Source organism: Diceros bicornis, chromosome 15 (genome assembly GCF_020826845.1).
Source record: "Diceros bicornis minor isolate mBicDic1 chromosome 15, mDicBic1.mat.cur, whole genome shotgun sequence".
Classification (NCBI taxonomy): domain Eukaryota; kingdom Metazoa; phylum Chordata; class Mammalia; order Perissodactyla; family Rhinocerotidae; genus Diceros; species Diceros bicornis.
Window position 1 is genome coordinate 6,949,505 of NC_080754.1, and position 72,089 is coordinate 7,021,593.

Consider the following 72,089-nt stretch of genomic DNA (forward strand, 5'->3'; position numbering starts at 1 on the left):
GTGGGAGGGGGCACCTTCTGGCAATGGTTGTGTGACCACACAAATAACTACCAATATGTCCCTTGTGCTCATCTGCACAGCCCACTCAGATCTAGCTCCTCTCCGGGCAGACTTATTTCATGAGGTACTCCAACGTCCACGTTCCCTCTTTTTAGAAATATCACACGGATTCTCCTCTTGCTGTCTTCCTAGAATGCTACCAGGGAGCAGGGCCAGCTGCCTACTGATCTAGGATCCATAGTCCTCTTCCTTGCCATCTCGAAACCCTAATCTCCACATTTGGAGGACTAAGATTTGGAAATCTTAAGTCTGGAAATTCTGTTGGCTACTTCTGCTTGCCACCTGCCAGAACCTCCCCTGCTGACACAGAGACAGAATAGAGGAGGTGGGAGAGGGTCTGTATCTCAAACACACATCCAAACCCACATTGAATCATATCTACTGTGTATCCTCCTTAGTGAATACTGTGCTGGTAAGTCAGCTCTCCCTACAGCACTGCAAGATTTCTCTCAGATACTGGCATTGCTCCCTCCAAATAGTCCTCAGCTGTCTAGTCTATCTAGGAATTTGCCCTAGCTGGAGAGACCGATATTGCCCACAGTCGCACCCCTTCTCAGGGGCAGTCTGCAGCCCAATTAAGGTCTCAAATCCAGCCCCCTTGCTCTGACTCAAGGCAATGTCAAAGGGCTAGTGCCCTTTAGAGCTCCTGTGGGGATGACTGAGCCCTTTCTGTGACTGCACAGGCCCTCCATCTCCCTCTGCCCAGTCCTTTTTCATTCCATTTCACACAGGTATTGATCCTCAAAACATCCTGCAGGCTGATCTCCTGTCAGTCTGTTTTCTAGGAAACTGCTCTGAAACAACATGACCACTTGTGGGGTAAATAGGTCTGCCTGCCATTTAAAAGTATAGGATATCAAAACACTACACTTGAGAGAGTGAATGCAGGGAATCCGAAGATTTATTACCCACTTAGATTTAGGCAAAGTAAGGGAAGATCCTGGCTAAGGGGGTCCACTGGCAAAAGGGTTCTCTGAAACCTGGGCAGTGAGAGGTGCAGAGATAGAAGGAGAGGGAGGAGGAAGGTGGTGGAGGGAGGGAAGGAGAGAAAGAAGGAGAAAGAGAACTAGAGCAGGAGAACACAAGCCTTGTCCTGGGGATAAATACATATAGATATATCCATATAGGTAGAGATGATATAGATGTACAGATAGACATCTATCGATCTATATACAAAATAGAGTCTGCTGGCAGAATTTTTTTAAAATATGCAAGGGGCAAACAAATTTCAAGTGGCTGGTCCTGGTGGGAAGAACCCAAGGGCAGGACAGATTGCCCGCAGGGACCTACGGGTGAAGCAGAAGCGAATAGAGCAGGGCATCCGATTGCTTCTGTCCCGGCAGGGTTGAAAACGGTTCAACTAAATATCTTTAGTGGGAGTGACTTGCAGCCGACTTGATTTCTCCATACAACTTCTCATTCTTTCGCATTGCAGACTTCTCAGAATCTTAATGTTTGGGCCCTTTAGAATATCTTGCTAATAGATGTCTTAGTCAGCTTGGGCTGCCTTAATAAAATACCATAAACAAGGTAGTTTACGAACAACAGAAATTTGTTTCTCACAGTTCTGGAGGCTGGAAGTCCAAGGCCATAGTGCCAGCGTGGTTGGCTTCTGGTGAGGTTCCTCTTCCAGGTTTCAGATGGCTCCTTGTACTGAGCTCTCTGGTCTCTTCATATAACGGCACTAAACCCGTTCCTGAGGCTCCACCCTCATAAGCTAATTACCTCCCAAAGGCCCTGCCTCCAAATAACATGACATTGGGGATTGGATTTCAATATATGAATTTGGGAGGGAAATAAACATTCAGTCCATAACATACAAGTGTCTTATTCCTGAATACTTTTAGAAGTCTCTCTAATTATTTCTGAAAACCAGAACTCTTTTTTCCCTCTACTCCATGTGTGTTACTTATTCTCGAGTCACCATGCCTTACATGCTTATTCAATGGATGTCTTGGGGTTCTCCCCATTGAAATTCCTATCCCCGAGTAGTCTTTTCCTGCTCCTGGGCTCTCCTATGGAGCACTTTACCAGGGGTCTGCATGTCTGGCCAGCCACGTGGAGCAGATGGAGTGGAGGGACTCAGCCTTGTGGGGGTAGGCTTGGCATTTGAATTGGATGATAGAAGTACATCTAGGAACACAAGGTATGCACCAGAATCCCAGGCACCTGGGAATGGGCTTGCCAAGACAAAATAAAACGTGAAACAAAACAGAAACCACATGAGGAAATTTAGATGAAAAAGAAATGGGACAAAGATTCTCAAACCCTCTGGGCGTCACTGAAACTCACTGACCTGGTGCCTGATTAGAAGTCCCAGGGTCACATCAGACTCCATTTGAGAGTAGGGAAGTCCTGGCATAGAAGCATGATCTATGTTTAAAGTTGGGCTGACTATGTAGTCTGAGAGCATCTACCAGATTTGGCCTGGGAATTGGGACATGACTAGTTTTCAGGAGGGAGATTGTAGATCACATTCTCACGGTTACCTGCTGGTGAATAAGGGCTCCAAACCTTTTCTGTGAAGAAGAATGTGGTTCATATAAAGTCTGCCACCAAATTCTTGAACTTCTTCCCATCCTCTTTTTGTGTCAAGGAATATATTAGAGTTGACTACTTTATGATGGCTTCCATATTGGTAGGCCAGTTCCCTAGAACAAAACATAACGTTACAAAATCAGAGACTTGCTGTAAATTCTTCTCAAATTCAAATCCTCCAGCCCCCTTTCTCCCCTTCAGTCAAGAAGTTTTCCACTAGCACATTCCAATTCCTCCTTCCCTTTAGATCTTCTGATGTGTGTCAATGTCTTAAACAGGCACTGTAATGTCCTTTTCCAGTTATTTTAACTTGGATGACATTAGTTCTGCCTCTTTCTGGGCTAAGTTTCCTTCTAGATCTTTAATATCACTTCTATTTTTTTCTGAGCACTGACATCCTCCTCCAGTGAATTCACAGGATTACACTTCTAAATCAATTGCACCTGTTTAAGACAGTTAGCAGTTTTATACCACAGGTAAAATTTCGGCAAGACATGAATTTTTCCATTCTGGGAAAAGAATTTGAATATGATATTCAGAGTGGGATTTCTTTTAATATAAACGGAAGGTCCAGGGACTTTGTAACAGTCTTTGCAGGCTATTAACTTATAGGAGACAAAAAATAGTAGAAAGACAAAGTGAGAATCATGAAAAGGTAAACTAGGCGATTTAGCAAAGAGAAGGAGATTTAGAGCGCCGTAGGGAAGGAGTACTTAAGGGAGTTCTTCTGCTTAAAATATTCCTAAGGAATAATGACAGGGTCCAAGAAATGGATCTTGATTAGTGAAATTTCAAGGTCTTTTGGAGAGAAAACATGTAGGCGTGGGGCTTTCTAACATCAACTAAATCAAATGCTACTCCATGTGACAAGCTGTTAGAACTACTGTAGCTTAAAAATGTGTCTTCCTATCCAATCCAGTGCCTACTGTACTTCTTTAATGTTGGTAAGGTGCTTAACTCAATACCTGACTTGGCACACAGTGTGAACACAATAAAGGATAGCTTTCACGTCACCTTTTCATTTTCCTAGATGAATTTTAAAATAATTTAATCAAATTTGAAAAAAGTTCATTGCTGATACATTCAAATTAATTGTTGATTCAGCACGTAAAGCAAGGTAAGTCTTGCCATCAAGCATGATAAAGAAGAGAAAGGAGAGAAGCAACTATGAAATAAATGGATTGAAAACAATGTAGAAAATAGAGACAAATAATATACTAAATGTAGAAAACACTGTTTTTGAGCAAATCAATGTTATATCACGTAGCTCTTGCCACACTAGAAAGTCTCAGAGGGGTACCTACGGATTCTGCATGACTGGGTTTTGAATGCTGTCCATCTTACCTGTTCCTGCAACCGTTAGTTCCACAGGCTTATGGCAGGTGGGGTTGTGGGGACGTAGGGGAGAGATTTTGAGAAGCACAATATACTGTTAACTTTTCTTTTCAGAATGTCTTTGGTGAGTTAACATTCACAGATCAGTTGATTCATCGAGACAAAGCACATTGGCTTTCTAACTCAAAGAGTAGAGGAGAATGACTCAGGCTTGGAGGGGCCTGGGACAGGCATTTTATAACCGCCCATAGGCACCAGCTCCTCTTTTTTTCCTTTAGTTCTGACCCAACATAATCCATTACATGGTCACAATTCACACTTACATGTTATTTATTTAGTGAGCTCTATTGAGCCCTTGAAGACTTGTGGGCAAAGCTCCTTGACTTAAAAGACTGTGTTGCTAAGGGCAGAGGTGTTAATATAGATTTTGGCCCCTCAATCAAGAAAGCACTTAAAAAGATGCAGCCACTAGATGATTCAATTAGTGTAACCCCCCACCTGCCCTTTTTAAGAAAAGAGACTCCTCTGCCACAGCAGTAGCCCAAGACCATCCCCTTCGTCTGCACTCTGCACAAAGTGGAGTTGTTTTTCCAAGGCGAAAGGTTTTGTAGGACAGATCTAAACATATAAGAAAGAAAAAAGTGTTGCTAATCATCTGAGGCCAATGCTTCATGAAATGACTTGAACAATTATACCATCTGATGCTACACAACAAGATTGTAAACTGTTAAAAACAACAACAGCAGCAAAACTAGCATGGTGTGTCAGTGATTTGACAGCTTTCCTAACATGAATTGGGTTACTAACAAATTGTGGATTCCTGGCCCTTTACACTGCACAGTAATTTCCAGGCAGTTTAAAACCACTTCTGGCCTCCCTCTCCTTGAATCTGCTGCTGAGTCTAAAAGCCTTCTTGATTCTCCTGTGTTTATTACAGATTCTTATTCCGTTTGAAGAATCAATACTAAATGCAGGCATAGACAGAAGGCATTTTATACTTGGTATTTGGAACAATGGGAGGTCGTCATTTGTCAGTACTTTTTCAGGCACCAGAAAATTGTAAGGCAAAATAAATTTGTAGATCAAACAATTTTTCAGTTACAGAGATTATGGCACATCAGCTTCTGACTAGAGGTACACACTTAGGTAGACACAGAGAGCCTTGACAAAAGTGGGAAAACGCTTTGAAATGAGGGAGCATTGTTAGCACTGTAAACCTGAGGAAAATATTTTGTCTGCTTACTTGAAGGAAACCTAGAAGCAAGAGATGCTTGAAAAATAACACTATGAGATGACATCTCCAAAATTTCTTATTGAAAAGAAGAGTGGGCATAGTGATTTACCTTCTTGTAAACGTTTACATTTGGGGCACACTTTGAGAAATCCACTAGTTCATACTAAATGTGAGACGCTGATAAGCTTATAAAATGTTTCCATTTTTATATGCTCAATTCAAACAATATTTACCTATGCTTTCCATAACCTGCCACTCAGCAGGGCTCTGGGGACACAATGGTCTCATTAAAATATTCCTTTCAAAATGTTTTCCCTGAATAGACATTGGAAGAGGTTTCCAGCTAAATTGAATAAGGAATAAAGGGACAGACTAACAAAATATTGAACTTAAATACCTTAGTGTAGTTTTAATGTTAGTTTTAATGTATCCATCAGATGTCAATCAAATCTGCTTTCTGTATGTTTTCCAATCATGTCTACATATTAAGTATATCCTAATTGAGAAATTATATCTTTAAAAATAATCATCTGGAGGCCAGCCCGTTGGCAAAGCCATTAAGTTTGTGTGCTCTGCTTTCATGGCCCAGGTTTCGCAGGTTCAGATCCCAGGCACGGACTGACCCACCACTTATCAAGCCATTCTGTGGCGGCATCCCATATAATGTAGAGGAAGATGGGCATGGATATTAGCCCAGAGCCAATCTTCCTCAGCAAAAAAGAGGAGGATTGGCAATGATGTTAGCTCAGAGTTAATCTTGTTCAAAAAAAATAAATAAAATAAAATCATCTAGCTCCTGTTCTCACACCCATATAGAGATAAAATTTAAGACTGGAAGGGATCTGAAACTGTATGTCTTATGCCATTATACACTTATGTATTGTTTCATAGTCCTCTGACAAAAGGTTCCAAAAATGGTTACAGATTCAAGAAAGGGGAAAGGGAAACTAGCATTTTGTAAAACTCATGTGTGAAGTCTTTTCAATATTTTGCATCTCTTAAATCTTCTTACACCAACTGTGCGAACAAGGCCTTGCATTCCTCATTTGGCACACAAGGACACTAGGGCTCAGAGTCATCAGGTGACCTGCTCCCGGTCCTACGCAGGTAGGACCTACACAGAAGACGGAGCAGGTAAGCAAAGCCAGAACTTTGATATTCAATACTTCTTTGGATCCAAAATGCATTTTTGAGAAACAAATTGTGATATGTCCATTATTGGATGGCCAACCAGGAGAATAAAGCATCACTTGTTCAGAAAGTGCACTCGTATTTATATTACAAGTTATTTCATGATACAACTTAGAAAAAAATAGTGCTCACGTAATGAGTGCCTTGGTATTGCCAGAGGATCACATCAACCAATTCTCTCAACCCGGTCACTCCGTCTGTTTCCTTTACCTTTGACCCTTCAAGTCTCTCTAGATTACTTGGACAACACTTCACAAGGATTTACCATTTTTTGTTTATTTGTTTCACAAATTGCCCTTGTGGGTTAAAAAGAAAGGTATTCTCATTCAACGAGTATCAGATGACATCTTAGCAGAAGACTTGCTTGTGAGTACCAAACACTGCCCATCGTGCCTAGACAGTCAGTTCTGGAATTTGCTGACTTACACTAAATTATACAAACATCTGCTCCTAAAGTCACAGTAAACTGACTTTCTCTCCCACATAGCAGGAATAATTTCTCTCAGCTTAAACCTTAAAACTCTCTTAGTAAACCTACATCTCATAACTAAATAAGATGGAAACCATTTTACTTTAGCCATATACCAGGCATTAAGAAATCTAAATGCTTAATGTTATAAACCAATGTTTCTTCAAAAAAAATAAAATAAAATAAATGTGGAGAGAGGTAATATTATTACTACTACTAATGACGACTAACCCACCATCACTACTACTAACTACTGCTACCAGTCTGAGCACTTAGCACACACAGAAGGTGTTCAAAGGACTCTACCTGCCCTATCTCATGTGTCCTCACAATATTTCTGCAGAGAAAGGGCTGTGAGGACCCTCATTGTATAGGAGATAAATGAATCAAAGCCTCAGAGCATTTGGGAAACTTGCCTCAGGTCAAAGAGGCGCAATTGCCTACCTGTATATACAAAACCTCTCTGAGAACAGGAGCCAGGGGAGCCTTGTTCATGGTGGTTTCAGCTCTGTATGGATCTTCTTGGGCTGGAACACTCCTGCTGCTGTAGACTCTCTGTGGCATATTTAAATGTCAGAGATAATTCCTACTGCCAGGGCTCTCTTCATTGTACTAATTTTACAAAAAGTCTTAGCAAAACCTGTACTTAGATTTCAGTTATTCTTGAGGAGTGACTCTGACAGTAACTTTCTGGCAGTTACACTAAAATATTATTTTTATTTAAAAAAGAGAAACATAATATAACCACATTTTTATCTCAGAAAGTAGAAAAATGAGAATATCTATAATTTATATATTTCCACCCTGTGTTTCTCTCAGTTTTAGTTGTATCATAATGAATCTATAATTTTGCATTTGGCTCTTTCACTTAATATTATATCAAAAAATCCAATTCATTACTATGTCCCCTAAGTTTTCTCTCCTAAATATCTCTGTCTCTTGTCATTTCTCTCCAACTTTCCACCACCATCCTCATCCAAGCTACAAGTTTCTCCTTCGTGGACTTCAATAATATGTTCCAACAGTTCTACATTTTGGTCCACCTCCATTCTGCAGTTAGAAAGTTCTTCTCAAAAATGTGAATCTTACTATATTTACATTCTTAAAACCTTTCAAAACTTTTTTATTGATTTTGATATAAAGGTAAGTCTGCTGCAGAGGGGCTCTCACCTGCTCCTCCAGCTTCATCTTGGGCCAAATTCTACCTTTTTCTCTCAATATCAGTCACGTTGGTTGTATTAGTCTGCTAGGGCCGCCAGAACGCAAAACCACAGACTGCGTGGCTTAAACAACAGAAATGTATTTTCTCACAGCTCTGGAGGCTGGAAAGTGCAAGATCAAGGTTTGGTACAGTTCGTTGGTTTCTGATGAGAGCTCTCACAAGCACATAAGTGAGCTCTCTCTGGTTTCTTTTGTTAGAAGGACACAAATAAATCCTATTGGATTAGATCCCCACCCTTATGACCTCATTAAACTTTAATTACCTTCTAAAGGCCCTATCTCCAAATTCAGTCACATTGGGTATTGGGGTTTCAACATGTGAATGTTGAGGGGGACACAATTCAGTCCATAGCATTGGTTCTCTCTGAGCCCTTCGCATTTACCATACTCTTTCTGGCTGTAGGACTTTTGCACATGCTTTTTCTCCACTGAAACATTCTACCCTCCCATTTTCACCAAGTTAACACATTACCCTTCAGAACTTAAGTCAATCTTTATTTGCTCATGTAAGTCTTCCTTTATTTTTCTTTTTGGTTAAATTCCTTTCATAAGCTTTCACAGCACATGCACTTCTCCTCCAATACATATTCCAGATTTATAGCATTTGCATTTATTCATGAGATTGTTTGGTTAATGGCCTTCTCCACTAGATGTTGATCTCTGTGAGGGCAAGAATGGCATCACTTTTATTCATCATTGTATTCCCAATGCCTAGTACACTTCCTGACACGTATTATGTGGTCCAAAAATTTATTGGAGGAATAATTGATAAATTTATATAACTGTCATTGTTAATGACTACATAATTTTCCACCAGGGGGTTTGATCATAACCTTTTTCCCTATTTTTGTATAAAGTGGTTGATTCCCCCCCACTCCATACATCTGTCCCTTCCATCTTTCCTAGATATTATAAATTACATGTAATAAATATTTTAATATATGCACACTTTTTCATACTGTATACTATTTCCTTACAATAGAGTCTTAAAAATTAACTAAATTGAGTTTTTCTTTGTTTTGCTAATTGTGATATTTTTATTTTTATGAACTCTTGGACTCTCAGGGTTTTATTTGACAATATGTGCTCTTTATATAATATGACAATATATGCTCTTTATATAACAGATACTTTGACTCTTTGTAGATATGCTTTTCAGGTACTTAGTCTGTTTAGGGAGGGAACTTTTTAAAACCTAAATAAGTTTTATCTTTGCATGTTGTCAAATCAATTGATCATTTAATTTGTGGCTACTTTTGCTTCTTCTAAGCTTAGAATATTATCCTCATCTTTAAAGAGTTTTGCTAAATATTCAATACTATCTTTTTAAATTTTTTATTTTGACAGTTTATTAAACTTTACAAGGAGTAGAGAGAATAGAACAATAAAATCCCATTTACCCATCACTCAGATTCAATACTTATCAAGACTTAATTCCATTGCTTAAATTATATTTTTAATTTCTTCCTGTACAAAATATTTTAAAGAAAATCCTAAATATATTGTCAATTTACTCAACAAAACTGCTTTTGCAATTCTAAAACACATAGACATTTTCCTACATAACTACCATGCCATTACCAACATAACTTAGTGGCTGAGAACAACAGAAATGTATTCTCTCGCAGTTCTGGAGGCCAGAAGTCCAGAAGTCCAGAATCGTGGTCTCTGCAGGGCCACATTCCCTCTGGAGGCTCAAGGGGAGAGTCTTCTCTTGCCTCTTCCAGCTCCTGGAGACTCCAGCTCCTGGAGACTATTCCTGGTTTGCTGCAGCATGACTCAGTCTCTGCCTCTGTTCGCACAGGCCTTCTCCTCTGTCTGTCTCTGTCCTCTCCTCTTAAAAGGACATTATCATTGGATTTAGGTCCCATCCCAAATCCAGGATAACTGATTTGATCTGAAGATCCTTAACTAATTACATCTGCAAAGACGCTGTCTCCGAATATTCCACTCTGAGGTTTCAAGTGGACATGAAGTTTTTGGCGATACTGTTCAATTCACTTTGAATATATCACCACCTTATCCTATATCAAATTTCTATATACCACAACAATACATAAGGCTTCTGAAAACATTTTAATATCCAATGGAACTAGCCTCCCCACATTACTCTTTTTTTCCCCCTGGGGATTTCTTACTATTTTACTTGGATTATTTTTCTATATTAACTTTATAATGATTTGTCTATCTCTAGAAAATAATCCTATGGTATTTTTGTGGAAATAATTTTAAATGTTTAAATTTACTTAGGGGCAATTAGACATCCTTATGCTATTACTATGAATTATCCATTTGTCAATGTTTAAATATTTTAACATATTTTATGCAAAATAATCTCTTACTTTTAAATTTTCTTCTGTTTTAATTGTTATTTCTTTGTTGTGCTTTTCTGTTTTGTATATTTATACTTTCTCCCCATCTTTATTTTATTATTTTTGTATATTTGTGCTTCCACCTCAAACTTTATCTTTATTAGGTTGGCTGTTGGTTTGTCTTTTTGAAAGAATCACTTATTTACTTATTAGTTTTTTAATTCACTATTTTATTATTATTTATTCTTTTGTTCTGCTTTTATTTTATGAACTTTGTTGATCCTTTTCTAAATTCAGAAATTCAGTGTTTATTTTTATTTTATTGATATTATTTTATCATTTTATTAATATAAGTATATAATTTTACTGTTATAAGTGGTGAAAGATAATTTTCTTTTAAAGTCACAACTCTCATAGAGGTATAATAAATAAATGTGTTAAACGTTTTATTCTACTCATTAATCAATGAGGGAACCAGATAGATGTTACAGTGTTTCAAAGGAAAAGTAAAACCTGTGCAAATTTATACAGAGTAAAGAAATATTGAGATAAATTACAAATGGAGACAAAACTTTGTTCATAGTGGGGAGGGAATTTAATCAAAACTCTACCTTACAAGATAGACTTTGCATATTTATCAATTACCTGCAATTTACAAAGAGGTGCACAGTATCTCAAAATACCTCAAAGACAATTAACTAGAATCAGACAGAACCAGATGGTGTGCTTTAGACAATCATAGATCTTCATTGAAGTATAAAATATTTCTTTTACCTAAAGATATCAATAAGCTTTAGACTTGGATGTTTAATTGATTTGCTTTCTCTATTCATTTTTATTGCCATAAATACATAATTTTACTGATATAAATAAATCACTAGCTTTAGAAATCAGATTATTAATTTATTTTTCCTTTTTATTGTTAGCATTCTATTGATAATATGTAATGCTATAAAGTTTCCTCTGCACACTGCTTTAGCTATATCCCACAGACTCTAATATGTCATGTTTTCTTACTGTATTTTACTTAAGTCTTCTATATCCTTAGTAATGTTTTGTCCTCTTGATCTGTCTAGATCTGAGAGCTGTGTTAAAATCTCCTATTAGTGAGTAGTGTACATTTGTTTTATGTGTACACACTTCTTTTGTACATGTACAAAATGTACATACTTCTTTTATTTCCTCTAGTTTTTGCTTTATGCAAGTTGTTGCTGTAAATTTGGTACAGAGATGTTAATAGCATTATGAAGTGTCCTTTTTGTTTTATTTAATGATTTTGGTCCTGAATTGTACCTTGTTTGACATTAAGACTGTATTTTATTAGGATAGCTATTTGCATTTGCATGGCGTATTTTTACCAATTCTATTACTATTTGCCTTGTGAATAAATTTGGTTTACCCAAGCCTCTTGTAAACAGCACAGAGTTGGATTTTTCCTTGGGAACCAATATGAACAATCTTTATTTCATCAGTAGGGTAATCCCTTTTCCACTTATTAACATATATATATTTGCTTTCAGTTGTTTCATGTTTTTCTATGTTATATTTAGTGAATTTTTTTTACCACATGAACTGTTTTATTACTGTTTTTGTTTTGTTTTGTTTTTAAAATTTAGGAAGGTTTGTATTTCTTTGTAGTGGTATAATTCTATTAATATCTCCTCTTTCTTTAGAGTCTTTCATTTGGTTTCACCTTGAGCAATAAAGGAATCTGTTTCTTTACCCCATCTTGTCCCCTACCTTCCAATTTTACATTATTAGTGTTATTTCTTATTTTAATTTGTGTGATATTAAATGGACTTAGGCTTATTCTACTTGTTTGTTAGCTTCAAATGATCAACTTTTACTCTCAGATAATACCTATAAATAACCAGCATGCTTTATTGCCTACAGATTTTATTTCTCACTTCTCCTCCCACTTTTTATTACTATATTATTTATGCAAGGTCAGACCATGTATTTCTTAATAATATTTTGTCACATTTATTGACATTTTCTAATATTGGTTTCATACCTAAATACATTTAATGCTAAACTGCAAATCTTAGGTTGACTCCTCTGGAATTATTCTGTAGCTGTCTAAAACTTATTTTCTATTATATTTCTCAAGTAAGGCTCCTGGTATCAACGTTCTTAAGATCTTACATGTTAATAACTGCTTATGGTCTTTATACTTGAAGGACCGTTTGGCTGGATATAAAATTTTTGACTCATATTTTCTTTCCTTAAAAATATTTTTGTTGAGAACTCTAATAGAAATCCAATTTTCTTTTTGTGATTAGTAACTTATTTTTTCTGTATGTTTAAAGAACTTCTTTCTTTATTTTAAAGTCCAACAATTTCAGTAAATTTGTTCTCAATGTTGCTCATTTGGAGTCTATTTTCACACATATACAGTGTGCCCCTTTCTATATGTAGTCTTCTTTTATGTCAAGATGTATTGCTCCAGCAGCTCTTTTCAAACATGAACACACATTTGCATCATCTGACAAGGTAAGATACACAGAAAAAAAACAAATGACATACATTTAAAAAAAATACCAGCTTGTTGTCTATTTGTTCCACAAAGCTAGTTATAGTAATGTTAAGATGAGTCTGTTAGTGTCATGTAGTAGCGAAGTGCACAGATACTAGAGTTAAACCGCCTGAATTTAAGTACTAGCTCTGCTGCTTTATTAGATGTGCAATCTTGGACAAGTTTCTTAGCCCTTCTCTGCTTCAAGTTTTTCATCTATACGATGAAGAAGATAGTGCATATCTCTTAGCATTTTTGTGAAGTTAAATAAGATAATCCATATACAGTTCTTAAACATTGATAAGCCTAATACCAGAGTGTTAAAAGGGTCACAAGTATTCTTTTTCAGTCCAGATTTTAAGTAACTCTATAGATTGTAGTCATCAGATAATTTCAGTCTTTCAATTTTTTTTGTGTAATCACAAAATCCCTTTGTATGAGGAATATGGTGTAAGATAGTGAAAATTTGATGAGCCAAAATGGAGGAGATCTGACTTGTAGTCCTGGAGTTACTACATGCATGAATCCATCTCTTGATTATTTGTCAGATGGGCACAATATTTGCACAGATCTCTCCTATGCTTCACCTTTCCCAGGAGACTATCCTATTCTCTTTTCCCGGCTATGTTGTTCTTATCGTTAAAGAATCAGGCTGATTATTACCTCCTTCACTGGGTGAGACTCTCCAAGTGTGCATTAGGGGGCTCCCAGAACACCCTCACTAACTTCTAGTTTAATTCTCATTATATTCTCTGATGATTTTCTGATTACCTGCCTGTTTCCTTCAAAAGCAACTTAAGGGTAGGGAATGTATTTTTTTTTTTTTTTGTGAGGAAGATCAGCCCGGAGCTAACATCCATGCTAATCCTCCTCTTTTTGCTGAGGAAGACTGGCTCTGAGCTAACATTCATTGCCAATCCTTCTCCTTTTATTTTTCCCCCCAAAGCCCCAGTAGATGGTTGTATGTCATAGTTGCACATCCTTCTAGTTGCTGTATGTGGGACGCAGCCTCAGCATGGCCGGAGAAGCAGTGCGTCTGTGCGCGCCTGGGATCCGAACTCGGGCCGCCAGTAGCGGAGTGCACGCACTTAACCGATAAGCCATGGGGCCGGCCCGGGAATGTGTTTTTAAACTAGTTTCTATAATGCCTGATGTTTTGTAGCTGAACAATATATTTTTGTTAAACTTATATTCTTTGAAGAATGGTTATAAGTGTACAATGAAAAAATATATGCAAAGTTTTCCTGAAAACACATTGAGTGTAAAATATTTAACAATTGTAAATAATGGAACCCAGCTTTAGAGATGTGGATTGAAGGAATTGTGTCATTCAAAATCTAAATAGATTCACCACTGTAAATAGCGGACTCAAGGACATCCACTTCATTTTAATATGCTTTTTCAAACCAAACAACATTACCAGGATATTAAATAGCTTTAAAAGATCTGAGTTACCTTTTCAAGAGGCAGGCACATCGTGAAGTGTTAGTTTCTCATGTTTTCATTTGTTTGAGGAGCAAACAATAGGCTGTTCATTTTACCTTCCTCTGTGATGTGTATAAACACCCCAGAAAGCCTATAGCTTATCTCTGAGCTCCTCAGCACTGTCCAATTACAAATGCAATTGTAAATATTTCTCTCCTGTTAACAAAAATGCGACACCACTCTTTCTCCTATTAATGTAGGGTATAAACTTTCCATTAGTAATGTCATGCTTAAGGTAAAAAGAGAAAAACATGAAAGCATTGTTGTGGATAAAAGTTAAAAGCTATACAGATGGAAAGTATTTGGAAAATATTAGGGTCAATAATGTGAAATTTCTCATTAGCATCTTCCACATCTCATTTGAGTATCTTACCCGTATCTGACACATCTATAATCGTCATTATAGTGATGTTCAAGTAGATTAGATAAATAAGTCTTAGAGAACAATTAGGAGATTGTAATAGCATAAATTCATTAGCTCCCACAGTGGCTCCCTAGCCCTTAATAAATAAAGTCTAGCTTATTTAAGAATTCAAGGATTATTTGAATACTTTGAAAATTTTTCTACTGTATTATCTCTGTAAGATTGTGCTCTCAGACTCCAATATCTATTAAATGTTTATCCATTCTTTAAAACACAGCTCCGTGATTTTTCCCCTTCACTTCCGACTTATAGTTTTCTATTTTATAGTTATTTCTGTGTTGTTGCCTGTGTGACAATTGTTATTCATTCATTCATTTATGAAACCCATATTTATTGGGGATCCTATATGTAATGCACAGTGCTTGGCACTGACGACTCAGCTGGCAAGTAGAGATGCGTGGTCCCTGACAGTTGAAGTGTTCTTGGGAAGCATGGGTGCCCAGTAGAAGTTAGGTTTTCCTCCATTTCTGGTATTATACTAGACATGCAAACAGTTTTACTCTTCTCTCCTCTCTGTCTCCACACTGCCTTCTTAAAGAACCTGCATTTGCCTTCTTTTCAGAAAGTCTGCATCCAGAACAATTACTGAGAAGGCAGTGGAACAGGCGACCTCATGATGCAGCCTTTGGACCAGAGACATAGTCATGGTGCAGGCCTGAACAATACATTTCCCTTTCTAGGAGCTTGGAATTTGAACTCCAAATTGATTTACCCTTTGTTGGCACTTAAATTACAAGATGATAAAGAACAGGAAACCCAGGTAGCTGGTCTCTGCTATCTTAATTGAAGAATCAGAAAAAAAGTCATTGTTGAAAAAGAGGGAAGGCTAACAGGGGCTTGCAGAGAGAGATAGAGAATTGAAGAGAGTAACTTTGGTTCCCAACTGATTCCACTCTTGGGGAGGCTTGATTACATTTCTGGTATTCTTCCGATACATTCTCCAATTTTCTTAAGTTAAGTGAGTTTGTGTGCCTTGCTACCAAATGGTAACTTGACAGAAATTTATCAGACAGTGGGAAAATACGTGGGACATTAAGGACAGTGAAAATTCCTTCATTTGAAGCAGGGGAATGGCCTTACTTCTGGACAGTGAAACACTTAATAAACTGTGTCTTGTATTTTCTTGGCCCACACTAAGACTGAGTCTTACAGGAAAGGCAGCTTGGCAACCTGGAGAAGAAAGCTATAGCATCGCAAATATGAAAATCCTTTGTGAAAGCCTTTATGTGCCTGTAAACTATCTTAAATTCTGGAATTGCTGAAATCCAGAGCAAGAGATCAGTTAAATTCCATGTTGAATTGCAGCTGTTGAATTCTCTGCCCTGTTGCCCATCTGTAGCCAAACTACACAGTTCAGCAAAAAGCTGGATTCTGACTTTTGGAACGATATGAAGGAGAAACTGGAGGTGATGGAGGACTTCAATTTTACTAGGTTATTCCATGTTTTTCTTGTGGGCATCTCCTGCTGAATAAACTTGATATGGTTTCCCAACATAAAGGATCTTCAATAAATTGGGCTAAAATTCAGTATGAGCCCTGGGGAACCCGGCGTTCCTCATATGTCATGAGAGCAAATTGTAGAAAAGCTCATTATTCTCCTGCTTCTATTCACTGTATCATCCATTCCTTTATTCATTGATCTCTTCATTCATCAATGCTGTTTAGAGATTTTTGTGGGTTCTTGGCAATCTTCCGAGCATGGAGGATGCAGTGAATAAAACAAAATTTCTCTTCATAGAGCTTATACTCTAATGGTGGACAGAGTTCATATAGTTGAATTGTGTGGGTTTTTTTAAATCTGAGAATCTTTCTATCATACTGAGGATTAAATTCCATTTACTTACATTGTTATAGTTTTCAAATCAACATCAGAAATTGGTGAAAGATTCAGGGCTCAAGGAGCACTTACAGGTGCCTAGATTTGGGTTGAATGAGGTAGGGCAGTGCTGAGGCAGGGAGGAGGCAGAAGGTATGCACCAGGGGGCTGGGTCCCCTGGGAGTTAGAACTGGGAAGTGACTAAGCCACGTCAGAATTACATAGATCTTAGAGGCTACAAGCCTAGAGGAGAGCAAGGGATTGGATATCCATCTCGTGTTTTCAAGGTGACTGAAAGCTTCTATTGCTATTTTAGTATCTAAAGTTACAGTTTCTAGGATTCTAGTGTACAATTTAGTGGCTTAAAGAACAAAGTCTTATAACCTGGGTTTGATTCTAGGTTCTACCAACACTAGATGTTTGACACTGGGAAAGTTCATCTCTTTAGAGTCTCAGTTTTCTTATTTGTGAAAATGGGCAAAATCAATGTCTTCTTAAAAAGACTGTTTTAAGGATTAAATAAATTAAGTGCATAGGAGGAACTCACCAAATAGCAGTTCCTTTCCTCATTTATTAAAGTTACATTTTCAATTGCTGTCTCCCTGAGAAAATGTATAGAGACACTGCCAGGTCTCACCCAGAAGCCATTTAAAATCATTTATGAAGGTGGCTTGTTTAGGCTGTTTTATGGTGGCGCTAATTCTCCCCCCCTCCTCCACCCCTAATATCCACACTTCTTGTCACACTCAGGGTCCTGGGATTTGCACCAGTTGGAGCAGATGCACCAACTTTCTAGTCTCTCTTCCTTTTCTGCTTACTTCCTCTATAAGCTCAAAGTACTGAACAGGCCTGCTCCTCTGGTTTGGTGGTAGGTTTTTCCAGTTCCTACTGACGGAAACGGAAATGGAAAGTGATTGTGGGGGTGGAGGAGATAACATTATCTAGGGTGGCCAGGGATGTTCTCTCTTACAGTGGGATAACTGAGTTGAGACCCAAATAATATGAAAAGGCCAGCTATGCAAAGATCTGGGCAAAGAGCATTCTAAGGAGAAGAAACAGCAAGTGTGAAGACCATGAGAAAGGAAGATACTTGTGTGTTCTAGGGGCAGAAAGGAGGTTCAGAGTAGCTGGAACCAGCAAAAAATGGTGAACCCTGTGAAAGATTAGATCAGAGATTTTACTAAAGTCAGACAATATACAGCCTTACAGGCCATAGTAAGGCAATTAGATTTTATTTCAGTTGTGATTGCAAAGATATTAAAGAGCTGTAAGCAGGAGAGTAATATGAACTCATTTGAGCTTTAAAAAGGACACTCTATATACTTTAAGCAAGAGAAACTGAAGTGGGGCAAGGGAGGAAATAGGTTTTGCAATATTCTGGAAGACATGAGAGTGGCTGGGGCTACAGTGGAGATGCTGAAAAGTGACCAGAAGAACACATTGGATACGGGGGTGAAGTAGAAGGAAGGGACTAATGACCTTTAGGTCTGTAGCCTGAGCATCTGGGTAGATATGATGCCGTAATTAAGACTGGAAAGGATGAAAGGGGAGGGATGGATATCAAGAACTGGGTTTACTTCTGCAAGGCTTCGGATACCTATTAGCAATCCAAGTGTAAAGGTTGAGGAGGCAACTGGATTTATGGGTTTGGAGTCATGGATACATTTTGGGTACAGGAATATGTTTTGGGGTTGTCAGCATATAGATCATATTTAAAGCCAAGAGCAGGACTGGACGAGGGAGTGAGAGAAGATAGATCAGAGTGTCTAGGATTGTGCTCTTGGTCACTGAAGTGTTTTTAGTCAGGAAGAAAGGAGAAGTCAGCAAAGGACACTGGGGAGTATTACATAGTCAGAGAAGACGAGGGAAACACGTATTTCAAGGAGTGAGTGGTAGACTACGTCATGCATTGCCAGGAAGCTGAATAAGAAGATAAAATTGAACCAACCTAATGATTCAGCAAGATGGATGCCATAAGAGACCTGAATAAAGAGACCTAAGCCTAATTTGAGTGGTCTTAAGGAAAGAATAGAAGAGGAATGGAAGTAGTAATTATAGACAAAAATTTTTTGAGGAATTCTGTGCTGAAGAATTACAGAGAAATGGGGAGAAAAATCAAAGGAGTTTCTTATTTTAAAAATAGAATAAAAAAATAAATTTGTATTCTGATAAGAATGACCTAGGAGTGAGAGGGAAACTGATGTTGCCAGATTTGTGTGTGGGGGTGGGGGGACGTGGCACGTGGGAATAATGGCTGAGGCGTAGACCTTGGGTAGGCAAGAAGGGGTAGGATGTGGACAGCATTATCTAATAGAAATAGAATACGAGCCACATATGTAATTTAAAATTTTCTAATAGCCACAGTAAAGGCATAAAAAGAAATAGGTGAAATTAATTTTAACAATATATTTTATTTAACCCAATATATCAAAATATTATTCTTTCAATATGTATTAATATAAAATTATTGAGACATTTTTCATTCTTTTTACCATACTAAGTCTGACATCTGACGTGCATTTTATACTTACAGCACATGTAGATTTTAGTAAGTCCTCAGTAGCCACATAAAACTAGTGACTACGGAATTGGACAGTGAAGACATAGAGCATAGCTGGAGGGATTGGCATGAGATAAACGTATGGAAATTTCATCCATTGTAAAACGAGGAAAGGTAGAAATATATATATGCAAATAGCTGTGTTTGGTGGTGGGAATTTGAAGTAGTTCTCATCTGACTGTATATGTTTTTAGATGATGTAGGAAGAAGTGTTACACATTTTAAGAGATGGAGGAGTTGTGAAATGGCCATTTTGGAGACTGGAAAGATGAGTCTCTTAGGCTCATTAGCTCCAGAACACTGGAAATGAATAAAGTCTTAGTTCAAGTTCTTGCTTAGCCGCAGAAGCCTAGGAGTAGTGGTGGAATTGGACCGTCTGCTTTATAATGGTGGCATGTCATGGAGCACTAGAACCTGATAAGATTTCTAGCATTTGCTTGTTACCAGTGGAGACCTCTGGGCAAAATTTACTGTCACAGAAAAAAAAAAAAAACCCAACTATGATGAATAGGGGCCATTAGTTGAACTCAAGTCACCATTGACTCTCTATTTATCCCCTGGGTCTAGTATGAGGCATAACAGAACCAACTGGAAGAGGATGGCAATTTTTCACTGGGTGAACAGAAAAGTGGGAGAACCTTCTTTGCAGAAAGAGTGAATGAAGCACGTGTAGAAAGTGGTAGAGACGAGAGACCGACAACCCCAGAGAGATTTGGGAGAATAACTTTGGTTCCAGTTACTGATTCCAACCCCTTTTCAAGTCTATTGCTTTTCTTTGTTGTGGGTTGCAAGACATAGCCCCTATCCTGTTACTAAATAAATCACTCCCCTTTTATTATTCTAGGTTAGTGATTTCTGTGATTTGCAGTCCTGCCTCCCTCATATGTAGGGATAATAAGATCCTGAGTTTAATGTGGATTTAGTGGGTCGGTTGTAAAGAACTGCATCCCAAGGGGCTGACTGGGGAGAAAGGCCTGATGTGTGGTCATGGGACAGACAGAACTCATGATGCCTACCATTTCATCTTATTTTAAAATATACTTATTTATTGACCCCATTTATACATCACCATTTCAGAAAAAAGAGAAAATACCAAAGGCAAATAAGAAAATAAAACCCCATCTATAACTCTAATAAACAGAATTGACTTCTGTTTTTGGTGTACCATTTACTGAATTGAATGCGAACGTATCTCTTGTCATCATATAGCTTCTTTTTCACATACATTAGAGAAGAGAGTCTTTTGAGTATCGTAGACACGCATGCCCGTAAAGAAATCTCATTCTCCTTGCCTCCCTACCTCAGTGTGGCCTCTTTCTTAATTTCATTTCCATAGAGATTTGTTATTTGGCCTTAGTCCCCTGAACTTTCTTCATTGCGGCTCTTCACAATACCGTGGAAACGCAAGCATGTTCCTGGAATTTCAGTGAGAAATTCCACGTGGGCTCTTGCTGGATTCTGCACAGAGGTAGGGCTGCTGCCGTCCAGGAGATTTCTAGATGAACAGCATTCTTAATTTCTTTAGCATTGAGCAATGCTTCCTTGAGAGTTCCTCTAATGTCTCAGCTTACAGATGGCCTCTGGAACTGGAGGCCAGCTCAACAGAGCTGTCACTGTAACAGTAACAACCTAAACAGAGTCTTGGAAAAGAAGAAAGCAAGTTTTGGAGTATTTACACAGGGTTTACACAAAGGCTCTTCCTATGAGTGAAGTCATTAGGCTGGGGCATTACCTGTTGACAAAACAGCATCCCAAGCAGCTGCAGTTAAATGCCTGAGATATCTGGAAACAGAAGGAAGACTATCCTCCATTTCAAGGTCTTTGCTTATGGCAGCTCCTGTAGTCATAGTGGCAGAAGAAATGTTCCCTAGACTTAGCACCATGAGGAGCATGGACTGGGAGCTCCTTTTTTGAATAAGTCAATTTTCTACTACTACAATGAGCTAAATAATGCAACCTATTCACCAGCTCAGAGAGGTATTCAATTTTATTATTATACTGAAAACTCTCTTGATACTCACAGTGTGTCTGCAGGGGAGCAGTAACACGATGTGTATCTGCTTCTTCAATTTAGGAAATCTTGTTGAACGTGAAATGGGGCGGCTGGGATGGTTTTACAGAAGCCACTTACATACGTATAAATCCAGGCATGTTTTTCTCCTCTACCTTCTTCCTCAGCCAGCTTTCTTACTCTGTCAAACTTATCTGTACATATGTCAAAGTAGTACAGTTTACGCCAAATCATCCACATTTGTTTTCCACTTAGCAAAGACCCACACACTGGCAGGTGACAGTTTATGGTGCATAAGGGAGTTTTCTTTCCTATTACCCTGAGTGCATTTCTTATTCCTTTAACAAATAAAATACCAGCTGCAATTTATTGATTGTCTACTAGAAAATTTACTCTTTATTATATTGTCTACTAGAATATTTCACGAGGTCAGGGACCATCTCTGCTTGTTCACTCCTGAACCACCAACACTTGTGACAGGAATAGGCCATACTGTCCCATCAACAATACTAAAGTGTTTATTGAATGAACGAATTATTTGTATAATTATCGTGTGTTAAAACACCCTTGTGTAAGTAGATATTACTGTCTTCATTTTGTAAAAGGAGAAACAAAGGCTCGGATAAGTGAAGTAGCCTCTCAAAAGTCACCCAATGGCTGACTAAGGAAAGAGCTGGGATCCAAACCCAGGCTTGTTCACCTCTGTTGCCTTCCATCCCACCCACCATGCTTCCTCAAATATAGCTATGATGGGCAAGTCAACCATTTTTCTGACAGGTTCAATGTTAATTCCACGATCTATTGCCTTTAAGGGAGCCGACGAGCACAAGTTTTCTCTGCCATTCAAAAATTAGAGAGTGAGATATTTGCTGATTTTTCTCTATCTACTCCGACATGCAAAGGCAGTTTTATGCTAATGTGTTGACTCAGGTGTTTAAGGTCCAATTTGCTTTGGAAACAGAGTCACATGCCCCTTTTCCCATGCTTCTCCCATGGACCTGGCCTGCTGCTCTGCCCACACACCCTGCTCTGAAGACCCACTTCCTAGGTGGCTGTCAGGGTGGGAACCTCCAACATTTCCATAATGGCAGCAGGATTTGGTCTGCAGTCTTTCATGGAAGATAATCTGAAAAACTCCCACCTTTTAATAAGCAAAAGTTGCTGTGATTAAGGTTCTTTTTTCATTTTAATTTCGTAAAATCTTTACCATGAAAAGTCACAATAAAATACACCAAGACATCTAGATATCAGAGCCCTCGCTTACATCTAGTTACTACACTCATTTTTCTCTGTCAAATTCCTACATTGCTTGAATTTTTTATTCTGTTTCCCTTCAGGCCCTTCGAATTTCTCCAGTATCACTTATTTGTATCCTCCTTTCTCAGTCCCACTAAATTCTATATTAGTTTTTTTTTTTTATTTTTTATTATTATTATTTTTTTAATTTTTTGTTTATTGCAGTAACATTGGTTTATAACATTGTAAAAATTTCAGGTGTACATCATTATAATTCTATTTCTGCATAGATTACATCATGTTCACCACCAAAATACTAATTACAACCCATCACCACACACATGTACCGAATGACAAGAGAAACAATAGAAAAAATAAACAAATGGGACTACATCAAACTAAAAAGCTTCTGCACAGCAAAGGAAACCATCAACAAAACGAAAAGACAACCTAACAATTGGGAGAAGATATTTGCAAACCATACATCTGATAAGGGCTTAATCTCCAAAATATATAAAGAACTCATGCATCTCAACAACAAAAAAACTAACAATCCAATTAAAAAATGGGCAAAAGATCTGAACAGACATTTCTCCAAAGAAGATATACAGATGGCCAACAGACACATGAAAAGATGTTCAAATTCTATGTTAGTTTATTGATTTGTTCCTTTTTGCTATCCTCCCTCCCTCCTCTTTCTGGGATTCTTCTGCTCCTATGAAAGGCACGTTCAATTCTCTTTTCTTCTATATATGTTTAATTTGCTGCTTGGAGAGTATCTTTAGCAGAAAGAAAAGGCTGCTGGCTATTTCTCCATTAACACTAAAAAATAACAACAACAACTACTCTAGCAAAACACAAATACATATACACACACACACATACACACACACCGGAGTTTCACATGGAAAAAAGACATGCAGACATATATGTATGGTTGATTTCTTAAGTGTCTTGTTTTTCTTCTCTTTATATTGCAAATTTTTGGCTACTATATCACTTATCATTATATCATCTCTTTTTTTTCAATAATACATTCATTTCTCTCATTCTTTTCTTCCATGACACCTTAGACTGTCCAAAGTGGGTAGATCATGTTACAAGCATTAAGATTCTGCTGCATTTTATTTCCCCAGGAGCCAGGAAGAAACCTGCTTGCTGTTCTGGTATTTTCATTAAGGTGAATGAGCCAAACGGAGAGATAAATATTAATATTGATAGTCTAGTTTCTATGTGCATAATGACATGTTCTGATCTTTATCTCATTTCTCCAGATAGCACCTTTTTTTGGCAAAGGGGATACGAGGATGCTGAGAGTCTGAGGACTGGGAAAATTAAAGAACTAATTTGCTCATTTGATGAGTGACATGAATATCAGTGCTTCTCACATTTGGCGCCAGGAATATTTTTGAATACTGATCCAAACACATTCAGCTGTTGGGGATTAGCTTTGTGTGCTCAGGAATATTGCCAGCTGCAGGTTGGAGTAAAAACCTTGAACTTGGTGTGCGTCGTGTTATTCTCATGGAAAACTCTCTAGGCAGGGATTGCTATAGTCATTAGCAGGGATCCAAAGCTCTAGTGAGAAGAGATTTAAGACATCTGGTGCTTCCCAGGTCCTTTCTTCAGCTCATCCTGTGTCCCAGGACAAAGGAATCGTTCCATCAACTGAGTTCAGGTAGACCTTATTCTTTTTACCTCTTATTAGGCACTTCTCCTATATTGCTTTATATTGTTTACACACATATGCATTATGGGACATAAATGTCCTGTCTTTGAAATAAAACAATACAATTCTTTAATTATCTCTATCCAGGATCTTACAAATAATTCACCCTCAATCATAATTTTTAATGATGATGGCCACTCTTTCTCTTATTTTAAATTTGAGCTTCAGCTGTGTTTTCTCTTCTTACCTCCAGTTTATAAACTTTTTCTTAATTTTTCATCACTTTTTTTCTTTGTTTAAATCTTTGGAAAGTGTGAGTTTTAAATTTGATTTTAAGGAGCTCAAGGGAAGCAGATTACAATCTGAAGATGGTAGCTAATTGTGCAGGGCAGTCTAAGGAATAATTTGTGAAGGAAATGAGGAAGAGCATGAAGCTGAGGGCTGGAGCATTATGGGAAAGAAAAGTTAGACAGCTAAGGGGCAGGCCCAATGTGTAGTGGTTAAGGTCGTGCGCTCCGCTTCAGTGGTCTGGGGTTTGCAGGTTTGGATCCCAGGTGTGGACTTACACACTGCTCATCAAGCTATGCTGTGGCAGTGTCCCACATACAAAATAAAGGAAGATTGTCCCTGAGCTAACATCTGTACCAGGGACAATCTCCCTCAAGCAAAACGAGGAAGATTGGCAACAGATATTAACTGAGGGCCAAGATTGTCCCTGAACTAACATCTGTTGCCAATCTTCCTCACCAAAAAAAAAGAAAAAAAGAAAAAAAGGTTAGATGGCTAAGAGGGGACAATTGACAAAGGCATCACTAACGTCCTAGTTTCATAAGGCAGGAAATAGAAATTGTTCTTGCCCCTTCATATCTTTATTTCTATCACTTTCAATGACCTGTCAACTTTACTTCTAAATATCTCTTGAACTGTCCAAATATCCCTACTCTTGTCAAGGCCCCTTTGTGGAATCCTATAGCAGCATTCTAATTGTTCCTTATTCATTTGTTTGTTATTTCATTCAAAAATTGTTGAGTACCTGCATTAGGAATACAGTAATGCACAAGAAAGATATTCTGATTTAATGAAGTATGTAGTTTGGTGGAAGGAATAGCCTTTAAACAAATAAACTGACCAACGTGTGATGGATGCTGTGACATAGGAAGCACCAGGGCTGGCCTTTGCTGGCTATCAGTTCTCTACATCACATCCAGGGGCATTTTCTTAAAGTGCAAATATACGTGTTATTCCTGTGATTAAAATGGCTCAATATTGCCCTTCAGATGAATGCAGAACTCTTTAGCATCACCTTGGGACCACCCATGTTCTGGCCTCTGCTCACCTCTCTTGCCTCTTCTCATCCCTCCACACTTTTCTTTTAGGTTCCCTGTTTTATTACACCGTTTCTCACCTCAAGGCCTTTTCAAATGCTCTCCTCTCTTCCTGCAAATCTCCCCTCCATCCCCTTCACCCCTTCCCTTATTAGGTCTCAGTTTAGATTTTATCTCCCCTGGAAAACATTCTCTAATCTCCTGTCTAGGTTTGGAGACCCTGTGCTCTGCTGCCATAGCAACCCATGTTACCCCATCAGAGCACTGACATCCCACTGTAAAGGCTTGTTTAATGTTCTGTCTCACCTTTTGGGCCATAAGTTCTGTCTGTTCAAGTTAGTTGTATCCCTAGGGACTAGTAAAGTGCCTACGTAAAGTGCAGAAGAAATAAATGAATCTATTTCATTTAATGTCATTGTTATGCGTCTGTTTTTCCTCCTGAGAGTCTTTCAATTAGTGGCTTCTTTCACCCTCTTCCACCTCTTTAGTTCAGGCTTCCATTGTAAGCAGATTCTCCAAACCATTCATGTAGCCTTTAATTGGTGTGACTTAGTCTATTCAGTATGCTTTAGACAGAGAGATCTCGCCGAGGTGAACAAGGTCATACTATTCTATCACTTTAAGAAAGAATTTGGTGCTTCCTGTTGCCTAGGGCATAAACTCCAAATTGCTGAATGGCGTAATAGGCCCTCTAATTTTCCCTTGGAGTTCTCTCAAGTTACTCTTTCATGCCTCCCTCTTTTGTTCCTGTCATTCTACTCGATTGTCTGTCTGAGAAACTTCTACTCATCTCAAAGAACTTTCTCAACTATATCCTCTCGTTCTGAGACCCTCCCCCAATGTCAAGGAAAGTTAGTCTTTCCCTCCTTTGTTCCACCAGTGTGCAGTGGACAGATCTCTATTAAAGTGCTTTGTACATGCTATCTCAAATATTAATATAGTTTTTTCTTCTCTCCTACTGGACCATTCTTCTATTCTTAGTGTTAAAAACAAGACAAGAGGCCCAAAATGGAGTTGCTTATACTAAACCCCATGTCAACAAACCAAGACTTAATTACAGTTTCGGGTTCTCCCAGGAATGGAATCTTAAACCAGTCACTCAGGAGTCTCCTGATCAGCATTAGTTAGATCATCAGCCTGACAGACCCCCCAACAGCCCTAAGGGAAAGTAACCTTGAAATAACCAATCTGTGTTTTTGCCTAGTATGACTTCCTTGTTCCTGTTCCCTTCTGCCTGTGAAAGTCTTTCATTTTGTACAGCAACTAGGAGCTCCTTTCTATCTGCTAGATTGGATGATGCTCAATTTATGAATCATTGAATAAAGCCAATAAGATCTTTAAAATTTACTCGGTTGAATTTTGCTTTTTAACATTAGCATCTAGTGTTTTTATTGAGTGAAAAAAATTGAAAATATAGAGCAAATTGCTGTAACAGCTCTGATAGAATTAGAGATAAAGAACACTATAGCTGCATTGTCTACCACACTTTTGGCAAAAGATAATTCTTGCAGTTAAAGTTACTGGCACAGGAGAAATCTATAGGCTGTCATCTATGGCTAAATGATGTTCTTGATGCAATTTTCACTGCCTACCTGTGGGGTAGAGATATGCCAGTAGGCTCACAACTGTGGTAAGCTTTGCCAATACACTTCTGGCAATGCAGTGGGTCTGGCGGAAACTTCTATACTTTCTCTCTGTCTAGAGGACATGATAATAACCACCTGTTATTAGTAAGAGTTTACCTAGATACTTTGGTAACCATAATTTTGGTGCAATATAACTCAAAAGTAATGCTAGCTATATATAATTTTTGATACTAAAAACAAACAAAATAAGCAACACAAACAAAAAAGCGTGTGGAAAGCATGTACCTTGTCTGCAATCAGTGTCAGGATGGGCATAAATTTTACTCCTCTGAATTATGTGATCAACATACCATCTGCTGGTATTCACTAACATCCTACCACGAGGAAGGACTAAACACAAGACAATGCATCACCTTTATCCTCAGTAATATTTGCACAGGATTAATCATATCTGAATGAGATTCTTATCCTCTGATTGACAAATTTTCATGGATCCTGTAATTCCCAAGGACTGGAGGAAACTTTATAGCAAAAAGGGCACTAACAAAACCTATAAACAGGCAGCAAATATACAGTCAAAGGCGAGCTGCTGGTATAATCTCTGAGAAACTTTAATGGACAAAGCTCTCTTTTCATTCCTAGGAAAGGGTGGTCTGAGCAATTTACGAAGCACGAGCCAGAAATTAACTATGCAACAGCTTCCGCTATCACAGGCTCTACCTAAAATGAACCACAGCGTGAATTATGTTTTCCAAATTGAAGTCAAGGTCAAAGCATATTTTTAGGATGTATATGGCTCACAAAGAGATGATAAAGGAAGCTTTGATTGCAAAGAAATACACTTTGTTGAAAAGAGAGTTCTGACAGGGTTAGGGTTAAAATAATTCTGCCAAACATGCCATCAGCCAGGCAGATTTTGAAGTTGTTAGCCTGAGTCGTTTTCTTTCTATCACCTTTAAAAGTTCAAAAGGTTTGACTTAAGTTCAAAAACTGCTGGGGAAATGTCAAATTGCCCGTTGGTGTAGTTCAACAGTCACTAAGCTTTCTCGTCTCAGTGAGGGAAATTTCCATTTCAAAAACAGTTCTCTGATTTCTCATGAAAAGAAACATAAAGATCATATGTTTAAAAATCTCATTTTCAGATGAGCATAGAGATATGCATAGAATTTTAAAACTGGTTAGTTACATGGCCACAACTAAAAATACATATATAACAAGATTCTCTGAATGAAACTATTTCTTCTATTCCTTAGACGTGTTCACATCAGAAAAACAGATCATTAGTTGAGATGAAGGGATTTTGAATAACTTAGATAGCGACTGAACTGTGCTTCATCTTGTTTGGCAAATCCTTTCTGTATAGATAGAGAAATCTGTAGTTTTTATCTACTAATTTTGGCTGAATATTCCAAATGCTTAAAGAAAAAATCTTGACCTGAAGTCTAGAACTCACCAGTAACTATTTTCCATGTAGACAACTCATTTTACTATATTCTCTAATGAAAAAGTTAGTTTTTTAACTTTCAGTTATACTCTAAAAATAAAACTATAACACTTTATATTATTAGACTATTAATAAATTCTTACCCCGTGATTCTTTTTTTCCTAACTGGAAATATTTTATTGTATTCTACATTCATAAAATCTCTTTTACCCAAGGATTTCCAAATAGTTTATAAGCCTTGGTCTCACTATGGTTTGATTAAAAAAAACAAGTATGGTGTACTCAAGTTTAGTACTTCCTTAGTACTCAAATTTGTGCTTCTTTCTCCCCGTGCCTTCCTCAATGAACATGGACTTCTCACTGCATTTAGAGAACACCTTTGTGTAGGGTCTCACATGCAGTTTCTTAGGAGGGCAAAAGGTTTTATAAGAAAGGGTCCTTTCCCCACAGAGCTAACAATCCTTAAAGAAGATAAGCCATGAATTAAAATAAAAAAATCTATAGTACCAGGAAGTATGTATTAAGCATGTGGAGGTTAATAGAGTATTATTGGGGCATCAAAGAGGACTTCACGGAATAGATGACTTTGAGTTTGAGCTTGGAAGGATGACTAGGCCAGGAACAAGAAGAGAGTATTATAGTGTAAGACATCCTATGGCAAAAGTAATGAAGATTAGAAAGTATAAGAAAGGGGTGGCTAGGAGTTCCCGTTTGGGGAAAGGCAGGTGAAATGAAGCACTTTTTAACCCCTGATCTACAATATAGTAGGTCTCCCTTTCTGAAATGGCAGCCTCAGTGATTCACCACTCACATGCAATCCAAACAGTCCAAGCTCTTCTTTTCTCTGTGTGGTTAGAGAACTCTGCAATTAAAGGGAATCCCCAGTCCTACCAGGGAAGAACCAAACCTCTCTCTCAATGGGAACTTTCTAACAGAAGGAGTGGATGATGCCAAATCTCTATAAAGCAGTGCTACTCAAAGAGTGTTCTGGACCATTTAAAACTGTTGGGAGCCAATCCACAAAAGATAAGTGTACAAATTGAGAGTAAGGGTTTAGAAACTCCTTTGAGTTTATAATATAATATTTATTTTATAATTTATAAATATTATAAATTTTATAATATAATATAATATTGCCACAACATCCAAGCCCATGATTGGTGGTCTAGTTTTGTTGAACAGGGTATAGAACAGTTTGGGTATATTGAGCTCTGTGCTGGTTCATCGGTGATACAAGCTGCATTTTGATCATGCTTAGGAGATCACATACCAGTTTGTGATGGGTTAGAATTAAAAAAAAAAAAAAAAAAAACCTCAAGATGTTTCTTCACCACGATAGCAAGAGAAGCACTCCATAAAGACTTTAGAGGAACATTTATTCACCTATTCTCTTTCACAAATATTTATCTCATGCCTACTGCGTGCTACTTTCTGGTTGTAAAGTAGTGTGTTTCATTCATAGGATTTACTGAGAGAATGATTTTCAGCTTTTTCTCCTAAATTCAGCTACTTTCCTCCTGACTATGGAAACTAGGGATCAGGTGCTATTGTCCTAATAAAGAAGTCAGCAATATGCTAATAACAAGGCTGAATTATTGAGTACTTTCTATATGCCATGCAATAGACACAGCACTTGGCAGATATCCACTTATTGTATGCCAGGGTCCAGTTAGGAAAATAATAACCAGGGTCCAGTTAGGAAAATAATAACCACAATGGGTATTCGAGTAGGGGCAATTTCACATCGAGAAATGGTTATATAGGTGTAGAAGAGCTGAAGAAGGAAACACTCAGAGATAATAACCATATGAAGCAGCTACATGCACTCTACTCCCCAACGGCAGAGAGAACAACAGAGGTTGGGTTTACTCTAGTTTCGTAGATCACAGGAGGGTGCTCAGACTTTTGATGAGAGGGTTGCTTGGCTGCAGTCGACATCTCATGAACTTGAGAAATAGCCCCATGGAACCAATTCTTCATTCTCTGAAGCAATGGCATGGACAGGCTACTGCCAACATGTATAAGAGGGCAGGTGTGTTGAAATAAGCTGGAAGCTTGAACAAACTGCCATGAATAATGCCAACAAAACTAGCAGGAAATAGGAGGAGATCCTTTCTTCCTCCTCCTACCTTAGTGTCTACCTCTTGTGCTTCCTGTTGGTAGAACCCAACAAGATGTCCACCGGCAAAGGGGTCTGAGAAATGTAATTTGCAGAATTCCTTCTTAGCACCAGAGATCAGAGGATAGAAGAGTAGATTTGGGCTGAGAGACAATAGGCAAATAGGAAGCACAATCATTTAACTTCATACAATCCTATGAGGTAGGTGTTATTATTATCCCTATTTTCAAATGAGTAAACCAAGGGCCAGAGATTTTAAATTTTAAATGGCAGAAGTGGCTATGAACCAAGGAAGTCTCACTCTAGAGCCCTTCCACCCTCTTGCCCTCTGTGCTGTAGTGTCCCTTTGTTAAACTGGGTGGTAGGTCTATTGAAGAGATTAGCTGTATTTCCACAGCTGTATTTATCACTGTTTCTCTATTTTTATGGTTCCTATTAAAGTTTTTCATTTGAAGTTAAAATATTTTTAAAGTATTCTGGAACATTTAAAGGATTCTTCCTTTATTCTATCTATAAAGAAAAGAAGAAAATAGGAAGAGAAGCTTTATATTTCTGATGAAGCTTTACTTTTCTGTTTAATATGTCTTAATATGTTTAATTAATTCTATATATATGTGGCTGGAGTGGTATTAGGTGATGGGACATGGTGTTAATAGAGTTTATTCATTTATTTAACATATATTTATTGATCCATTCACTTATTTCACATATTGTAGATGATGTGACATAGCAATGAACAAGACAGACACAGTCCCAGCTTTTATGGATCTTACATTTTATTTGTTCAGTAAAGTAGACCGTTGAGTTAGTGAAAGCCAAAATGGTGAATTTCATTGTTTTCATGCCCTTATTATTTATTTGTTTGAGTAATTAGACCAAGCACAAAGGCTGCTTTAAGATGTAGACTTAATTCTTTCTGTCTTTGCACCCCAACCAAGAGCAGAGAAGTAGGGTAATCGTCAGACTGGAAGTGATCATTTCTTTAGGACTTCAGAAGATAAGAACACATAGAGGTAGAGAAAGGACTAGCGAATGGTCTCATGGGAACGTGCTCCAAAAGTAATTAGAAAAATTCAACTGGAAATGAAGCTAAAGGCTATTTAGTAATTCTTTTCTTTCTCAACAAAAACAAATAACTCTCAGCAACATAAGTTTAAAGCAAAAAAGCCAATAGTTGGGAAATTTATGTTCCATGATTTATTTTAGAGATTTCCAACTGGAGCATAGAAACATTGGCGCGTGCTTTAATTTATGGTAATCAAACATATTTAATCACCAAGACAGAAAATGGATTAGGCTGAATAGGTTCTTGGTTTTTACCTACAGCAGATTTTTGCCATGTTTCCAGTTATGATTGGGAAATCTGAGACTATGTATTTGAAATATTGGTATTTCTGGAACAATATTTTTATGGGCAATTAAGAGAATATTTGGCATGAGAAATATATTGTAAAATCCTGTATGATATTTCTGTCCTTCTTATAATGCTTATAATATCACAACTAGCTAGGCCCTTACGTCCAAGAATTTTTGTAGGTATGTTGAGGCAGAAGCTTGGAATAGAGACAAAAACATACAAGAACACACATTAATAAAGCTGAGATCTAGGCTGAGCTAATAAATTGAAGACATCTCCTCCAGTGTCCCTACCATAAGATAAGAAAGTGAAAGGAAAGACTTAAATGCTGGAATCTATAGAAAAAGGAGCTGGAGTAGATTGAGAGTGCTGCCAGAGTTGCATAGTGTAGACTGGTTTGAGCAGATGTGAGGACCTCTGAAGTCCATTACTAGGATAAGGCACCATTCTGAGTTCCATCTAAAGGTGAAATGCTCTCATTTGTAAAACTCTCTTTTTATTATCCACTTGTTTCTTTCAGATATTTTTTGATTTTTCCCATTATCTGGTTTACCTTTCTTCTCTCCCAACTCTTCCACATTAAGAAATGATTGATGACTTTCCTGGAAATTGACGTTAGACTCTATTTTCTGGTTCTTGATTTTATATCTTTCCATTGGCGCGGTGCCTCTAAGGGTTAATCCTTTGGGGAGGAGTTATTTGGCTCAGCTCTTAGCCTTCCCATGCATATGCGTTGCCGTTACAGACAGCCCTATGGGTGCCCTGGACACTTAGTGAGATAGTCACTGAGGTCTCCTGTCCTGAATTTGCCCATATGCCATGAATGCCTGGTGGTGGTGGGCAGTAAAATAAGATTTGTCTATAACCGATGTGTATCCTTTTAAGCTCTCAAGCTTTCTTTAACATTTCAAAGTAGTTTTGATTTAAGAAAAAATCCAAAAATGTTTCCCAAACTTTCTTGCTTTTATAAGCAGAGTATGATGAGCAAAATTTAAGTATTTCTTGATGACTCATTTTAATTTTGAAAATTAACTACTATACCACAACATAAAAGAGAGTGAAGGCATCCCACTAAATGGTCCCAGACAGCTATGTATTTTGCATCCTTATGTCATAACTATTTTCTGTTTTTTTTCTTGTTGTTAAGCTATCACATCAACTCTTCTCCAAGATCTCTATGACTTCTTTTATAACATGTTGTTTGGAATTGGAAAACCAGATAATCAAACTGATTAAAATGATGTCTCTCACAAAAGTAGGTGGTCTCTGAGTGATGACTGATGGACTTTCTTCTAGGAAAGTGCAAGTTATTGAATTCCTAAACATTGGCATTTATTGGGGTTGTTTAGAGGCCTTTTAAATTTACCTTTTGGTTCTCAGTTGGAGTCTAGAAACTTTAATTCCCCAAACCCTCAGAAATCTGTGTAACTTACTAATGTTTTTATGCTATAAATCAACAAGGAGTCAGCATATTGTAATGGGGTCAGGAAGACATGGGTTTGAATCTTGTTTCTGTCACGTGCTAGCTTGAACAAGTCACACAGCACTTATGAGCCTCATTTAGTCATCCGCAGAGCAGTCGCAATATCAGTGGTCAGTGTCAAGCGTCTTATGAAGTATAAACCAAATGCTATATGTGAAATTCTTAGTGCAAACTAGGGGCTTAAAACTTGTTAGTTACTTGAATGACCATAGGGAGACTAACCGCTCTTCTATGAGGTAAAAATCCAGCTCCACTACATATCTTGAAGAAAAAGACCGCATAGAGCTCCCGGGCTGGAACGGAGTGGTTCACCGAGTCTATGTTTGCAAAACCAAACTGCATTGCTTACCAAACACAAAGCCATGTGCGAAAGTGAACTTTTTTCAGCTTTAACTCTTTATTGTTAGAATTCTTATGATGGAAATCTCTGTCCACTCTTTAGACTGTTACTCCGGTGATGACCAGATGGCCAGGAGTCCAGAATCGACCTCTTGTTCCCCTGCCCTCCTCCTCACCAGGTGACTACCCTTTCCAGAAGACACTTTCAGTGAGGCAAAGCCTGTCAAAGCCCAATGAGAATAATTTAATCAAACCCAGCAGGCCAGAGGGGCAGGCCAGAGTTGAGACTGTGAGCCTGAGCGGTACTGGTTCCAAGGGCAGAATTAGCTCCTCTGTTCAGGGAGCGATCACTTTGGTGCCTCTTTTGAATATCTTTCCAGGCTGCTAAAGCAGCCAAAGTCCATGAATATCCCTTTGGGGGCAGTACTTAAGCTTTTCAGAGACTAGGAACTTTGTCCTCTCTCCTGGATTCACTATTACATCCCTAGCCTGCCCCAGGGCTCTCTTCTCCAGCCCCTGAAAGGTATTTACTCTCCTTTACCTAAGAACAGGGGTCAGTAACCATAGCCCATGGGCCACCTCTGTTTCATATGTCCCACAAGGTGACAACGGCTGTTACACATTTTACCAGTTGGAAAAAAATCAAAAGAAGAACAATATTTTATAACACGTCAAAAATATTTAAAATTCAAATATTACGCCCATAGATAAGTTTATGGGAACACAGCCACGCTCATTCATTTACGTATTGTCTGTGACTGCTTTCTCATGGCAGAGCTCAGTGGTTGGGAAAGAGACTACTCTCAAGTAAAGCCTAAAATATTTACTATCTGTACTTTTACAAAAAATGTGGCCAACCCTTGCCCAAGAGGATTCCCTGAACCTGTCACTTTACCCCAGTGACATCCGTCTGTTTACCATCTTTTTGTTGTAGCAACAGCAACAACTACACAACATTTATATGCTTTAAAACAGTACATTTAATGAAGGGTATTTAAACACGTTGCAGACATGACTGTGATGTCTAGTGCAATATTGACTGCTGAGTGTTAAAGGCTCTCATTTTGAATGACAACACCGAGTTTAACCATGAATCAGAACTGATCCTCATGGACATTGCCCCTGACTCTATCACAGCTCTGAAAGCCACGTGGTGGATTTATTTAGTCTCCACTCCTTTGGGAATGCTTAGTAATATACCTGGGCTAATATTTGATATGGCTCAAGTCATTTTCTCTGTTTTATCCTGGGGACAGGGAATGGCAATGAGAAGGCACACTCTGCTCCCACACTGTGAGACTGCCGGGAAAGGGAAAAAACTATAATCATTCTCTTCTCTTGGATGAGGCAGGAGTGAAGGAATCGCTGAGAAACAAATTTATCAAGGGCCCTTCTGTGCAGAGTGCCCCATGCTTAATTTCGTTGACTACACATACATATGAAAGGCACAGCTGTTATTCTGTAGAAGCCTAAGCCTGAAATCAGAATATGAAGGTCGGACTGGAGTGTATTTCTGACTGCAGACTGAAGCCATCAGGCCTGCTGCTCTGTGTGGTCCTGTGTACTCAGTCCCTCTCTCTCCGCCATCTCTGCTTCCACGTTCTGCTGGTTCTGGGGTGCCACGTGGGGCCTCAGGGCATCATTCTTGCCTCCAAACCTTTGTGCACTCTGGACGTTTACCAGGAATACCCTATCTGCTCCAACCTCCTTAGACAAATTCTATGCAGGACTCAAGAACTCAGAAAAATTCCCACTTAAAAAAAAATGTCAACAAAGATTCCCTTTCTAATTCCTTGCTAGCATTTCAACCATTGAGTATAGTCTCCCTATATATCTAACTTGTATTTTCTTTAAATATTATATTGTGCTAGTCCTAATTTTTCAATTAAATATAAACTCTTGGGTCAATTAAATGTTGTATCTTCATTTCTTTTTTTTTTTGAGGCAGATTGGCCCTGCACTAACATCTGGTGCCAGTCTTCCTCTTTTTCTTTTTTCTCCCCAAAGCCCCAGTACGTAGTTGTATATCCTAGTTATAAGTCCTCCTAGTTCTTCTATGTGGGATACTGCCTCAACATGGCTTGATGTGTGGTGAGTAGGTCAATGCCTAGTATCCAAACTGGTGAACCCCAGACCACTGAAGCGGAATGTATGAACTCAACCGCTATGCTACCAGGCCAGCCCCTGTATCTTCATTTCTAATTGAAAAGTCTTAGCATTTACAGATACACACACACACACACACACACACACACACACACACACACACAGCTTATTCTCGTTATTTCGAGATTTTGTATTTGCAAATTCACTTATTTGCTAAAATGTATTTGTAACTCCAAAGTCAATACACATGATGGTCTCATGGTCATTCATGGACGCACACAGAGTCCACAAAACATGTGAGCTGCCCGATGTGCATGTTCTTCTCTCATGTTTTGAACAAGTGTCCTTTTCAGGGCCTAATTAGTGCCATGTTTTTGGCTTTTTTGGTGCTTTTTCTTGGTGATTTCATTGTTTAAATGCCCTCAAGTACAGTGCAGAAGCGCTGTCTAGTGATCCTAGGAGCAAGAAGGCTGCGATGTGCCTCAGTGCCTCATGGAGAAAATATGTATTACATAAGGTTTTTTCAGGCATGAGCTATAGTACTGTTCGGCATGAGCTCAAGGTTAACTAATCAAAATATATATTAAATAAGATGTCTTTAAACAGAAACACACATAAAATAAGGCTGCTTGTTGATCAGTGGATGAAAATGTCACCAGAGGCTCACAGGAACCTAACCCTATATTTCCCCTAGGAGCAATGATTTAGTTGTCACTACTTCAGTGTTAGCAGTGACTTTATAGAACATAACTACTGTGAATAATGAGGATCAATAAATATATACATATATATATTTAAGTGCAAATATATATATATTTTTTTTTTTTCTTTTTTTCTTCCCAAGAAAACTGGGGTTAGTGGTAGCTTCTCAGGCATTTGTCTGTACACTCTATGGACCCATGAGCTTGCAATACCTAAATCTTCAGTTGCTCATTTTCCCATTCTATGCTTCCTGTCCCCTCTAGAGACATGCTGCTGACACTGGGCTAATCGTTAGACAAACAACTGAGATCAAAGGCAACATCCCTTTCAGATATTGTGAAATGACTTGATGCTACCTGTCTGTTGTCAAATCCTAGTTTTCTCTCTGTTTCAGCATGAATCGACAGCCTGTTTTTACCTCAATATCAGTTGCTATAGTAAAAGGAAAAATAGGCTTTAACTCAGAGATGACAAATAGATGGTCCACTTGCCACTTCTCCCTTCTCCTTGTTCATGGCCCTTGTTTAATTGCTCATGGTCTTCCCACGCAGCCTGATGTGATTATAGAATCCTTCTCAGCACAGCACTCTAGGAGGCTACCAATAGTGGATTGGAGTGGGAATGCTGATTGAAGCTGTTCCCCATAACAGTAAGCATAATATGTTCTTGTCTGCTTTGATAGACTCTAAATTATATGCACAGTGTGGATTTTGTGATACTCAATAAAAAGCTTCTAAGAAACAGTCCTGAATGGTCTGTATATTACCAAGTCATCACGTGTAATACAGGATCGTAGCATAAATGTGTATTGGCTCCTGCTGTGGTTCGACAACACCTCACAGTGTATACAGGGAGGGTGCTCACAATAACCAACACCAGCAGACAATGCTTACATGAATGGAAGCTCATCCTGCTGATTTTTATTGCAAAGAAGAGAGAAGTTAGATCACAGCAACAACTTAATTACAGTGCCCTATTTGCTCTCTTTCATTTCTCTCTCCCAAACCTGATTTCCATAATTGCTCTATGGTATCTTATTTACGAGGAGGCTCAAAATGCAAACAGTAATGCATTTCTTTTAATATATTATAAACTCTCATTTAGAACTTACTTAAAATTTTCTATAAGATCTGGTGGACAATGCTGGAAGTTATAGGGATATTCTGAATACATGCATAAGGTAAGGGAGGTTTTGAATAAATGAAATGCATAGAGCAGCCTTTGATGGGATATGCTTATTTTGCCACTTTTTAAAAATGGCCTGGATTTAAGGAATACATTCAGGAAAGAGTTTTATTTTCTCCATCATTGTCTTTAATAAATTGTGTTGAATCCCCATTCCCTGGTGTTGAGGTTGTCTTGGGTAGATGATGTAATTTTCCCGGTGTTAGGAAACTATCTTTTTCAGATTTAAGTAGTCCAGTTCTATCTAAAAAAATACCTAAACAAATTGTGTCTCCATGCGGTTGCGAGTCCTGCCTCTGCCTGGCCGGGCCTGACCGGAGACTCCGCAGAGCAGTGCGGGCCGGGCGGCGTGGCTTCTGTCAGCTCTTTTCTTGCTTCACGTTCTTCCCTGTTTGCTCTTCTGCTGCAGGCTCCTCTGGGCACAGGGAGAGGGGATATTAGAGGAAGAGGAAAAATACTACCTGCTTGCCTCTATTGATAATTCTTGATTCTTTGTTTCATGGTCTCTGTCTTGCAGCGCTCTGTCACGGAGGAGTTGTGTGGGTCCTTAAGAAACACTCCGCATTCTCAGTCTTGCATCCGTGCTGAAGACTTGTATCCTGGAATTTACAGTTCTCCCTCAACTCTCCCCCGGGATTTCCTCTGGGGTCATCTCAGGCCAGCAGGAAACTCGTGAATGCAGGGTCCTTTCGTAAAGAATCTATCCTAGTTCTCTCCTGCGGTGCCCACTTGGCTAATAAGGAAACTCGCACATCCTTGTTCTACCAAACTCTGGGAATGTGTGCCATTCACACAGCTCTCCTCTTGCCTCACTTTCAGGTGAGAATCACACACTGGCTTCATGCTCCCCAAATTCCAAGGGACATATGTCATATTTTCCAAAGACCTCTTCACTGCATACAGCAGTGGTCCTATACGGGTGTGTTAGTCTGTTCAGTCTGCCATAACAAAATATAGATTGGGTGGCTTACAAACAACAGATACTTATTTTTCACAGTTCTGGAGACAGGAAAGTCCAAGATAAGATACTGGCAGATTTGGTATCTGGCAAGGGCCCTCTTCCTGGTTCATAGACAGCTGTCTTCTTGCAGTGTCCTCACATGGTGGAAGGGGTGAGGGAGGTCCCTGGGGTCTCTTTTATAAGAACACCAACCTCATTCACGAGTGCCCCACCCTCATAACCTCATCTAATCCTAATTATCTCCCAAAAGTTCCGCCTCCTAATACCATCACATTGAGGGTTAGGATTTCAACATAGGAATTTTGGAGGGACACAGACATTCAGTCTATAGCAGGTGGCATCCAACCCACAGTCCCAAAGATCCAAAAATAGTAAGTCTGGACATCAGTATCCCTTCATTGTGATTGACTCTCAGTTTCTTTTTCAAAGGGTGGCTTCCTATCCCTCTCACTTAGAACTGGAATTAGAATTAGAGAGAAGACATCTCCTCCTCCTTTCCATTGTAGGAGGGGAAGAAAAATGCCACAATACTCTTTATTTCTATTAATTCCCTTCCATTATCCTTTCATCTCTGATCAATCTCTCTTGAATTTCTTGTCTTTCCTTACATAGGGCAGAGGGGGACCATAGACTAGGGCTGCAGGGGTGATTTTGTCCACCTCTTAGAATAGCCTGTGGGAAACTGTTTGCTTGTGTGATGATTGTCCTCAGCTTTGGGGCCTCATCAGAAAACCAGAACTTAACATAACATACACAGTTGTTATGGACTGAATGTGTTCCCCCCAAATTCATATGTTGAAACCCTACCCTGCAATGTGATTGTATTAGGAGGTGGGACCTGTGGGAGATACTTAGGATTAGATGAGGTCATGAGGGTGGAGCACTCGTGAATGGGGTTGGTGTCCCTATAAGGGTCATGAGAGAGCTTGTTTCCTCTCCGTGCTCTCCATCAAATGGGGATACAAGGAAAAGTCGGCAGTCTGCAACTGGGAGGAGGGTTCTCACAAGAACCCGACCATGCCTGCACCCAGATCTTGGACTCCCAGCTCCTAGAACTACGAGAAATGAATTTCTGTTGTTTACAAGCCACCCAATCTATGGTAATTTTGCTACAGCAGCCTGAACTGACTAAGGCAACAGTGTACGTGTAAAGCAAACCAAGCCTATCATTATTCTGGATAGTTTTACACTATTTTTTATAGACTCCCAGGAAAGACAAGGATCATAGATGTCAGTTAATTCACACTCGTGGTGGTTAAATTTCCACTGCAACATCTCCATCAATAATTCACTCAGTCTCAACACCTCCAGTCATGGAGACAATTCATTGTATTTGGGAACAGCTCTCATAATAAATCTGTCTATGTCTCAAGCCAAAGTCTGCTTTACCCTAATTTCTCCCCAACACTCCTCTTTATTCTGTTCTTTGAAGCAAAATAGAACAAGCTATTCTCTCTCTTTTACGTGAGACTCTTTAAATGTCTAAGGAGAACACAGATGTTTTTCTTCTTTTCTTCCTTGAAGACTCAGCATTCCTGTTGATTCCAATTGCCCCATAAAGAGAGAGTTTCAAATCCTGTCACTACAAAGGTCTCCTTTGGACACAGCTCATTTGTCCCTGTGGAGGCTGACTTACACTGCATAGAGTGGAGGGATCATCACCCTTATTTTTGGGTACTCTGCTTCTAAAATCCACCCCTCCCACTCCTGAACCTCTTTTTCCTGGTGGAATCCTATTCATTCTGTAGAATTTAGACATCTTCCTTATATCTCTCCTCTCTCCCTTTCTCTGTTCTTATATATCACTTTATATATATATACCTTGATTTTGGCATAGATCACACTGAATGGAGATCTCATTCATCCATTCATTAGTTATTTTACATCTGTTTTTCCTGCTAATTGCTAAGTTCCTTGAGACAAGGACAATGTGGTATTCTTCACTGGATTCCCCTCATGACCGACACAAGCTAGAGACTTCATAAACGATGTTGAGTGAATGGACAAGTGACTGCAGCCTAAGACTCCCTCAGCCTTTTTAGCATATCGTGTATGTCTGTATCAAATGGCTGCACCATGGTGAGTACCTTGCAAATTTACATTTCTGAGACTTTTTCACTTCACTCAGCTAAACCACGTTTTCTGCGTTACACTTACACCCTACGTATGTATATGTGTTTTATGTATTTTCACCTTATGTATTGAAAAGTTAAGATCTGAAAAGTATATTTTAATTAAAAATACTTCCAAACTATTTTGAGCTGTTTATTAATCCAGAGTAGACGTTATAGTAACTCACAGTACAACAGGTACTTGAAAACAATGAAACTTTATTTCTTTTAACCAGTCTTTTCATGCCTTCAGATACCTTCCTCCAGGGAGAAGTTATTAGCTGCTTGTATAAAACTCTCTGAAATGCCAGCCATGAAGAACCCGAGAATCAACAAAGACAACAAGGAAGAGCAGATTTCTATTTTTTACTTTTGTTCTGCTTGAATAGTAGAGTACAGAGGACTGTGGAGGAGAAAGAGCCTCTCTCGCTCCTCTTCCCAAGCCCTGTGTTTGGATGTGTGATCCTTTGTTGGTTCACTGTCGCAGGATGCCAAATAGGTTCTTTTACTGCATTTCTGTGTCTTTTCCTCTCTGAAGACCAGGTCAACTTGTTCATTTCTGAAAGCAATCATTTGGCCCAAGGTGCTACAAAATGACGTCAGAGCAACCAAAGTATGTTCTCAAGCCATAGACTAGGGGACAGATGCAGTAGAAACTCATTTTCCCATCTGGAATTTTCTGTACCTTTGAACTGCTCTTTATTTCCCCCTAACTTTTCATGGTTTCGTAAAGAAAAGCAAATAAAAGTAATCCTGATTAATTCCATTCATAATTTCTGTTGAGCATCAAGCATGTGCATAGAGTTTATTATGGTATGTTGTATTGTAAAGTGTATGGTGTGGGAGCTGTGGTCAGAAAACTAACTTATAATTCTATTTTAATTATTTATCATAAAATTATTATTTTTCCACTAAACATGGCATTATTTACTGTATGCTCAAGGGTGCTTTTTTTCTCTTCTGGGTCCATTTTTTTTCCCCTGGGAAGAAACGTTCCTAGTTATATAATGGGTCTCCATTGAAAAATCAGGTCAGGTTATGTTAAACTTATTGGACTTGGCTGTTCAAAATTTGTTGTCGTAAATGCCTGAGAACACAAGGAAGAATGAGAAATGAGCGTGAGGAATCGAGTAAAGATTAGAGGGATATCTTGGAATGAGTCTGAAACAGCTTTGTCAGTGGTCTAACCTATTGCTTTCATATTTTTAGAGCATTTACCTAAGGGTCCTGTTTACAACCAAAGGCAATTTTTCAGACCCCGTGATGATTCACTAGAATCAGAAGTGTGTTCCAGTAATAGTCTGATTTCTATTTATATGTCATCAACATTTTAAGTAGTTTTCCTCTATTTCTTAGTCTCTGTAAACTCCCTAAATTCAAATTTTGCGTTCTCTCTAACATTTAGCACATCGTTGGTGCTCAATAAATGTTTAACAGTTGGGATACTTATGTGCAACAGCTGCAGCATTGACTCCAAGGGCAGCTGCATTTTCATGGGGTGTGAAGTGATTTATACGTGAGCTGATAAAACTCATCACTAAAACACTTAGCACTTTAGGCTCCTCTGGGACGGAAGGTGATAGATTAAGGTAAAATGGTATTATTATTTAATTCTGGAAGAAGTAAATTACACTGGTAAAATGCTGTTTGATGTTGCTGGCAAACCGCTGTGGTCTAATGCTTCGCTGCCATCAGGAAACATGGTCCAGTGGTTGGAGCTGTGGTGTAGGAGGCAGGAGTCCTGGGTACTATTTCTGGTTAATTCACTGACTTCCTGGGTCACCTTGGGCAACTCACTTGACCTCTCCATGCCTCAGTCTCCCTCCCAAAGAGTTGAGAAGGACAAAGCTTTTCAAGATTCTGCTCTGAAGGGACATTTTAAGAGTAAAACTTTGAAATGCTTCATTTGTCAATAGCATTTTTGCAGTAATGGGTGATTTGTTTTTCTCCCAGCGGCACTGTTGGCTGTAGGTAGGCAGTGCATATTAATACGCTCTCAGCCAGGGTGCACAAAGTGAGTGCTCAGAGAGGCCATGAATTCAGGATTGTGTATTCCAGAACAGACCCCCGCATATCACTGCCTTCAGGCTCTTTGATCCCACACCTGTCCATGCACAACTCTTACCACTTTGTTCTCACCATTTTTTGTGGATTTTGAGGAAAAGAAATAAGCACTTTTCTGAATTCAGGGTGGTGAAAAGAGCCTGGATTGTGGATCAACTCTGGCAGTAACCAGAGAAGGAGCTTTTCATGTGTTTGGGAAAAATAACAAACAAAACCCCAAACTTAAATCTTCTGCTGATTCCCGAGTTAAAGAAGAAAGCAGAGGACAGCAGAGGGTCCTTGTGTCTGTTTCAGCCTGGTGGGTCTCTTGAATGAAGACATCGTGCAGTAGGAACAGATGGCATTTCAGATTTTGTAGGATCGTGTCTTGAATTCTGACCACTCTTCTTTACTCTAAATTCCTGGAATGGCTATTTAGGCTTCTGTATTCCTGACAACACCTAGGCAGACATGTAGCAATTCATCCACACCCCCTGTCAGATGTAAGTTCTTTAGGAAATGGGTAAGTATGAGGTGTGTGGTATAAGGAGGAAAAAGAGAGGATAAGAGATCACTATATAAAATATATTCAGTTTTCTTGATTAATAGACTAAAATGTTCCAATGAAATTCTTTCCTGTTGACTTCTTATCACTTATGAAAATGTACTGGGCTTTTCTTGGGGGCATGGAGAGTGTCACTGACTCAGATCCTCATTTAAGCATCTTTAGAAAGATAATAATTAACACATACTTAAATAGTGCAATGGCTCCTGTTCAGGGAAATTGCAGTGACCTTGAGGGATGTTGGGAAATAATAGCGATCTTAAAGGAAAAAAAAAGATTATACAGGCAACATAAAAACACTCAGCTACTTTTTTGAGTTGATGAGTTATGGCTAATGGGTCACCATCATATTTTTTTCTTTACTGATGGTAGTTAAAAACTATACTATGATTTATTGCTATTTTGTGAATTTTTTTAAAAAAGTCATCTAATTTCAGATCTGTTCTTTGTATATTATGAGAATGTGTGCTCAAGTTCATAAGACTCTCACATACGTGGATTGAAAGGCAAAGAATTGGTTAGTCACTTATTTCCAGCTTTAATCAAGAAATTTATGATGCAATGAAAATACCTTTTAACCATAAAAACTACTTTTAATATTAAAATTCCCATAGGAAAAATGTTTGATATTCTGAGTCTAAAACTCTGACTACAGCACAATAGCATCTAAAACCTCATTTGCCCCCATTATAATCATTGCTTTTATAAGGATTTCGGTTAATTTGAGGTTTCTTAAGAATGTAACTTTCAGGTTTTGGCAAAAGAGGCAGTATGCACTAAATGCCAAAAAATCCTCATCTGGAAAAATATGTGTACATATAATAGTTATACATAACACATGTAGTAAGAAACATAAAGATTTTATGACAAATTAAACAAAAAGCTGGGCAAGGAGAGAATTGCTAATGATTGTTAAGAAATTTCAATGGTGATTTCACTATGATGATTATAGAGGTGATTTGAGGAGACATTAATACATAAGTTAATGTTGGTAAAGCTGGGTGTTAACTCATGAAATAGGTATTACAGAGAGCAATAGTTAGAAAAAAAAGCCTTGAATTTCATAAAATTAAGGTCTTAAGCCAGATTTATCCAATATGTTGTCTGTCTCAAATCTTTGTGACTCAGTTAAATCAGACAGAGCTGAATTATTTGGTTTGCTTGACTTATGAGAGTATAAACAATACAATTATTGACTACCAGGTTTCGTAAACAACCCTATGAGGTATATATTACTAACCACAAGGAAAAGTGAAGTAACTTGTCTGAGATCACACACCAGTAAGTGGCAGAATTGGGACAGCACAGCCTGACTCCACATCTACACTCCCCACCTCCACACTGTATTCTCTCTCCAGGAGCTTTATCAGTGCTGCAGAAATGGTGGGACTGGAGTATCAAGGTACTGGATGGACTTGGGCATGCTACAGTATTAGCAAGATTACCTTTGGGGGATACTGACACAGCTATCTACCCCTACCCACAATACACATGACCCAGAACCCCATACAGACACATACATTATCAGTTTTTAAGGTAATTCTCCAATGTAATAAAACTATCTCATTATTGTAAAGACCTACAAATAATTTTAAAAAGTTCACATTAATGTCTTTATGTCAAGAACCTTGAGGGGTCCGAGATATTATCCTACTTATGAGCTAAAGAGTTAGCCTGCTGTAGATTCATCAATGCTAGAAAAAGACATGAGATTCCTGGGTCAGAGACAAAGGACTGATTATGCATGGCAAAATGCGCAGCATAAGCTTTATGTTTGCACTGATTCTCTTCCCCACCCTTGGCTCCCAATGACGTCACTTGGAGATGGACCCAGGTGGACGTTGTGCATGCAGTGTGTTTGTGTCACTGCTGAGAAATCCCAATCTTCAAAGGAGTTGCAAGCAAACCTGCCTAACCTTTGCTCCAAGGGAGCTCTCACTATGTTTTATTGTCTTTATTATCCTGGACAGCAAACAAATATGCCCTCTGCCCAGGAGGGTGACCCTATTTCTATCTTCCACGGCTGTTTGCCACTCTTGAAAAGAATGACTTGAAAAGATATTTTTGAAAAGATAGTCTGGAATAAAAGCTATCAGTAACTCTGCTCACAGACCTTCATATACATGTGAGATTCATAAAGAACTGTCTGCCAACAATATATTATTTCCCTAAATCCATGCCATCTCATTTGATACAAGTTCTATAAGAGTAATAGGGCAAATCTTATATTTTCCATTTTATAGATTTTTCTACTTACAAAGTGATTCTGTTGGCTAGGTAAGACTAATGTAGCTTCCATAACCTGAAAACAATTTAGTTGATGAAATATATAGGTGTTTGAAAAACATCTCAAACATACAAATTGATGTTTATAGGGAATAATTCTTATAAAGGAAAGGATTAATATAAAAAGGATTTTTCTCTAATACTATTTTATATTTTTTGCTTATTTTTTACTAGCTACTTGACCAGGGGTAAAGAGCTAAGTATAAAGGTATGTGTTGACAATTGATCACTGACAATTGAAGAAGGAATAGAAACAAGGATAATATACTTCTTAATTTATATCATAAATCAGTAGAAAAAGATGATCTGAACTGATAGACTGTGAAGGACTATACTATTATGTCAAGCAATGAAAACCTGTATTAGAATGTCATTCATATATAACGTATCAGGTTCCCAGTTTCTAAGGTGTGTAACTTCTAAGTGGACTCAATTTGAGGCGAAGGTGTCCTTTAATAATTGGAAGAATTTAAATCCTAGTGAATGTGGTCTACTCCAGGAATTTCAAAGTAATTTGCTAACTATTACTAGACTCTTTTATTTAGACAGGGCAAGTTAGATTTCAGCCCAATTTGATGAACAAAATTAAGCCACAGAAAGTTGGTTATTTGTCTAGTGTTCATGAGCAAAGAAGACATACTAATATGGTGTTGTTGTGTAGGGAGTGTGTGAGGATTAGGGGCGGGCGGACGGCTCGCATTTTCCATCTCAGATCCTACACAAAGCGATAGAAAGAAGCAAGGGAGCCAGGGGAAGTCCCCGGCAGCTTGAAGTGAATTGGAGCCAGCAGCCAATGGGCAGCACGTACTGTGTGTCTGTGCTCTTTGGGTCTGTGACTATTTCAGCACCAGATGAGATTATTGTTTTTCATTTTAGGGAGCCCTTCCATTGTTATTGATGACCGACACAAGCTGAAAAATGGCCGCAATTGTACAACATCCGAAATATGTTTGCAGTAAACTCTGGAAGATTGGGCCTCATCCATCACTTGAATAGGTTGTCCTAAGCACACAAGATCATTCAACCCACAGCAGCTTTGCAGCAGTTGACAAGTTATCTCTGTTCAGAGGGACGTTTAAACCTTGTCCTTCAGCAAAGGGAAATGAGAGGAATGTTCTCATCAGAAGTCAAAATCTAAACAGCAAAATTTGATCTGTCAGATGGTCAAGTGTGTTATAAGTGGAAACAAAGCTGCCAAGACACCGAGGTCTGTTTGAGACTCTTGTTTTCCTGGCGAGTGGAGAGTCTTTCTGAGGCAGGACGTCTTTTTGCTCAGCTTCCATAGTTCTTTGCTCACCTACAACATAAGCTCTGAGCTAAGAAAACTAAGGTCATGTGAACAAATTTATACAGCTTTCTAATCACCGTGTGGTTATTAGTTTGGGGTATATTTTAATGGCTAGATCTTCAAACCTTGACTGCTTCCCACCAACCTCCAGCTCAGAGTTATGTGTCACAGAATAAACAGGAATTCAGTATGAAAGATCAATACGGACATAATTTAATTCAATGTCTAAAATATTACCTTTATTATTAATTGTTTTTTCTGGTATTCATCGTAACAATACCTGTCATATTGGTCATGGTAGCAAAAATGATAAAAGTAACATATTTTCCTTATAGACAGCCTCATTTCAGGTCAGTCCTAATAAAACCCTGTTATCTAAAATTTTGGCAAAATATTGCCTTTACTTGACGGTGAGGTAGAGTTGTCAGATAAAATACAAGATGGCTAGGGACCGGCCTGGTGGCGCAAGCGGTTAGGTGCGTGCGCTCCGCTGTGGTGGCCCGGGGTTCGCTGGTTCGGATCCCGGGCGCGCACTGACGCACTGCTTGGTAAGCCATGCTGTGGCGGCGTCCCATATAAAGTTAAGGAACATGGGCACCGATGTTAGCCCAGGGCCGTCTTCCTCAGCAAAAAAAAGAGGAGGATTGGCGGATGTTAGCTCAGGGCTAATCTCCTCACAAAAAAAAAAAAATACAAGATGGCTAATTAAATTTGAATTTCAGAAAAACGAAGACTTTTTTTAGTATAAGTATGTCCTGAATATTGCATGGGACATACTTATACTAAAATAATTATTAGCTGTTTATCTGAAATTCAGATTCAACCAGGGGAATCTTTTTTTTTTTCTTCTAAATCTGGCAACTGTAGGGTGAGGGGAAGCCAATATTTGAAGAGAGGAAGACGTCTCTTGAAATCTCAAATGGAAAAGCTGAGGACACACTTGCTGGGACAGCAAGGCAGCTTTGGTGAGGTTTTCCCTATCCTTCCCCGGTTTACCAAACAAGGCGGAGGCCATTTACTAAGGCAAAAACCATTTGTCCTCATCACAGGCCTGGCTCAATTATTGAAGAATTCTCTTTTTCGCTAGAAGCAGAAAATGCGTTCCTCCGCTTGGAGACGGAGGCAGCATTTTCCCCCGCGTATCCTGCAGCCACTAGATGGCAGTGTCAGCCCATCATCCCCCACCCCCTCCCGGGCATCCCGGAGCCGCTTTCTGTACCTTGTCCTGTTTCTCTTCGCAGGGTTCAGCTTGTCGCTTTTCTTCTCCCTCTTTGTTTTCTATTTTTACTTTTATTCAAATGCCAGGAAGACCAGCTGGTTGAAGAAGTCATGCGGTGCTCCACGCGTTTGTCACAGGGGGTGCTGTGACTGAAAAGCTTCACTGATTTTCTGGGCTGCCGGGCTGAACACCAGGCACGAGGGGAAAGGGACACTTGCTCTGGAGGCTGGGCTGGGCTGACGAGGACACGGAGTGCGATGGTGCTTTGCTGAGCGCTGGACGCGAGGCCCGTCCTCCTGCATGTGGGACTCTTCCCCGGCTGCTGGGAAGACAGGCAGGTGCAGTAGGTGGGGACAGGCGCTCACAGGAGCCTTCCCAAAGGCTGGCGTTGGATTTTTACTGGCTGTGATGTGTTCTTTTTCAGGACATGAAGTTTATTTTTACAAAAATAAAACCATTGCAAAACAGTACACACGGAGGTGTCAGGAATTGATCTCAGTTTGTAGAGTGAGTACTTAGAGATTTTTGGTCACACAAAAGGAGAACTTTTCCATTTTGTTAAAAACAGAGTCCCCTAAAATTCTTGCTGCAAAAATACAGAGGTATGGAGAATACTGTGAAGAAAGTGGGTTGCGTGAATTTGAGTTCCATTCCCATCGTTACTAAGAGGATGTCTCCATGAGTGAAGGCACTCCTCACACAGAAATTCCTCTCCCTCCTGTCTCCTGGTCCCTTCTCTTGGGCTGTGTCCAGCCACTGTGGTCCCAGTAAGATCTATGAGGAGACGTCTGTGCAGTGATATTGACTGATACCCCTCTCTCAGAACCCACACTTCAGCTCTTGCCAGGGATATAACTCCTTTCCTTTGAACATTTCAGAGCCGATTATAAGCCTAGCTTGGGTCCTCTTGGATCATTTCATCCTTCTTCCTGTTTGCCCGCCTAAGCTCGGTGTGATGGTATTTTCTGCTGGATACCCCTCTTCATCCTTCTTCTCCCCTTTAGTGGAGAAAATCAAGTACGATACCTCTCTCATATGTTAGATGTGTACGTATCTCCTGAATTCTTTTTTTGAGCCTGGAAACCGTACCTCCTGCCAAGAGTGTTCTCTAAGCACAACGGACTTTGTCTTTGTCACCACTGACAACCAGCCGCTCAGCCATGATTGGGGCTGAGCCAAGGGGAGCTCCTGGTACACACTCCTGTGACTCGCTGAGGTCGCCCGGCCTCCCGTGCACTGTGGACCTGTTGTCAGTTCTTCCTGGAGAAGGAGGGAGGGTTCAAGGCTGTCTTGCTATCATGAGCATCTTCAACCCACTGGATAGCTCCCAGATCCAGGAATGTGTCAGTCGTCTGGCTCTTCTTGCTGTGGAACATTTAGAAAAAAGGAATTCTGTATGTAGAATTCTACTTTGTAATTATCCATAAATTATTTATTTTATTCTGCACTGTAATTATAAGCAAATGATTTTCCTTAAAGGAGTCCTTATTATCATACGTCAGGAGATTGCCAAATAAATGAACACAAATTACTTTTCAATAACATTTTCCATTGATGGATATGCAATTTGGGATGTTCATTCATTCATTCATTCGTATTTTATTCAGTTATTTGGCCAATACTTATTGCATATCTTTTATGTGCCAGGCACTGTGCCGAGTTGGGAAAACAAAACAAGACAAAAAGATCAAAATGGAAATTGCCCCAGTCTTCGTCCTAAAGGACATGAGATGGTTTTTAATGGGAATTGCATCTGCACTTAGTGATTTTAAAATCAGAGGCAGAGTAATGTGGTGGGAAGAGGGAAACTAACATTTAACGAGTGCCTCGTGTCAGAGGCGTCTGTCGTCCTGTTTTCAACTTCTACTCTAGTGTGTCATCTCATGTCAGGAATGAGGAGATACAAACATGCTTACCACTTTTCAACAATTATTCATAAAGTTTATCTGGTGGGAAGTTACCAGTATATCTCCTAATTGTGAACTCTATCCATATACTTAGTCAACAATGAATATTTGTTGAGAGACTATTTGGTGCCAGATGGGTTGGTTGTAAGTGGGTGGGGTGTAAATAAGAAGGACATTAGTCCTGCCCTCACAAAGATTATGTTTGAGTGGTTGTAACAATTATAAACTAGAACTATGAATTTTACTATTTCAGTATTATTTGGAATTAATTAATCTTAGTGAAGAAGAGAGATCCTTTCTTCTGTGGATACAGGATTCTATATTTCACAAATCTATGAGGCCTGTTCTGCAGTACTGGGAGAGCTAGCGTGCAGGGAAAACGAACACAGTGACCTCCACCTATGCACGGGTCTCCAAGAGAAGTGCAGACTATGGGTCTTATGCCCACGATGAAATTTGTCTTCCTGACTCCTCCCCCCTTTCATAATAAATGTAATATCAAAACAGAAGACATGATTTATGTAAACAAATAGCTATTTGCACACTCTCTTCTGTAAGTGTTGAAAAATGATGTTTGTTAAAATGTTTTAGTTAGAGAATAATAATTATTATTTTGACATTCAAAGTAATATTTGGTGGGATCTCAGATATCTACTCATTTCCTTCTAGTGAGGCTCGCTCTCACTGTCTATCTATACATTCTGGAAGTTGATCACTAAAGATTTTCAATAAGCTTCTCCTGAGAAGCAACCAAGCATCATATACGGTACATTACTTAACTACAGGTGGTGAGGAAAAGTTCTCACAAGGATGTTGGCATAAGCCTTCCTTTCAAACTTCGGCTAAAATGCTGATGGACGGTTTTCCTCGCAAGTAAACCACGATGGCACTGCAGTTTTTATTGCTTGCTGAAATCATATAGATTTTAATTGTCTCTCAAGCCAGGACTTCAGAAAACTTTATCCCTATTTCATCTCAAAACTTAAGCTTGCAAACTCAATACAGCTAAATATAAATGTTAATGTAGATGGAACTTTTACCCTTTAACATAAAATGCTCTTCATTTGATTCCGCTTCATTGCTGCCAAGATGAGGAGATAGATACAGTGCAGCTTGTGGTTTCTGGATTTTGTTGCAAATGTTGGAGCAAGGGGTTGATTGATTGGTATAAACATGTAGCAATGGCAACAGCTGCTTAAAAAAAAAAGCATAAAAGAGAATGAAATGATTTAAAATAAACAGTAGTTACATTTATGACATACACACTGCCTGGATATTTTTAATTTTTCTTGCCTTGGCTAAAAATGAAACACTTGTACAGACGGCAATAAAATAACTATGTTCCAAATTCAAGTGTTCATGTCTAAAATATGAGGCCTCTTTCAGACCTTTTTAAAAATTTTATTCAATGTCTGTCTTTATTGCATTTGGTCTAATTTTCTAGTAAATGTTACCATATTTATTTGAGTTTTGAAAATGCAGCAAGTTCACAGCAAATTTTTAGCCCTTCCTTAATCTTTATTTTTATAAAGTAGATAATATCAATGAAAAAAATTATCACTAAGTATTTACTTTGTTATTATAATTGTTTATCTCTTGTTTTCATCAGTCAATGATGTCCTGAGTCATATAATAGCTGACATCTGAAATGGTATTTTGGTTTTTCGAAAATTCTCAAATTTTTAAAGATGACTCTTTGAGTGATCTCTCTGTAAATAGGAAAACCTTGTTTCCAGGGTAATTGGATTTAAACAGTCTGGTATGTCAGAGGAATTTTACTTTCTTTAACTTTGGGATAGGTAAAACAACAGTTTTTCTTATTATCTTTCTTAAATGAATGTTTTCTGGTCAGGCTGTTCACAAAATAAGAGATCGTGAACACCAGAACGGATGCTAGAGACCGTGTGGTCCAAACCTCCACTGTTCTGATGTTGGTCTTATGCACCGGAGAAGCTGAGGGACTTTCCCAACATCTAAGCACCCAAAGAAAGTGAGAGAAAGAGCCAGAACTAGAACCCACGTTGCAAGTTTTAGTGACCAGTGACCTTTTTGCATTTTTTTAAACTGTCTTCTCAGGGTACGATACCAACCAAAAAATAGAATGTCTTCTTCCTAAGAATTTTCTCACACATACACATTTGTGGCCTGGAGCACTCAGAAAAAAATAGAACCAGTAGATTTTAGGTCCTAATTACCCCATTCATTCCTTATCTTCTTCCGGGGAGACAAGTTGGATTACTGTTTCTGTCTGACTGACAAGGAAATTGAGGTACGAAGAAAAGAGGTAAGAAGCACAATAAGACACTTAGCTTCTGATTGAGGAAAAGGTTTTGTTTCAAAAGATCTTTTGTAAATCCATTGTTTGTAACTCAGAATTTGTTTCCCCGTAAAAGGTCAAGTTATGTATAATGGTTGAGTTCCTACAGGAAAACATCCAGAACACCTATTTAATATACCTTCTATCCAGAATGTAGCTCTGAATGAAGATCACTGTGAAATATACACGTCATCTTTAATGGTACTTCTATGGGGAAAATGGATTCAGAATTTTATCATGGATATTGGAATGTACAGAATATCGTTTACAGGGCTAAAATAAGATACAACATAGTTATTAGCATAATCCTTGCACATGTTACAGTATGTTTGTTCCTTACTCTCATCCCATTTCTTTTCACATCTTTTCCCTAAATTTTTGTCAGGAAAAACATTTTGGCCTTTATATCTTGGTTTGGCCCTGGCACCAACACACTGGGAGCCAGGGAGAGCAGGATGAGGGAAGGAATAGTTGTTTCAGCTTGGGGTAGAAAGAGAAGATGCCACCTGTGTTTTAAAGGCTCAGGCAGAGGTTACTCAGATTTTGATGGTGTTGAAGCTTGTACATTTTGGTGGGCTTTCTTTTAAAAAATTTTGAATTTATGAATATAAAATTAGGTTAAAAAGTAAATATTTATTTAAGATGAGAACAGAAATAAGCCATAGTAAAGATTTTTAAAAGCTGAAAAATACCACAAACATTACAAAATCCCAAAAAACCCTGCCATTTTTTTGTTTGTATGTGTGAGGAAGATCAGCCCTGAGCTAACTAACATCTGCTGCCAATCCTCCTCTTTTTGCTGAGGAAGATTGGCCCTGGGCTAACATCCACGCCCATCTTCCTCTACTTTGTATGGGACGCCGCCACAGCATGGCTTGACAAGAGGTGCATCTATCCACCCCAGGGATCCGAACCCATGAACCTTGGGCCGCCGAAATGGAACACGTGAACTTAACCACTATGCCACCGGGCTGGCGTCCACTCTGCCACTTTTATTGATTAACTCTCTAGCACAACTTTATAATACTCCTTTTTAATATTTTGGTTGCATTCTCTTTGGCACTTTATTGACAATGATTTTATAATATCACTTCTATATCTGGAATACAAGGATAAATTAATCTTACTGTATCATGACTGATTAAAACATTTCATTGATATTGGGGGTACATAAACATATGATTTCCTATACAGATGTGCTTGCAGTTTATAATGTTGTTACAGGTTTGTGACTTCAAACATCTGGATTCCATACCTTCTATTTCATGTGATTCTCATAAAAATGCGTTACACATTTATGCTTATATATGATGCATTACTAAATAGATTCCTGGCAGACTGGAACCTCCATTTTGACTAGGTGTTAATGACAACTGAGTCCTCTGCTTAGAATTTTACATCTCTTATGATTGAAAGAATTTTCCATAGATTGGCTTCTGATACAATGCTTTTCAAATCTTCTTGCTTCCCTATTCATCACCTACTTCTGGGGCGGGGCACTGGGGGAAATATCCATATAACAGTGTGTCAAGATGGAAGGGAATCAATACAGTGGATAATAGGAATATTCCTAAAAACCACTCCTGCACTGGGACAGCTAGCAACAACTTATCAAGAATAGAAATGACTATATATTACACTAAGTACTCTGAATATACACCCAACCAAACTTCCCTTTCTCTGGATTTCCAAAATGGCCATGGCTACTCCAAACTATCCCAATAGGAGGGAAAACACTATGAGGGAATGCAGAGTGGAAAGAAATTGCTGTTTTACTTAGCTTTGCAAGGTTTACAGTAACATCTGACTGTGTGATCACATTGTTAGTGGCCAGTTCAAGTGAGGGGTCTTGGGTGGAAGCTTTAGGAGCTTTACGGTAAATCTGCCTCAGGACTCAACGTATTTTCTGATCTCTTTTGTCACTGCTCTCCAGACCCTGACCCCATGGCCTCTAGAAGTTGACCTTTCTGCTGTTTATAAGTAGAGGATTTAGTTCTCATTAATACCTAGTCAACATGGAAGTTCCATTCAGTCAGGAATATATTCAATAATGCCTTTATCCGTACTACAAATGAAAACTATATAGTTTATTGCAGATTTAACATGGACTAGACTTAGCATGGACTGATAAAGTGTTGAGTGGAGTTGTTTTTTGCTGTTGTTACTTTTTTTTTAAAGACAATTTTTTTAGAGCAATTTCAGGTTTACAACAAAATTAAGAGGAAGTTATAGAGATCTCCCACATATCCCTCCCCTACTCATGTTCACCTTCCACCTCCTCTCTAGGAATTAGAAAACTCTTAGCCTTTCCTTCCTTCCTTCTTCCCTTCCTTCCATCCTTCCCTCCCTCCTTCCTTCCTTCCTTCCTTCGTTCCTTCCTCTTTCTTTCCTTCTCTCTTATTTACTTTTTTAAAATAATTTAAGGAACTCAGATATATAAAATTAGTTTAATTTATATTAAGTAATTTTTCTTGATTTTTAAATAATACAACATAATGTACATTCAACTGAATATCTAAAACAAATCAATAATTCACACAAACTCTGTGTTCCTTGACTATCTCTCAACTTCACCATAGAGATTGCCACTACCCTAAATTTTGTGTTTATCATTCTCTTGAGCATCTTAAATACCAGAAGAATATATTGTTAGTTTTACTTGTTTTTGAACATCATAAAAAGGGTGTCAAACTTTTGTAGTCTTTTGGGAGTTTTTTCCATTCAATTTTATACTACCAAAATTACTCCATGTTATTCCATGTGATAACATTCAGTTGTGTTAAAATTGCTATAATATAATTATTAATCTTCCTCTTGATGGGAATTTATATTGTTATACTAATTAAAATTAGTGCTGCGTCAATATTCTTGTCATTGTCCCCGATGCTCATATGTAAGATGCTCTTGAGTATTTTCCCAGGAGTGAAATTATGGAGCCACTGTTTGTCATTGTTTAACTTGTAAAGATAATCTCAACTTGTTGTCAGGACAACTTGTAACCATCACAATCATATCTGCAATGTATAAAGAGATCCTCTTAATCTACTTCTCCTTCAACACACAATATTCCTAAACTTCTTAATTTTAGCCAATCGAATAGGAGTAAGATGGTATCTCATTGTGACGTTGATTTACTTTTTCCTGATTACTAGTTAGATTATCTCTTCATATTGACTCAAAAGGACTTCATTTGTTTGCCCATGTTTTTACTAAGTTGTTTAAAAAAAAAAGATTAGTAGGATCTTGATACTAATCCTTTGTCAGTTATATGTATTGTAAATATCTTCTTTGAGTGTGGCTTGAGTTTTTTTTTCCTTTAAAAATATACCTTTTAATTAATAGAATCTCTGAATTAATATACATATCATTTCAACCTTTTTATGGTTGATGATTTTTGTGCCTTGTAAATAAAATTTTCTTACACCAAAGTTAGTAAAAAATATTTACTTAAAATACTTTTTAAAGTTCTGCTTTGTTTATTGTAAAGTCTCAATTTAGTTGACATTGATTTTTGTTCCTGGTGAGAGATGGGCTTGTAATTCCATTTCACTGCTATATGGAAATCCGTTCCTCCAAGTTCTACTTATTGAATGATTTCTTCCCCCACCCTTTCCAGTCGCTCACATGACCTTCCACTTCATATATGAAACTTCCATAAATTTGGGATTGGTTTATAGGCTCTCTAAGTTTTCGTCTATTGGTTAATTAGACTATTCCTGTGACAAACTATGCTGTCTTTATTTTTATAGATATTGCTATAGATGCGACTGGAACTTGAAAGCCAGACTCTTATCAGAAGCGAGGGGTTCCTCATTCAGGAAGACCAGTGTTAAAATTCCTTCCCTACCTCATGCAAAATATTTAGAACCTCATCATAAATATTTAGAACCTCATAAGAAATGTTTAAAACCTTACCATAAATACCTGAAGACCACCGATCAAAACCTGTCCCACTAGTGTTTCCGCGTGTCAACCTGTTCTTCCTAACCTCTTAAATTTTGTTCCAAATCCTGAATCTGAGGGCACATGCCTCCTATCTCCCTGGAGACTGATCTTGCAGAATAAAAGCTGATTCCTCCCTTCAAAGGCTGGTGCCATAATTCATTGGCTCATTTATGCTCATCAGGCAGAGAACCCCAATTTTGTGCAGTAACAGCACCATGCAGGGCCAGTGAGGTTTGATAAATTCTGCTTCTCTGGGAAGATGGAGAGTCAGCTGAAAATTATGTCCTTAGGGAGATAATTTAAATAACATTTGAAATAACGGGCAATCCATTGACCTTGCAGGGTATAGTATGGAGCACTACTTGCTGGCTGTAACAGCTTGGGTTTCTACCCTTTAACCATTCCACATACGCTGTTGTGTGAGGTACGGAGCAGCCTTGAGTTCTACAGGGCAGAGTAAGGAAAGGCAGGAGAGAATCCACAGCTTGTGTTCCAGAGGGGAAAGGGAAACATCTATTCTGGAATAACTATTCGTAGGTGACTATCCATTTATAAAGCAGTCACTTGAGCAGGTTAAGAGTAATTCGGGGATTTAGAGTACATTCCCAGGATTTGGGTCCTCACAGCTTCCTGACTTTGCTAGCTATGCCTATCATTTATTTGCTTTGGTTTCAGCAGAGCCTTGCTCTAACCGAACGTCATGATTAATAAAATCTTCTTTAAGCTCTGTTAGCCTTGCAATTGTATTTGCCATTGAATGAAAGAAGCAGAATTTTAACACCACGAGTGGCATTTCAGATTCGTGAGTCACCGAGTTAGGATCTACTTTGTGAACCACTGTTTGGTTGTGCATTGTGGAGAACTTATTTTTCTTGTAAATTTAGTTGCTGTATTACAATGGTACATAACAAAGACAACCATGTTAACAAAGACAACTCCATCATTCATTTGTATGGTAAAAATTAATTGAATGCCACCCCGTGCTGGGTCTTCTGTTCAGCAACGGCAATAAAATGATGAGCAAGATTGATATAGTCCTTCCCTCCTTGATCTCATATTCTTGCAGGGAAGACAGCTAAGTGATCAGCACTCCCGATGACACACTCTATGGTAAGTAAAATGATGAACGTGCTCCAGCTGGGGCTGATGGTTCGAGTGAGGCCTCTCTGTTCACCTCAGATTTAAAAGTCGATACTCCTTCTCTTACAATCTTTCTTTCGCTCTAAACCGCCAAAACTTTGTAATCAGTAAACACTCATGAGTAAGTATTTTGTTTGGAATCCAGTCTCCGAGGGCAGGCAATAGAGACCCACGTCCCTCAGGAATAGTTAGCCTTCCCCCGAGCAAGCCAGGGACCTGGGGTCTCAGTTTAGACCCCAGGAGCTCGGTAATCACCAATCAGCTATAATGGAAATGGAAATTCAGAAAGACTTGATGGCCTTCTAAAGCAGGGCATTTGGCAAAGCTTGTCCAAAAGCAAGTAGGTGTGAGGGCTGCTGGGCCCCCTTACCCTTTTTTTTTTTGGCTCAAGGAATCCATTTTGTCTACAGCCTTAATTTCACACCAGTGATCAACTATTGTAAACCAGAGTAATAGCATCTTTGGCAGTATTGCTTGCAAAAATAACAGAGGAATAGCGGGAGACCTGCCGAGAGCACCATAGGGGGCTGAAATGCAAAGCTTCCTGGCTTGTAAGATAATGGGATGAAATTCCCCTCGGCCACCTGTTGCGCAACATAAGGTCCCTTCAGGGGTAAAATACTGTGACAGCCTTGCCCTTCTTTACCAGCCTTGACATTCCTCCACTCCACCTTGCCTTTTGGCTTCATTCCTTATTTTTTTTCCAGAAATAAAATGCAAATACCTTAAATAGTCTTGCAATAATTAATGTGCTTCTATTTTTAAATGAACATCTGCCATTGCAGGAAGTATTTGTGAAGCTTCAGTCTTTTTTTTGATCCAGCATATTCTACTCTGATACTGTCATCCTCCTTCAAGTCCCTTGTCAAAGAGGTGTCTGAGTGACTGACACTAGTAAAGCGAAGGAACGTTTTAGAAGGGAAGAAGAAGAAATGTAAATCTCTCCCCGAACATCAACACACTTCACCATGCTTGCAGGCTTCACACATTCGGTAACGAGGGGTGAAGGCACAGGCTATGTGAGAAGAAAGTGTGGTGAAGTTCATGTCTGAGAACTGAAGCTTCTGATCATGAACTGAAAATTCCTGAGTTAATCAGAAACTAATTTTAAGTCTGGGTAGGGATAGGGGTGTGAGAGTCGTATCTATCTCTTTGTATTTGGCATGTTTTCAATCTCTAAAAGTGTTGAATGTTACTATTTATGAAATTATTCTGAAAAGTAATAGAATTTCAGAGATAAATACAAACTATCACATAGCCTTTGGGGTGTCATTCTAGCAAATCACTAGCAAGTAATAAAAATACCTTGCACATAAACACACATCTTTAGATATTAAAGTTGAGTAAGCCTTTGCATTTGTGCCTAGTTAGAAACATGATTCTGCGGGAAAAATCTGGGAAAAAACGAACGCTGTTTTCTTACAGGTTATTTCAGTGTACATTACATAATTGCCCCCCTCATCTGTCTTTCCACCATCTGAAAACCAAATGTACAATGTTTTTCTACCAGTGTTCTGGGCTAGGTTTAGTTGCAAATGCATTTCATATTCTTATTCTTGCACTGGAGGAGTTCCTTTGTCCTGATGCAAATAAATTAAAGAAGAGAGTTGGTGAGTACTTACTAAGGTTTAGTAAATTAATGCTTTGGCTCTCTGCCCCTGGGAGCTGCATTTGAATCTTGATTGTCTAGTGGTCAGGAGGACAGGAAATTTTGCCAGGCTTAGTTAAGTATGCACTAGTTGGTTTAGCACTAGGCAATTAGAGGTATTGACAAACTTTTCTGGACCAAGTGCAAGGATAGCAATAGAAAAATAGAGTGCCACAGGTCAGGATGAATGAGACCTACCAGTAAAGACAGGGGACACACAGAGTGGATTTTTATACTATGCATGCACTTTGTATTTATTTTTCATTCCAACATCTCAAAACAATTTTATTTTATTTTATTTTTTTTGTCAGGAAGATCAGCCCTGTGCTAACATCGGCCAATCCTCCTCTTTTTTTGCTGAGGAAGACTGGCCCTGGGCTAACATCCGTGCCCATCTTCCTCCACTTTATATGGGACGCTGCCACAGCATGGCTTCCCAAGCGGTGCGTCGGTGCATGCCTGGGATCCAAACTGACGAACCCTGGGCCGCTGCAGTGGGGCGCGCACACTTAAACCACGTGCGCCACCAGGCCAGCCCCTCAAAACAATTTTAAACATACTTATCAGTCGCAAGGAGGTTACTTCCTTGCTCAGAGCATCAGGATGATGACTCACTAAGTTCATAACTAACCCAAGGTGGTTTACTATATTGGTGTAAAGGTCTAGGGCATGGAAGTATCATTTTTTTGACTCTCCAAGTCGAATTGGCTAAAATCCTGTCATTCCAGTCTCTCTACACCCTGAACCTAGTACTTTCTCCATGAGAGAACCAGGAAGAGGCTGAAGTGGAAATCAGATCTGGAATCTCTCCTGAGTAGGCATAGAGACATTGACAGCTGGGTGAAAGGGAGTGTCTAGGGTCATTTTCCCTTTTTTTTTTTTCTTTTAAACCATGTAATCATTGATATAATCTATTAGGATCAAAATATTTAATATAGAGAAAACAACATTCTTAGATGGTAAACTCGGAATTTAACTGTATGATCAAATGGCTTGAAGCTGGAGTGTTCTTTCACTAACCCTACTAGAAAGTTTAGATCAATATTCAATTTAAGATTGAAGTTTCATACCTGTGCACAATGCTAAGCACATAATAGTGGTGCAATATAAATTTGTTTAAGAAAATGATGCAGAAAATTGAATAAATTATTAATGCAAACTTCTCCATAACATCCCCCTTATACCAACCTCTACTATGTAACAACATTTCACAATACATAAATATAAAAAACAACTAAAAAAACTATCAAATGCCTTTGATTTGATATTATTGCAACTGCTTTCTTTTTCTAGTGTATGGAGTAATTCTGAGTTACATCAGTCTAAGTGTTTCCTTTCTGGTGAATGTATATTCTTGAAGGTGTGTTGAACTTCTAAGATAATAAGGCCGGAAGCAATATGTCTTGTTTTCATGATATCTAGAATAACTTGCAAATCATAATGACACAGGCTGCCTTTTTATTTTTTCAGCTCTGAAACTTGCAAAGGTGCCCAGAGGCTGATAAATGATGGGTGAATCTCGTAAATGTAATAAATACATAATAACTAACTAAATAAATAATAGATATATAACTTTGCTATTGACTTTCATGAGATATACATGTGTATAGGAAGGAGAGACACAGGTTGACAGTTTTTAAAGTGCTTTATAAAAGGATCCATTTAAATATAATATATTGCTATTATTGTAGAGGCAAATACTTCCCTATAAGTAAAGGGCCCGTCAGCAATTCTATTGGAAGCTTTCATTTCAAGGGTGTGTAACTCAGCCCTAAACTGTGCTGTCAGCTGAAATACGGTATATAAAGTTTCAGCGTCATTGCCATTTTTTTTCCGACATTTGGAATAAAAAAATCCCACTTTTTCTTTTCTCATGTGGACATTAATCTAAAGCAGAAGTCAGTAACTGCCAATGCTATCAAATTTTATTCCATCTGAATAAGACGATATTTCCTAAGAAATCAAGGCTGCCAACACTAAGGAGCTTATGTAAATAGATTTTTGTGATTCTGCTTTATGTCAGTGTTTTGGTCAAATATAATGTGTAGGTGGATGCTGTAATACTGGCTTCCAAGTCATTTGGAGGAAAATAATTATGCCTGGGGCACTGGAAAAATTTCAATTTTGAACTAGAGATATGAAAGTATTAACAATCACGCCTACTGAGATGAACTATCTACCAGTGACATTTAAAACTAGCCTATTCATTTCTATTCTTTATGGGCTAGATGTCTATTTCAGGAATTTATGGCAAACATCTGATCCAAAAGTAGTTATGTTCTTGACAACAACAAGTGATGAAGAAGCTGTAGAGAGCAATGAAAATTGATGGGGATACAGAGTGATAAACAGCAAAAGAGACCCATTAAGGACCACATGATTGGTAAAGCCTGAGCAGAAGGGGCTGAGGGGTAAATGGAAGTGCACGTTGCTCATTTCACGGGTGCAATCAACCTGCTCTTACCCACTATTTCTGGTTTGTTCTGGATTGAAATCTGAAGGCAACTTATTAGAGTTTGGGTCTGATGTCATTCTGCAGTTGCGAGAGGAAAAGAAGAGTCATGACTCCTATTTTTAGGAAGCTTAATATAATAAAATCAGCAAGTTTCAAGTTAAGTTCACAGAGGACTTTTTTTTTACAGGAATTGAGCAAAATAAAAATAAAGTGTGCAATGTAAGTTGCCTGGAGTGTGTGGTTTCTAATGAGTTTTAACATTTAAGATCATAGTATAATCTTCTATCAGATATGAGGGACTCATATTTGGTCAGTTTTCTTTCTCAACAGAAGACTTAGAACATTTTGGTGTTTTGGAACTAACATTTAGGAATGTACTTCCCTTTCCTCTCAGCAAACAAAAATAAAGACACAGTCATACTTGCTTGTCATTCTCATCACAGAGATGCAGATACAAACTGAGTGAAGAAGCTTTGGTGTGTTTTTTCAGAAGCAGGTGGAGGGAGGACCTACTATCACCCTGGGCGTTGGGGTATGTTAGTTCCTTTAATCGTCCATACAACACCTATCCAAAGAAGAAATTATTTCTCATTTATGTAGATGAGGAAGCTTAAGCTCAGAAAGATCAAAGTTGCCTTCCAAATTCACATAGCCAGCAAATTACCAGAGATAGGTCTTTCTGGCTTAAAGTCCATTGTCTGTCTATGAAAGCAATTATATACCACATTATGAGGAAAGTGTCAACCTGACATGTTATTTTCAGGATTAGCAATTTTCCTGAAAAATTAAAATGTTGATTTTTATTTCAGTAGTTATTTATAGTATTTACTAACAAATGTATAGTGCTTAAGTATTTTCAAAGTGGCTTTAAAAGTATTGTCTAATTTGAGACTCATGCCATTTTTGTTGGTTCAGAGGTGGGAGTGTTAACTGCTCCAGGGCACAAACACCGTCTTCCACTTTTTCTATCTAACACCCCTTCCTCAGCTCCTGGCACACTGCTGGACTTGAAATGACTTCTCAAAGAAAAGTTTCTGAATAGATTTACACATCATCTGCTAGCCTACATGAAGAAATAGATGTTTATGTAGCCTCTTTTGTATCTACAATGAGGTATGAGCTCTCTCCATTTTATTTTACTGTAGGATGCTGAAGACGGCTGCCTTTTGTTTTGAGACTTGTCTTCGGATCAGCTTGCCTCTCCCAGCAGAATGCTAATGTTGTCTATTGGCTTTTCTTGTACACTGGCTTCCGGATTGAGATTGGGTGCAAATATAAAACTCCTGCACTCAGCCAAAGTGTTAAGAACAATGAAGGGAATGTCAACGAACACAGACAGCATCATTTGCCTCAGGATGGACGTGGCTTTATGGTGGATACAGAGGTGCATGTGGTTCCTGGACCATGAAGTGCCTGCACTGGCCCTCTACAAATCATCTGTTCAGTGGGGAGTCGTAGAAATAGAAATGGATGTCAGGGTGGAGCCAGAAGAAGATGGATGCTTACATAGCAATTTAGGTCTGGAATCAGAGATCAAATAATTTGTAGTTTTTCCACCTGACCCCTGGCTCCCCATTAACCTCTTTTCTGAGCAGGTCTTTTCTGGCACCTCCTCTCTTAAAGAATCTCTCAGAGGTGCCAGATTTTCTCCTTGGACCCAGTCAGAGGAGTGGGAGTTTAATTATCATTGATTCCATTGCTATATATTAATTAGGAAGACATACTAGAAATCCAAATGTTTATTTAACCAGTGGAATGATTTTCTCAGGTTCAAAGTATGTTAAAAAATACTGTCTATCTAACTTCTAATTTTATAATACTCAAGGAAGAAAATTTTGTCGATACATGGTAGGTAAATTCCCATTTTATAAGTTTGCTGGTGCTTTCCTTTTCCTTTACCTCCAACATCAAAGAGTTGTTTAATATAAAGAAATATCCTGTACAATTTAAAAACTTAATCCAAAAATGAAATTGCTTGAATTGGCATAATATCTCTTTTAATGTTCTATTCTGAAGTACTTTTTAGTGAGTTTCTAGTGTTTTATAGTTTATGTATTTTAATTCACGATTGCTCCTGAATACAGGGAAATAAAAACCCTCTCATGTGGGCCCCTGACCAGGGGGATTGGTACCTGACCCCAGATCCTTGTAATCAACAGACTAGGAGTGACCAGAAAAAGTCCTGGTGAAAGGGACCCTCAGGGCGCTGTGCCAAAACCTGGAACTTCGGCTTTAGGCTAGAAATGGCAAAGGAACAGCGTCTTGGAGAAAAGGGGCAAAATGTGAGATGAATGGCTCTTTGCTTCCCTCTTTTATACTTTCGTGTTGTCATACTGACAGAAGCAACTAAAGAAAGTAAAAGCAATGGTATGAAATTTTATTTTATAATATGTTAAAGAAGACAAGTGCCTTCTGGACTGAAAATGAATGTAATATATACTAAGTTTCAGCTGGGAGCAATTTTTTCCCTCATAGACCGTTATAATAAGTCTGTTCGGGAAGCTTATGGGTTTTATAATGGAAATGATGAACCAAACTTAACAGAGGCATCATGTGAGAGCGTGGATGTAATAACAGCTCAGAAACCTCCAGAACAAGAGGACGATAAGATCTTTGTGAGTAGGAGGGAAAGACTGAGATGTACACAAAAAAACGCATGCCAAAAAAAGAACAAATATGTGTTTTCAGTATTGCAGCCCAACATTTTGAATTATTTGGGGGCATGATTTGGGTGGCTGTCTTTACAATGGAGTTAAATTGGTTTCTTATTTTAGCCACTGCATTGGTTGAGCTTCACTGTGTTCCAGTCTAAAAATGCATCCATATCAGCTGCAGGGCACTTGACTCTGCCTGCGTGCTGCGATGACATTAGGGGAAGTGGATTGAAGCTTGAGAGTACAGATTTTGAAACTTTACTGTGGTGGGTGGTCTGAACAAACTAAGTGAGGCAAGCCAGAGCAAGCTCCATTGGGGGCAATCTCTACCACCCTTCACAACATTGTCCATATTTTAAATTAATCCATTTTGCCTTGGGTCTGTTACACTTTGAATGTTTATCCATAACTATCTTAAACACTTAAATTTTATTGTTGAATTTCCTGCTTATTAAACTATCAAACAAAATAATGGTGTCATGGCAGTGAAGACAATTAAAAATAGAATATAATGAAACTGGAGTATCAGAATCATCTTCCTTCCTATTAACTTGCACAACTGCATGTGTGTGTCAGCAATCACAGATTAAAGAAGCAATTAGTCTGAACAGAGAAAACGTGAAGCTGGTACTTAATACACCAACGGGCTGTGAGCCTGAGAGCCTCCATTTTTGGTATGATTGCAAGCAGAATTGCAAAAATCTGCTCTATCATAGCCCATCATTCTAATCAAATTTAAAAAGCCAATACTGGTAAATTGCATCCTTATGTCATAAATTCGCATTTTTAGAGATTTATGGACCCTGGAGGTAACTGACATGATGATTTATATCATCCGTGATTAAAAGCTGAATGGCTTTATTCGTCTTGATGTTGTTTCCAAGGAATTAGACTCCTAAAACAACAAGATGTCAGGGAGCAGGGTTTAGTGCTTTTCTTCACAGATGACTTCTGCAGTGCTTAGTGATATGTTATGAGCAAGCGGTGCTAAGGGAGAAGGGAAAAGTGGAATGTCAATGGTATTTACTGAAATAAAATTTATGGAATCATTTCATGCAAGCAAATAGAGGAAAATTAAGACAATTTTCATACCAAGTCCTATTGTTCTTCCCTCTGCTTCAATCTTTGGTTTCCCTTCTGATCCACCGACTACTTACTTTGCCCCTCACTCCACACACAGTGCACAAGTGCACACATATGCATACATAAAGACACACATGCACACTCGCACATATACATGTACACACACACGTGCACATACACACAGTTAATGAAAGTTTTTGGACTAGAAGTGAATAGAAATTAGGTTCTCCAGATACTTTCCCAGTCTTCATGCTCATTTGCAATCAATGGCTCCAAAACATCTTAAATTTCTAACGGCGAGTCTGAGCGGATAAAGTGAGCATCAGAATGAGCAGATACTTGTGGAATTGCTGATGAAATCAAGAATTTAAGTTTTCCTTAAGTTACAATGGAGGAATTCATCAGTACTTCTGAAGTATCCTTTCTGCTCGCTGGTCATCAGACCTAGGGCAGAAACCGTTGACTTGTTTTTATAAAATCGTCACTCCCCCTATTTACCTGGCGTGGCTTTACATATATATTTGGTGGAATCTTTTCTTCAAATGACATGATATTTTGAAACTGGATAATATTTTAAAAAATTAGATATGAAAGAATAAATTGTCTGAAAATAGCTAAGAAAATTATGCAAAAAGAAAAATAGTGAGGAGAGGTATGCTTTATTGGTGATTAAAATATAGAGACATAGTGATGAAAACAGTATGATGTTGTCATTGGAATACAAAAAAATAAGTAGTGAATTAGAATAGAGAACCCAGAAATATAAGATATGATAAAGGTATTTTTTTTCATTTGGTAAATAATAGTTTTACTTAATTAATGGTTTCAGCACAATTGGCAATCTTTCAGAAAGAAAATAAATCTGGATTTTACTTCATATAAAAAAATAAGTAACTGATGGGGTTCTTGGCAGGTCACCCCAATATATTCCACTTTGGTATATTGATTATTTTGAATAAAAGTTACTTAAGAAACAGCTGGTACAAGAAGAACACTCTGACCCTCCTTTGACCCCCTGAAAGCAGGAAATAAATCTACCATGTGAAAGGTACCCTCCCCGTTCCAGGAGGAAGAGAGACATCCTTGTCACCAGAGAGAGGAAATTCAGGGTCAAGGAGGCTGTGTAAACAAACCTTGTTACTTATTTACTAATTTGCAACCCCAAGCCCAAACCCCTTTGTCTTGTCAATTCTTCACACATTTATTGTTTCTTTGTCTAAAAAGTATAAAAACTGTCTGCTTTGGTCACTTCTTTGAGCATTATATTTTTATGAGCTCCTGTACATATGTAATTAAATTTCTTTTTCTCCTGTTAATCTGTCTTATGTCAATTTAATTATTAGGCCAGCCACAAGACCAAGAAGTGTAGGGAGAAATTTTCCCTCCCCTACATAATAGATGAATTATATAATCAAATTGAAACATTTAAAAATTACATAAATCTGTGTATAACCTAGGAGTTTGGAAGATTTGTGTAATGAATGCAAAAATCTATGCTGGACAAAGCAAAAACAAACAAAAAAAAAACTATAGACATATTTAACACATAAATGTTTAGAAAAACATTTCTATGGCAAAATATGCCATAAAAAAGTCTATAATAAGTGATTGAGGGAAATACTCATAATACATATGAGAGAGCAACAACTTTAGAATAAAATGTGCTCTTAACAAATTGATAGGAAAATGACAACAAGAAACAATGGAAAGATGAACAAAGTGTATCATGAATAGTTAGTTACAAAAGAGTAAATTCAGAGAGCCAATAAACATATTAACAGAGGTTCGGCCTCACTGGTAGTCAGGAAAAGGTTATTTAAAAAATCAGGGCCGGCCCCATGGCTTACCGGTTAAGTGCTCGTGCTCCGCTGCTGGCGGCCCGGGTTCGGATCCCGGGCGCGCACCGTCGCACCACTTCTCCGGCCATGCTGAGGCCGCGTCCCACATACAGCAACTAGAAGGATGTGCAGCTATGATGTACAACTATCTACTGGGGCTTTAAGGGGAAAAAAAAAATAAATAAAATCTTTAAAAAAAAAAATTAACATACACTTTATGCTTATAAGGTTGGTAAAAATTGTAAGAAGAGATGACACTCTTTATAGAGTCATAGGATAAAAGGGCAGGCTCATACTTTGCAAGTAGAAATGTTACTTATTATAGCCTTCTTATAAACAAATCTGGCAACAGCTATTAATATTGAAAATACACACACTCTTTAACTCAGCATTGCTTCAGCTGGGAATTCATTCTACTGAAAAAATAAACCACTAAGATATATGAAAACTAAAAACAAAGTGGATGTCCATCAAAAGGAGAATGGTTGAATAAAATATTGTAAATTCACAACATAGAATAATGCAGCTAAGGAAAACATAAAATTTTCTCTGGGTCAGTTGACTAGGGAGAGATTTCCAAGATGTAGTATTAAATGATAAAAGCAGAAGACAGATAAACATATGAACGATAAGCATAAGGTTATGATCACTTTCAGTAAAACAAATGACAAGAAACTCTTATTATTACATCTTATGATTATAAGTTGTGGAAGGACATACACCAGGTTGTCAATACTGATTATTCAGGTGATGGGGGAAGAGAGGAAAAAGGCAGAAGTGCAAAGAAAAGGGAAAAAATCAATGAGAAAAATAATATGTTTACTATGATCTTGATTATGAAAATGTTCACCAACATCGTGCTGGTGGTAATTTCAGAGTGTTGTAATTTCAGGGGGTTTTCATCTTGTAGTTATAGCTGAGGACTTAAAACCAAAAAAAGAATAAGCCATGTAGCAATAAATAGAAAAGTACAGGACCATCCTTACAGTCCTTGCCAACATTAGCTCGTCATCCTCTTCCAAGCTACAGAAAAGAGGATTTGAATATTGGAGAAAGGGAATGTTTTTTATCAGAAAGCTGAGGCATCTTCCCTCCTTTCTAGTTGGAGGATGGGTTTTCCCCCAACTCCTCAAGGAAGTGTTTGTGCTTCAGAAACATACCAGAAAGCTGGGTATGTGTTCCAGAGTGTGGGAAACAGGGACTCATAAAATATGTGAAAGTGAGAATCTGGTTGGAGAGTCTCCGGCAGGAAGGCTGTGCCATGTTGGGAAAGGCCTTTACTCCCAGACATTGGTAGAGAAAGGATGTCCTCATGTTTCAGATGGGCAAAGAAGTAGATCCCACTCAAGGGACCCAGACTGGGGTTATCTTGACTAGAGTAGGAGGGCCACTTTGATGATTCATTGACCCCCCCAAGGAAGGGGTCTGAATGGTATAGACTGGTGAAGGGTGGTATCAAGGAGAGATTTGTAAGTGGCTCTCCAGAAGAGGCATTGCCCGTATCATGGAAGAGTTCCAGTGTCAGAGGTCTCTGAAGAACCATCCAAAGCATTCCATGATGAAAAGAGTTGGCTTTAACCTTTGCCACATCTAGAGGCCACACAACCCAAATTACAACTACGCTGGTCAAGTAAGACTTCTTCCCCTTATTTCTCTCCTCTTTTTACCAACTTCTCCTCATGACTGTTCTCTGCCCTCACCTCCTGCAACTATGTGCAAGAAAAACATAAAGGAAGGGGGAAGAATGGGGAAGTGGAGAAAATCCACTCTCCTTCCCACTGCAGGCTTCCCAGCCTGAGCAGGAAAGCAGAAATTTTGTGTTGAATGAGATGCTGAAATTTTGTTCATAGCCCTATAGCCTTTTAAATTCTCTAAATATTGAGATCACTCGTTAATTCATGAAAATGACTAGGAGAGTTATGGGATCTGCCTGAAATCTCATTCAGAGATAGGGGAAAACAAGTCAATTTAAAGAAGTAGCTAGAAAAAGTAACAATACTTTCTGTCTGCTCTCCACTGAATCTCTCTCTCTCAATGAATTAACTACGGTATGCTTTTATGCATGGTTAAAGAGTTTTAAAATGATCATATATTTTTATATAATCAGATACCAAATCTAAAGCTGTGTCCTTTGTGAAAAAAGAATTACATTCAGAATTTCAAAATACAAAACAAAATCTATAACATTGGAGTTGCTCTGAGTGAAGGCCTCGCTCGCTTGTGCTCTGCCTCAGCATCTGTCTTTGCTCCCATCCCCTCATTACCCACTACCGTCCTCTGTTCAAACAAGTAGACATCTCCACAGAACCTGAGGAGTCTGTGGTCTGCGGTTTGAACATCACTGATTTAGAGTGTGTCTAGTAGGTGGTTTCTAGGAGATTGTAGCAAAAGACAGTGTTTCTTGAGTGCCTACCATGTGTCTCTCACCCTATGCAGCTTCTCTTTAATTTTCTCACTAATGCTTTGATGAATTCCAACGTAATCTTTGAGAAGCTGAAACTTGAAAAGGGTAAGTAATTGACTCAAGATTACACTCCCAACAGAACTGAGGAGTAAACCCAGATTTGTCTAATTTTTGAAGTTTCTGTTCTTTATGTTGTGAAGCCATGTGGCCTTCAAGGGTAAAATCGAGTTACTGAAGTCCGTAAGAAAACAGATGGCCAGGGCCAGCCCCATGGCTTAGTGGTTAAGTGCGCGTGCTCCGCTGCTGGCGGCCCGGGTTCGGATCCCGGGCGTGCACAGACGCACCGCTTCTCCGGCCATGCTGAGGCCGCATCCCACATACAGCAACTAGAAGGATGTGCAGCTATGACATACAACTATCTACTGGGGCTTTGGGGGGAAAATAAATAAATAAATAAAATCTTAAAATGAATAGAAATAAATTTGAAAAAAAAAGAAAACAGATGGCCAGAAACCCACTGCCTTTGGGCCGTGAGGTGGAACATCAAGATTCCAGAAAGAGGACTGTCACATATTAACATCTTTCTCTGTACTATCATACATCTCTTACACCTAAGAGTTTACCCAACACAAGGACTCACCGCCTTAGTGATCGGAGGAGGCACTGAAATGTTCTGTTGATGTCTGCAAGATGAAGAGAATTTGAGTCATTGACTTGTTACATATCTAGGAGTTGTTCCTTATATAAGGATATAGTTGGTGTTGTCTTTCCCAAAGCTGTTAAGGGAATGGGTAAAAGAGGAAACAAACCAGCTCTGAGCAATGCAAATGAATTCTCAAAGTGGAAGGTTGGTATGAACCATTCATTCATCCATTCTCCCTGTCACTCAACAAATACTTACAAAGGATACATTGTGTTCCAGGCACACTCCAGGAACAGGAAATACAGTGAAAAAATCAACAAAGTTTGTGCCCTCCTAATCTTACAGTGCAGTAGAAATGAGAGCAATAAACAAATAAGATAATATATTTATAATATAATGTCAGATAGTGTATTTTTTAAGTGAATATAAAACAGGGGAAGTATCTAGAGAGTGTTGGGCAGGTGCTATTTTTCAGTAGTGTCATCTGAGATGACATTCAAAGCTCACATAAAGCAAGAGAGTAAAACTTGTAGCTCCAAGGGGAAAAGTGTGTTCTAAGCAGAGAGAAAAGCAGGTGCAAAATGCTTAGGCAGAAGCATGCTTGGTATTCTACAGGAGCAGCAAGGGGGCCAGAGAATGGAGAAGTGGATGAATTAGTATAGGAGTGGGAGGGAATAAAATCAAGGGGTGGACTGGATAGATCTTGTGTTATGCTATGATGTTTTGGTTCATTGCAACACTCTCTAAAGTATCATTTACACCTAGTCAGGACAGGAGAGTGACTTTCCATGGCACCTCTACCTAAGATTGCCCCTCATTTTTTCTCTCTTTTTTATGTCCTTGATTATAGAACTTTGATGATAAATGTCTATAAGAATATGTTCTGGAAAGGTGAACATTTGAGAGGGCAAAACCTTTGTCCCAACTGTGATAGGAAAGAACTCTCCAGTTACAATAGGAAAACAATTTGGAAAAGAAAGAAATAATGGTAATTTACAGCCAAATTACGTCCTTTCTGTTCCCCCGTGGACTGCAGAATTGACCGTTTTTATTGACAGGAAATCACAATTTGGTTAAAACTAATTAAGTGAACTAGGATGATGTCATATAGCCAGATCATTGGAAGGCAACAATTAAAGGTATTTTTTTCAAACTCCTGAGAGACTAATTGGTAGTGGTAGAAAAATAGCCGCTCAACAGGCAAAGATTATGTCTGGAATGAAATCTCTGGAGGTTTGTGTAGTTCTATCTGTGGGAAAGGATTGAAGGGGCCTGAAGCAGAGCTTTCCATTTCATTCCAAGACAGCACAGGGAACTAGAGATCTGAATGGCAAACAGTACATCCCTCCAGTACTCACATATGTGTGTGATGGGTGGGTCCAGTTAATCAGCCGTCCTGGGATTCCTAGTTCATGGCTGTATAGAAACTATGCACTCAGCGCTTTAGATCAGGGTGATACAGCAGTCATTTCCAATAGCTGGTCCTTGAAATTGTTCTATTCTGTGACTGGGGGCAGGAGCTGATTGTCTTACTCTGATATTATTGCACTTCTGTTTGGGGAAAGAAGTTGCAAATGGCTTTCTTTTATAAAACATATAAATCCTAGCTGCTTATGCAAGGGTCGGGGTGGGGCTGTTATTTTACTCTGCCATTTTAGTAGCTTATTTCTCTCTTGCAAAAGGGCAATTCCTGCTGTTTTGTTGATTACATATTACACACACACACATATATACATATACATACATATATATAATACATTTTAAAAAATAAAGATTTAGCAATCATTTCTAATGGCTCAACTTTTTATTATTTTTTTATTGATTTTATTTTTTTTAGAGCAGTTTTAGGTTCACAGAAAA